The following is a 71,482-nucleotide window of genomic DNA, read 5'->3' as shown; positions in this document are numbered from 1 at the left end:
AATTATTCAATTCTGACCATAATAAATATATTACATAATTTACTAATTCACATCATTTAAATTAACTTTTCATAATTAGAGTTTATATGTTTTACATCTTAAGCACTTTCTAAAAGTGATACACTTATAAAAAATTTTAAATACTGTGAATAATGTGTTTATCAGTACAACAAAACTGCACAATTTAAAACAAAACTATTTACAAGATTTATTTTCACAAAAATGTGCATTATGAAAAAAATTTCAACAACATAACAGGCATTTAGGTGAAAAATCTGTTGTATAACATACTTTAAAGATACAAATAATTTCAGCTATGCTGTTTTTCACATATCAGTACAGAAAGAGTTCTAAACTGATAAATTACCTGGCATGTGAATTTGACTTTTGTTTTTTAGGTGTGCTCCTCTCAGGTATCCATACAGTGATATCTTCCTGTCACATTTGGGATTGATTCGAACATCCTCTGGGTTTGTCAGCTCTTCCATTCTACTCAACATTTAAAATAACAGTTAAAATATCCAGAGTCTCAATGGTAACTTTTGAGAGAAGGTAATTTAAGAGAACATCGCTGCTGCCACTGCATGATCTGCAGCCTCTAATAATCAAAACTGAATTATCATAAGAAAGAAAAAAATCATGGAAAAAATTATCTTCTAAGAACATTTTAGAATTCTTTTCTAAAAGCTGTATAATGACGCTCAACAAATTTCCAGAAGGTTTACTGACACTCACTGAGCAGGTACTGCTTTCTTAGCACATTTTGACTACTCTTTTATCGGCTTTGTACACACAACCCTCCTCTAATCAATTTCACCGTTAGAGGCAAACAGCTGAATGTCACATTCCCTGCAGCCACACAACACCTTCTTTTCCCTAAGAATGCTGGTGAGCAACACAGAAGCTACCACAGAAAAGAGGGGCTGTTTACAGGCAGAGGAGGGGAAACTCCTCTCTATACTGCACAGGGTAGGCAGCACACAGAGCCAAGGAGGAGAATGGGGGCACAACCCGGCATCAGATCAGTTTAAATCTGACCCAACAATCATGAAACTGCAACACTTAGAGCACCCTAAAACCTTGTTACTGAAATACTACAGAATGTGGGGTTTGCATTTTCCCTCTCTTTGCTTGATGTATTCTGCAGGTCTTTGCACAATGCTTATCTACCTCTCTGACAATTTTTCCTGAAGAATTAGAGCTAAAGAAGAGGCTCATTCAAGGCACCTTGGATTATTGTGGGAATTTAGTCATAACTGTAAGCATTCTGGCAATAAAATATGAAAGGTGAGGTAATCAAGATTACTTTCATGTTCCAGCTGCCATCAAGATTACTTTCATGTTCCAAAGAGACTGTGAATGAAATGCTATACAGGGAGACAGAGCAGAAGGGATATTCCAGGGAACTCAGAGGACTAATTCACCAACTGTTCTTTAATCACTAGAATGCTGTTTCTTTTCCACAGAAATTCAGTATACTCATCAACAAGCAGGATTATTTTAATTATCCTGTGTTTCAAATGTATTTACAATATACCAGAGGCATGTACATGACCTGACACAAGTGAAAACTGAACTGCAGAGGCACCTTCCCTTCCCAAAGCCTCTCAGGGAACACCAAACACCCATTCACACACAGAGCTGAGGGCAAGCAGCACAGCTTTTTCAAACAACAAGGTGCTGTCTATGCTGGGAATAAAGAACAGAGAGAAAAACACACACCTGTCTGCAAGAACATATGGGTGAGATGTTTGCCAAGTGAGAGGCCGGAATTTCATAACCGAGATAAAACGCCCCAAGTTGTGAATTTCCTGCTTCTGATATTCTCCATGAACCATGCCAGACAAATAAAACAACTTGGCACCCTAAGCATATTAAAAAGACATAAAAACATAAAAAATTCAATTTAATACCCATAAAGCTAACAAGAAAAATACATATTTAATGCAATTATAATTTATAAGTCTTAATTGAAAATTATATTACAACTGGTTCTGAAAGATCAAACTAACCAGGTTACTTCAACATGAAAATTGTCCCTTAAATCTCATTGGAAAACTATTCACATCCTCAAGACCTCATACAGACCTACAAGCAGATCCTCCTTGCACAGCACCTGCATAACAGACCTAGTAGCAAATTAGGCATCTTATCACACCAGGATTGAGAATAATCACACAACTATTTTAGCAAACAGAAGAAAGATTAAACAATCTGATACAGTATCAACATTGTTCACTTACCTATTTAAAAGATGTAAGAATATAATAAACACTTAAGTATTGACCCACTTTTAATTTAGCTTCCATAAAGCAAAATATATGAAAAAATTAATGTTAAATGTCATACCGGATACACTTCAGTCCAGAATCTGTGCTTTAACTTCTTTTTAGTCTTCTTTAATTGTTTGTTGTTCTTGAATGTGTCCAAGTGGGTTAGAACTCCCATAATTTTGGGAAAGCCATGTACCTGGCAAATGTTCAGGAATTCAAACGTTTCCATCTCAAATCCAAAGCTGGCATCAATGAGCATTAGAACCTGTAAACAAAATATTCACATTTCACTACAGCAATACCACAGTGCCTACATGAGATTATTTCAAATACCACACCTTTAAACTCTTAAGCTTCTCAGGAACCAAAATTCTAAAATGCACTGACACAGCAGCCAACAGTCACATGAAAATGGAAGCAAAGTTGGTTTAGAGTTTTAAGAATAAAGAACTTAAAGCATACAGGAAGTGATGACAGATCTTCAAGCACTGATGTAATCTCAGCCCCCTAACAACAAATCCAAACAGATTCTCAGCACCACCATGTGCACACAGAATCTGAATCATCCACCAGCAAAAGCATTTGTACTGTTTGGTACATGTCCCATACCCAGTAGTAAACATAAAAGTAGAAGAATATCTAGATCAGTGTACACATGTATTTAGATATTTACATAGTTAATACTTAGACAAGGATCCCAATACCTAATCAGCTGTGAATAATATACTCCCAATCCTCATGTAAAGTAAAATTCTAAACAAAGGGATCATCCACTGGATCCCCAGGATCAGTTGGTGTAATCTCTTGATTCAAAAGTTGCAAGTAAATTACAACAGTGACCACACTCCACTGAAATCAGCTGTATTACTACAAAATAGATGGAGACAGATGGAGACCTCAGGGTGCAAAGAAACCCCAACTAGTACACTGATACATACTTCCACTTTGAACATCAGTTGAAAACTTCTTGACTAAACAACTCATTTTCAGATTTTATATGGTTTAACCAAATCCCTTAATGAGAAGTCACTGTGTCACCTTGGCTCGTTATAAGATCTTCCACTAGAAGTTTACCAGTTGCATTAGCAATGAAGCCCAGCAACATTTCCCTTGTTTCACATCCTCCCCACCACCACCACACACACACACACACACTTACTTTCCCCCACCCTCAGGATGAGGAAAGTGCTGGGGTTGTTCCAGAACATAAGGTGTGTCAAAGAGCTCAGGTCTTGTTCTTTCGAAACGAAAGACAGTTTTGCCTTTGATAGCAAAAAATGTGTAGAGAAACCAGACACTGGTGCAGTCCAATCAAAAGTAGTATTTTCAATATAAATTATAGTAGAAATCACATTCCATGGTTAACTTACCAAATCAGCAACTTTAGCCAGGTCAATCATTGTGTTAATGTCACACCCACATTCAATAATGGTCAGCCGGCGTTTTTTACCTGAAAACAGAATTAAGCATCAAAAACTGCAACACAGGGAGCAAACCAATAGTTTTATTTTCAGGTCACATTCCTGGAGTTCCTCCAGGGTAACTGGGACTCAGATTCTGGTCTAGCATGTAAATCAACCAACATGCATCACTAGAGAAGTGTCTGTTTTTACCTGTTTATAACTGTACTATAATATAATTCTTTAACTTAAAATTATCCAATCTTCTTTTACTGTACATATGCCAGATCACACATCCAAATGATATCTTCAAAATGACCAAAAATCACGAGAACATGAGCACATCCCAGCAAGACAAGTAAGGAGCACAAAAGAAGCATTTGCATTTCTATCTTTGTTCTCACCTGAAACAATTGTAACAGGACCCCGGATTTCAACCAGCTTTTGCCTGGTGAAGTTCTTAATGAGACACTTTATCACAGTGCTCTTCCCAACCTTGGGAGGGCCAACCACAACCACCACCACGGGAGGTGGCTCCAAAGGAGTCCGGTCAACCACGGGAATGTGATGCTTTTTAGTCTTCAGATCCTGAGTTCTGAGGAGAAATTTGTAATAAATAAACACAGGAACGCCATGGATAGTGGCATTTACTATTTGAAAGTCTTCAGTATTTGCAAAGGCTTGAGCACAAATGGAGCACAAGCAGAGACACCAGGAACTCCCACTGAGCCTAAGGAGCTATACTGCTTTTCTGTGGATTAACACAGTGTACAGTGCAACAGAGATGCACAAAGCACCCCACTCCTGACAGCACAAACTACAGCGACTGGGTGAATGATGAATGCCAGGCAAAGACACCAGAGAAAACACAGTCTGTGTATGTCTACACAAAGTAACAAAGAAAGCCCAGAAACTCCCACCCTCCAGCCGCCTAGGCAGGCTCTGGAGCAGCTCCCACTCTCACCGATGGAAAGTCCTGGCCATCCGCACAGCGGACTGCACCGTGAAGGCTTTGGGGTTTCTCTTCCGTGCATTCTCCTCATCGCCTATTCCCAGGTCATTGAGATAACGTTTCCTTTTCTTCTCTGCCTTCGGCCCGCTGTGCTTTGCACGATGCTTCTTCTTCTCTTTTTCCTCCATCTTACTGGTTCAACACTTGTTTAGAGCCAGCAGGATCCTGAGTTCCTCCGTGTGACAGCGGGCACAGCTGGCACAGGAGGAGAGCACAGTTAGCACAGGGCACGGGTACACGGCACACCAGCTGGAGAGCACCGAGCAAGCACCACCGCACCCCGCTCACGGGGCCCATTCCCGGTGCACGGCAGCCCCCGCGCCCCGCACTCCCGGCCCGGAGCCCCGGGAGGCCGGCAGCTCCCCGGCGGTACGGCTGAGGGCGGGGAGCTGCCGGGCACACCGCGGGCCCTCAGCTCGCCAAGGGGTCCGGCCGCGGGGCCCCTCCCCACGAGCAGCCACCACTCACCGGGGCCGTGCGGGCCGTGGGCCCGGTCCTGCCCGGTCTGACGCTGTCCCGCCCGGTCCGACGCTCTCCTCCCGGCCCGACGCTGTTCCCCCCGGTCGGGTGCTGTCCCCCCCGGCCCCGCGCTGTCCACTCGGTTCGGGTGCTGTCCCCCGGCCCGTCCCGGCCCCGCCGCCCGGCCCACGTGTGCCCGCACCGACCGCTCCGTTGCAGAGCTGCCCTCCCGGAAACAGCGGCTGCGCGCGGAGTTCCGTGCGCGGCGGCGGAGCGCTATTGCCGGCGCACAGGGTGTCCCACAGCGGGAGAGTGGCAGCGGTGCCGCGCAGCCCGCACCGGGCACCGGGACGGGACCGGGAGTCGGCCCCTGTGCGCGTGTTGAGGAATAAATGACTGCCCTGGAAGCTCTGTGAAAGCCCGCGGTAGCTCCCCGGCGGGGCCGGCCCCACAGCACCCGGAGCGGAGGAGGCGTGGGAACATTCAGGTGCCCGCGGGCTCGGGGCAACCCCCGCACAGACTGGCAGATGCGGCCCCAGCAATTACTGCGAGAAAAATAAAAAATCAATCCTTGCCAAGGACTATGGGAGGACGAACAAGTCAGAGGGTAAAAGCCTATGAAGAGCTTTTCCGTGCAGTGAGGTCTGACGGAATTCATCAAAGAATGACAGGAACAATGGGGATTTCGGCCCTGAGCCCCGGGGTGATGAGGCCATCCCATGACCGAGCCCCGCCGTGCCAGCCCCGCCTGGGCACTGAGGGCCGCGCTCCTGAACCCTCCGGGAACGGGGACTCCGCCACCTCCCCGGGCAGCCCATTCCAATGTCTAATCGCCTTTTCTATGAAGAAATGTTTCCTGATTTCCAACCTAAGTCTCCCCTGCTGCAGCTTAACACTGTGTCCTCTCCTCCCGTCGCTAATACAACTCAGGTGGGGGCGGTTTGCAGGTACCAAGCCCTGCAGCCACAGGGACATGACCAGGCATGCGGAGGGCAGGGTACCCGGGTGAGAAGTGAGCCATTGTTTTATTTCAGCTCTGTGCCCCGCCTGAAGGCCAGTCCCCGTGAGGTGCGCTGTAGGTGCACACCCTGCTCAGCGGAGAGCCCTATTGCCAGGGGTGATGCTCCTTATGGCAGAGCCAGCGAGGGGCAGGACTGCTAACGAGGTGTCGGGCGTGAGCTGCTCCCTCCGTGCTGCTGCCGGCCCCATCCTGCCTCCCAGGCAGATGCCTTCCCGCTGGGCTTACGGGGCCGTGGCTGTCACGCTGTCACACTGGAGGAGGCGGCTGTGAAGAAAGGAATGTGATTGCAGGTTCCCGCATAAGGAGGAGCTCGGGACACCCTGCAGTGAATTAGCCCAACCTGACTGAAAGTGACATTGGTGAATTTGGGTCCTCGCTACCTCTTTGACAAGTTATGTGGAAAATACATTTTTCAATATTTACTATGTAAAATCCTCCCTTCTTTTATAAACAGGAGTATTTTACAGGCAGTAGAAGAGTAGTTCAAGTACTGAACACATTTGGTTCCTGCCCCAGCATCACCTGATCATGACAGCAGAGATGCTGGCAAGTCCAGGGGAGATTACTGTACCATTGCTGTGGAAGTACCTCCTAGGTATAAGCGTTCTCATCAAAAAGGTATTGTGAGGGAGACAGTATATGTAAATAAATAAGTCTTAATGCACTTTTTTCAAAAATTTACTAAAAGAGTCATAGATACAATCATAAATACAATCATCCTTTTGTCCTTCATTCTCAAATACAACTTGTGTTCAAAGTGCCTTGCAGCTATTTTCTGAAGCCATACAGGTGTTCTGTAATACATGAGCTTGTTCCAATCCTCTAGGTCAAGGCAGAAAAGTTATAGCCAGATAAAAATTACTGACAAAAGTGTGGACTAATTTTCTGGACTTCTTGTGTACACACCTCCATAGACAGTTTGTTCAGGGATATCAATTTTATTAAATAAAATAATGGTCTGTGATTAAGTTTTATTGTTTCTCTTGTTCTATAAACAAACTGAGTTAATAACAAATGTATTACAATCTAAGCATACTTTAAAATATTCCAGAGCCACATTTTAAACCCAAAAATAGATCTGCATGTAGAGTTTTTAGCATCCTAGGCCTAATACTGCTTTAACACACATCCATGGCAGTTCTCCAGAGGTACACGTGAAGAACCTTTCCATGATTACTGTGGTCTTCTGGATAACCATGGATGTTGAGAATTCTAAAAATAGGCTCAATGTGCAAATACGAAGATGAAACACATTTTTTTCTCCTCAGTGCAATTCTACAATTTCATGAAGGTAAAAAAACCTTAATTTGGCAACTAGACAATCACAATTAAAAAAAAAAAAAAAAAAAAACAAAAACCAACAATTTGCAAACAAATTACACAAAAGAAAATCACAAAAATATTGCCTTTTAAAAGACTGTGGTCATTTTTAAATGAAATCACTATAAATTAAGTACCCAGGAAAAGACCATGAGTGTTCTTTATGAGAACACACCTAAAATGCAAACACACCCAGTGAGATGTCCCCTGCCACCACCAAGGCTGCTTTTCACATGCTTGTACCCTCTTGTGTTAATGCTTTCTCAACTAAAAACTATAAATAAGTCTGTTATCTAAGATTCCTTAAGTTAAAATAAGTGAATTATGACCAGAATAGAAACAAACTCAGTACAGTAAGGCCACAAAAACACCACCATAGTGCTAAACCTCCTGGCAGAACAAATCCAGCAGAGTCTGAACACAGAGAGCTCTTCAGTGCTGACACACTTGTGAAGATCAGTCTGTGCATGCAGGTTAGTGTCAGGCTGCCCATAACCAAACACGTGCAGGAATACTGCAAGGGTGGTGACAGATGGCCTGGGCTGGGGAGGCAGCTCAGATAGCCCTTGCTAACATGGCTTATCTTTCTTTCCCTTCCATACACGGCACAAAACTCAGAGCAAGCACTCTGCACCTAGGCCTGCAAAACCTCTAGCCACTCCAGACAACGCTGGCAACTGAGAAAAAAAAATCATATTCATTTTCCATCAGGCAAGTGGACCCACTACCAGTTTCATGTCTGACCCAAATGACAGACTGAATTCTGGCCACCAAAAGCAGAAAGGTAACTTTTTGTCTGACCTTGCTCTACATTTTGCTCATTCTCAAGCAGCCAATCCAACCCTATTCCCAAAATTTCATTTCTCATGCCCAGCCAATGAGAGTCATAGTCATTAACTGTCTCCAGCAGCTGCTGCTCATACAATGGGGCTGGAGTGGCAAGTGCCCTTTGATAGCCCCCTTCATGCTTTGGAACTACCAAAGGAGGACTAGCATTGCTAGCTGCAGGCAGAGGTGAACTGTGCCTCATCTGCTCAGGCTCAAGCTTGGGTTCCCCCCCATCAAAACTGCAAGTGGAGACATTCCCAAAGGGAGAAGTGCTTGACTTGGCATACAAACAGTTCTCAACACCCAGGCCCTGGTTAGCACTGAAGTAGTTTAGGGCAGGCTTCCTGTACGTGTTCTCTTTAGGTGCTGGGTACTGGTGATCTGTACAAGGCTGGAAACCATCCGCATCTGAGTAGTAGCCTTCAGGGAAGGATTTCTTCAGGTGCGGGTACTCCTGTGCCTGCTGCACAGGGAGCGAGAACGGGGGGGCGCTCCCCCCGCTTCCCGCACCTAGTGGGACCCCTCTTCCCGAACAGTCCAAGCCGAAGTCAGCCGGGGTCTGACCCAGCGCCCCAAAACTGTTATCCAAGCTCCTGAAATGCATGTCGAGCCTTGAGTACAGCTGCCCCGAGTAGAACGGCGGCTGCCCTCCGAAGCTCTGGCTCCCTCCAGGCAGGCCCGGCTGCGGGCAGAGACGGCTCCGCTCTGTGCCCGGGCCCTGCTGCGCCCGGGGCCGCTCCTGCCCAGCGCACCGGGGCGGCTTCGGCTTGCCCGGCCTGGCGTAGGCGGCGGCCTCGCTCTTCTTGTGGTTTAGCTGCCGGGCTCTCCGGTTCTGGAACCACACCTGCGGGACCGGCAGACAGTGAGCACCCGGGCCGCCGGGGAAGCCGCTCCGCCACCCGCCCGTCCTCCCTGCCCGGAGCGCCCCTCTCACCTGGATCCGGGACTCGGGGATGTCGGTGAGGCTGGAGAGCTGCTCCCGCAGGGCGATGCCGGGGTACGGCTCCTCCTCGAAGGCGCGGACCAGCAGCTCCAGCTGCGCCTTGCTGAAGGTGGTTCGCTTGCGCCGGCCGCCCTCCCGCCCCGAGCTGGGGCCGCCGGGGCGCGCCCGGGGCTCGCCTGCGGGGAGAGAACGGGGAGCGGCGGTCAGCGGGGCCGGCAGCGTCCTCCTGCCCCAACGCCGCCAACACCGCCACCACCAATACAGCCACCACTAACACCAACACCGCCACCACCAACGCAGCCACCACCAACACCAACACCACCAACACCGCCACCACCAATGCAGCCGCCACCACCAACACCGCCACCACCAACATTGCCACCACCAACATTGCCACCACCAACACCGCCCGGCGCGGCTCACCGGCGGCTCCGGGGCTGGGGGCCAGGCTGGCGGAGGGGAGGCTGGCGGGGACCAGGCTGGCCGGGGGCAGACTGGCGAGCTCCATGCGGGCCGAGGTCAGCGGGCGGTGTAACGGCACGGGCAGCTCCGTGCCTTAAGAGCCCTCCACCTTTAGCGACCCCCACCCACCCGGCCCAGCCCCTCTGCGGCTCCGAGGGTGACTCAGAGCCGTCTCCAACACCTCCATTGTCATCCCATCACCAAAATACACATAATGAGGGCTCGCCCCATCCAAGGAGCCAAAGTGTCTCCCAGCGAAGTCCTCGCTGCTGCCACCAACCCAACCACCTTTATTTAATTCAAATGGAGAGCAAATAATTTAATGAAGAAATCTTCCGCCTTTGGTTCAGCCCTCTGAGGGAGCTCCCCTTCTCTCTGCACTGCAGGCCTGGAGCTCTGCTGGAAACCCGGTGCTCCCCCAATGCAAGAAGGCCTCCATACCACCCTTCTCCTAAAGCCAAGCCATCCCAGTGCTCCCTGCACCCAGGTGACAGGTCCTTGTCTTCCCCATTTGGTTACCCTGCTCCTATTCCCATCCCTGGGACATTTCTTATCAGCTTTACTGCAGGAAATAAAATGCTGGTGGCTTTACTAGACATTGCATCAACACCCAACGTTCACAGCAAAGGACAAAGCCTCCCCCAGCACACTCAGGTCACCCGGGTCAGATGGAGCAGTCTCCCTCTGGGGTGCATGCTGAACAGCTCAGCAAAGGTTTTCCCTTCCTGGGGCAGCTTTCCTTGCCTCCAGACAGCTCTGCTCATCCAAGTCAGGTACAGAACAAGCAAGGTCTGTGCTATCAGCCCAAGGTGAAATCATGGACAGCATATTAATTCAGAAGAGTGGCCAGAAATATCATTTAAGAGAGCCAAGAGTGACATAAGGGACTTAGGGGGAGCAACAGTTGCAGCACTGAAAAGGATTAGATGTTAGAAGAGAAGCAAATCAATTAGTCAGTGTAATAATTTGTCAAATGAGGCCACTAATGGCTGTCACTGAAGGTGTTCAAGAACAGCAGCATCATTACATCATTTGTTTTTCATCTCAACTTGTCCCCATTCATTTTTCAAACTTGGGACCTGCTCCAGCTTGCTGTGAATCTGAAGGGCCCAGGGACAAAGTGTGTGTGAGCTGGTACACACTGTTTGCATTCTGTAGGGACCAGTGCACCCATCATCCATGCTGCCACTTCTGGATTGAGCTACGCAAGGGTTTTACCATTACATACACCACCATCACAGTGCTTCACAACAAAAATGAATGTCCTTCCACACAGGGATGGCAGTCAGTCCTGTGAGTCTGGTACTCCAGAGACTGGATTCCTTTAGCAGCTTGGTCCATAAGGCTCAGAAACCACTATGCCTAAATAACATTTTCAAGCAGAAGTGCATGTGTATCTGAGTGCTCAGATACAATAAGCAGACTTATAAATCTTGGGGGTGTAGTTTTATTGACTGTGTTCACTACAGCAAATTCAGCTTCAGCTATTAATTCTTGTTCTAGGCATGCAGGGTTCACCTCTAGCTGCCATGAAGTCCTCACGGGGCTTTGCACCCAGTCATGCACAAACCATCTCCAGTGCACTCTGGGTTAGCAAAGCTCATGGGTTGTTTTTTTTTTGGCCAGTTTTGTTTTTGGTGAACTTAATACAAGCATCAGCATGGGACAGGGATGCACAGGGGCAAAGGGAAAGAGACAATCAGGGAGCCTCAATTTGAACTGGCTCAATAAAGTGTGGAATTGCACCTGACCTTTCCATCTCTGCAATTCCAGTACCACTGTCCATGGGGTACATGCTACACTGGACCAAGGATACCAAGGAAGTTTGCAGAGTACAAAGAGAGATTACTCATTCAGTCTGGACAGAGGGAATGCTGCAACAAATGCTCAAAATTTTCTTTCTGGATTTCCAGTTTTCATGGCAGAAAAGATCATCTCATGGCATGAACTACAACACAAAGCTGCCCCTGTAGGCAGCCTGCAATACTGAGCTCAAAAGAACAGGGAAACCACCTCCTCCAACACCCACATACACACCTTTTAGACAGAGCCAGTGCAGAAGAGATAAGAAGGAGCCAGCAGAGGCTTGCACAGACTTGCAGTGCTTGCTAACAGTGCCTGTCCATCACTACTAGTTCGGCTCAAATAGAACAGCTTTTGTTAACATCCCCTAGCATAGAGAGAGCAGTTCACACTTCCCGGAGTTATTGTTTGAGGAACTCTGTCAGGCAGCCTCTTTACACCCTTCATTTTCAGAGATTTTCTTTGCAATGCTAATCGATAGAGATTGCGAGTTTTGTTTTTAAGTCAGATTCCAGGAAAGAAGATGACAATCGTTGCCTCCCCCTCCTTTTCCTCCTTTTCTGCTGAGGCATATGGACTTGGCCTGACATAAGAGCTAATTTCTGCCACAACTGCAGATGGAAAATAGTATTCTGACCCCTACTTTTGATTCATTTCACAAATAGAGAAATGGGAGAAGTGTGGGAAAAGAAGCAGGAAAACCCAAAGCAGCATGCTTAACAAAACCAGCAACTCTTTGGTTCATAGATTGTCTTCAGACTTCCACAAAAATCCACGGAATTGTGCTTTAGATTTTTTGCTAGTAGAGTCCAAATGTGGAAACCCATTCTGCCGGGGTTCCTTTATGCCCTTTGTGATACAAATGCATCTTGTATCACAAAGGAAACCAAATCACAGGTGGGATATTCTGAGAATAGAACAGAAATGAAGGATATGTAAGTAAAGTATATTTAGGAGCAACAACATCATTATTAGACAAGGACTAGCCTCAGTACTCTTTAAAATGGCTCTCGAAAAAAGGTTTGCACCAATCCTATGCAGGGCACGGGAAGCAGCTCTGTTCTCTCCCTCCAGAGCAGCCCTCATGTCAGGAGCTGCCAGCAGCCCCAAAGCCGTGCTGGCGTGAATGGTATGCTGAATCACCCAGTGCAGCAGGGCCCTGTCACCAGGCGCCTGCCTGGGGAGTCTTAGGACAAACACCCTTCAGAAATCCCTACATCAAACATTTTCCAGGGCAGTACAAAGCTATTGATGTCTGAGCAGAACTTTCAGCCCGGAGGAGTCAAGATCAATTTCACTAGTTGGTCTTCGGACATTAACACCTCATAAAAAGGATGCTCATGCCCTGCTTATCTGGAATGTGTCTTTAATTATCTTTTGGTATACACCTTTTGCAGCCCATTACTTACCAGTCAACACTGCTTTAATTATGGGCTTGGCAGTAACAGGCAGCTCTTACATCGTTGAAATAAAAATGCCAGAAAGGAACCGGGGAGAATTGCAAAGAGATTTCATGTTCAAATGGAAAACGGTGGAATTCAGCAAAGGGACATGGATTCTCATTCACAAGGATTTCATACCATGGGCAGTACTCTCATGGCCAGGGGCACCCAGGAACATGAGCAGACAAGTGATGGTTGTGCTGTCCCCTGTTCCTCAGGGAAAGGAGCACTTCCAGCAGCCCCACTTACTTTGAAAAGTAGTTCAGTGTCCAGACATGTCCAGTTCCATGGGGTGCCAGCAGGATAAGCAGGATGGAGGCACATTTTGCACCTTGAGCAAAAAGAAGGCAAAATTTATGACAATCTTGCTTTTCAAGAGTATTCATTCCCCAGTCCAGAACTGGCTCTTGAGGGAGCTGCCACCAACACTGAGCTTTCCCTAACAGTAAACACCTTAGTTAATCCAAGGCATTGCTCTAGACTTTTCTCCTACCAGAAATAAATGTTGCTTCTAATGACTCAAGGTGGAGGCAAAAAATATTGCTGAAAACACCATGCACTTTTGGGACATACCAGTCTTGCTCTAGTTCACACTAAAATCTATATATTTCAAGGTGAAAAAAGGCATTAGGCCAGTTTCAGATAATTTGAAATAATTTTCCACTTCAGTATTTCTTATATTTGAATAAATATATGAAATAATTTATATAGTTTATGTGACTGATTCTAATGCTCTGAAATCCAGGATAATAATAAAAAAAGACTGAATGTCTGTCTCACCTGATATTTAACTCTTCACCAATGATGAAAACTGGATACCTGCCATGGGAAGGTAAGAATCTATAACCAGCTCAGTAAATTACACACTGGTACTTCTACTTGGAAATTATGATGAAGACCTCGGTCATTTTCAGCTCAGAGTTTCTATTTTGTGAATTTATTCTTTCTCTGAATGTATGTAAAATTTTAGCTTCCAGAGCATCCTCTCACTAGGACATGTCATGTGAAACAACATTTAATTTTCTGTGTTCTGAACATGTAACTTGCTAAAATCACTTGGTGCTTGCTGCTGCCCACCCAAGAATGTGGAGTGACCTTCACTGATTCCAGCAGTTCACACAGACCATTTTTTCATGAAACCCCTTCACTCTCTACCTTCAGCCACCTCATTTCCAGACTGAAGAATCCCATCTTCTTCATGCTAGCTGCTCCATGCCTTCCTCATTCACATTGTCTTTTCCAGAGCTTTTTCTGGTTATACTGTATCCTTCATGACAAAAAAAAAAAGATAGAGTGACTCTCAGAACTTAAGATGTAGAGGAATAATAGGGTTTTAACTATTATAAAGGTAATGTGCAGGGTTTTTCCCAGTGCTTTCCTAACAGCTAACATTTGCTTTGTCTTTTTCACCCTCACTGAGCTTGCATTCTCATGGAATTATCTATCAAACTCCAAAATCTCATTTCTGTGTTGTAATGGTAATCTGCTGTGAAACCTGAAAACAGTTCCTTATGTGTACTGTCACTATGCTGCCTGCTGGTGAGTTTTTGAGTCCTGTGGCAATCTGGAAAGAAATTGTCATCCCTGTCAAGGAGAAGGCAGCCTTAAATTTTAAAGGTAGTAAAACCCTAGATAATACCAAAGCTAAAGTACTTGTAAAAATTGTGCATTTTATGAAATGGTAGCCCAGCAGTACCCAACACTGTTCATTTTTTCTGGGCAATAGGAAAAAAGTCTTAGAAGATGGATGTAGGATAGCTAGGAAAGTGGTGATCAGTGCCCCCAGCCTCATGCAATACAATGTCTCCTGCTCTGGTGGAGGAAAAATCTGTGTTCTGTGGGACAGACCTGCCTCCCACAGCCATACATAACAGTGATCTGCAGTTTGGACAGGCTGAGCCTGAGTCTGTAAAGGGTTAGGATGACCACAGGGAAGGACAAATCAGCAGAGCAGAGTCTGCACCAGTGCAGGAATGGGCTGGAGTAGGATTTCCCTGTTCAATAAGCCTAATGAATAGATTAACAGTATTCTTGACCCCATTGAACACACAGTAGAAAGAAAAGTAGTAGAAAAGCCACACAGCCATGCAGCAGGAAACCTGTGGTCAGTAAAATCCTGCTGCAGGAAACATCAAAAAATCGTGGCTAAAATATCCTCCAGAAATCCAGCCTGGGCCTCCAGAGGTTACTGAGCACAATTCAGTCTGGGAGCCCTCGCTTGCTGCAGCACCACTGAGACAAAGATGATTTCCTTTAAATGTGGTGGTATTTCATGCCCAGTACAGTCAGGCTCACAGGCTACCTTATTTTATGGTAATCCTTTCCCCTGTACTCTGTGCCATGTCCTTCCCTGTCTCCTTTCCTTTGTGACAAAGCGTCTGTCATCGTCCTCACCCATGCTGTTGATGTAACTGCAGACCTATCCTGTGACTGATCAGCTCCAGAAGCACTACTGGACTCTCAGACCTGACAGGATCAGACCTCTGAACTGCAGATGTTTTAGGAAAAGGACTATCTTTTTCTTGTGCTGACAGAATCCAAGCACACCACATGATAGTATAGAAATACAACAGATCTCAACATGGCAGTCTGCTGAACTTGATTATGATAATAGTCACCTAAGGACGAGTGAATTTGGCCTTAAGGCTAGTCTGCTGGGCCTGGAGACAAGTTGTCTGGAGTCTCCTCCTCCCTGTTTAAAGAACTATTGCTCTAACCTCCCTTGTCAATCCTATTCCTCTTCATCTCCCAAATAACATCCCCACCCATGTGGCTGTAATGAAACATGCTTCCCACCTATCTCACCATCTGCTAGTGAGTGACCCCATTTCTTTGCTAGATCTGTGCTGGCTTTTTCCTACTGCATTTAGTTTTTCCATCACAATATTCCTATTTCAGACACATAGGAAAAAATATTCAGGACTATAAAATTGTGTCAATTGATATGACTTATTCATTAAGTGAGAAGCACAAAAAAGATCCATTAGTTGGTCCCAATGGATCCTCAAGAACAGTAAACTAAGTGGAAGCCTTTTATTTTTCTCAACACTGCACCCTGTGTTTACTGCCATACCCCTTGGCAACATAAAGCAGTGTCTTTCCCAGTAGGAAGCACTAATAAAGAGGAGTTCCTTCAGAGAGAAAGAAGAAATAGTGTCAGATTCCAAACACTGTGTATTAAAATACACATGCACTGTCATGAAGTGGTTAAAGGCCAGAACAAGGCATCAAAACAGAGATTTAGTCCTTCATCCAGTTATAACCAGTGTATGTGCTGTAGGAGTGCAGAGTCAGGGCACTGGATCTGTATGAAATGTGTTTTTGAATACTCTAAGCTGCTCAGGGTTTTCCAACATTACCAATATGAATAAGGCTGTCTGTCACAATTTATCCTTGCAAAGTACATTCAGTTTTATTAAATACCCTCCCCAAATGACATAAAATCTTTCTTTGCTCCGATACCTTCAAAAAAATCTTGTAAAATGCTTTTTGTCCATTCATATCCAATTTTTAAAATTCCATCCAATCCATGTAGCATAAATCCAACATTTGTAAACTGAGATTTCAAATGGACTTGTTACTTCTTAATATTTCATTTTAAGCTACCTCACATAATAAAAAAAGACATCAGAGATGTCCACAAAATATTTTCAGTAGGACTCAAGTTACTGACTTCCAGCAGATATGAGTAAAAACAAGTAGAGAACTGTAAACTGCAGAGCTGAGGTCAAAACTGAAGCTCTCTGTGCAACCTGGACTTCAAACTGGTGAGCCTTGGCTGTCTCTTGACAAAGGCTTATTAAGGCAATGTTGGTTGAAGCATATCATGATAGAGATGGCTGTTTCACCTTCCTCTTCCTCTTTAATAAGAGAAAAAAAAAAAAAGACACAGTGATATTGTTAGGATGAGCATATGGAACTCTGACATAAATTCACCTCTAAAATGCACAAACTGAATTTGTAGTAAAATCAATGAGAATTTCGTATATTTATAATCTATAGGTTTTACCTAGTTCTTGATCTTTGCAAAGAATAAAGTATTTAACTGGGACCTTTATAGCTGACAGCCTCCAAGACTTGAATTATGCTCATAATTGTGTTTAAAATATGATAGAAGAGAAGTAGTTTTATCAAACACCCAAGGAATCCAATGACAAAGGAGAAGGATTCAGCAGACTTATGCAAAGGTTAACTCACTCCAACTTGCAAAGGCTATTCACCACAGTATCAAACAGAATTACTATAGCACATTGTTTCCTATTATGCACATCTCATTACACTCAACATTTCCTGTATGGGAATCTGTTGAAAATCTTGTCCATTAACCTAAAAATTTAATGCTTGTCAAATTGCAACACAAAGTATTTTAAGAGAACATAGTTTTCCTTAGCTTCTTTAGTCTTAGAACTAAAAGATTAAGGTGATACAATTCTGAGTCCCTACTAAAAATTAGAAATGACAGGTTAACTAGCTACATTAGGAACCAGACATTGCTTGCAGTGGTTTCATTACAGCACTGTGCCATTTAGCTCTGATTTAATAAAAAAGTCCTGTTGATAATTTTCTTTCCTTAGGTGACTTTCCCTGAATGGATCCCATCTCTTTTATACCAGCTTCAAATCCAGTTTAAAATAGGCTCCAGTTTATTTCCAAGTAACTTCCTAAGAAAAGCCCAATCCCTAAATCCTTATAAAGAAAGTTGCTGTTCAAACAAGTCACCTCACTGACTCTAGCATGATGACTCATGCCATAAAATTTGTTCTGAATTTGAACTAATCCTCCCTCGCCCTCCTCCTTTTTTTTTTTTTTTTAAGGAATTTTAAAAGACGAGGAAGAGCTAATGTGTCTCTATCTATTCTCTGGCATCCACGGAGAACACCAAACAAAAGAGGCCGACTACCTGGCAAATACCCTTTGTACTTCCCGATGGAAGTGAGATAGCCAATATCTCTAAGTTAGAGATAGCAAATGTTTCTAAACTGAATAGGCAACAGTTTCCAAAGTAGAAATCTCAGAAGTTATGGTAGAATAGTTTTGTTTTCTGTAAACTCAGCAAAGGGAATTTGTTCTGCATTTTTTTCAATAATTCACATAACAGTGTTTGGGATTTGTTGTTTCCAGTTTAGATTATACCTGTCAATAAATGCAATTCAGTGACAAATAACATTTCCAATGCTGAAGCCACAAAGATAACTAATCTGTCAAAAAAATGAGGGCAGAATTGCAAACCTTTGCAAAATATGATAGAGCAAGCTTTTCAGCTACTCTGGGAAATTACTCCCTCAAAATTAGTCATCAGGTATATCTAACAGCACCTAAGAAACATGAAAGATTAATCACTGAAAGCTGTGGACTCTCTGTTTTATGACACCTTCAAGGTAAGACAAAATGCCCCTTGAAACGTGTCCTGTAAGTGCAAGTCACTGACCTCTATTCAGAGAAACAGGGTAATATTTAATGGCATGTGCTGGCCAGACTAGATGATGCTACAGGTCTTCTGGCTTTACATTATTACAACTGGATATATATTCAGCTTCTTAAATACTCTAAAGACTCTTCTCTTTGTCAAGAGAAATAGCCTGTTTTAGAGTCAGGTCAAAGACACTGTCCTGTATCAGAAATGGAATGTCTGCATGTCCAGCCCCCAAGAAAGGCCCGAGTAGGGAGCTGTCTTCATGAACTAGTTCACATTCAGGTCCAAGGCTGCTGAGATGCCAGGGCTGGTAGAGCTGCCCATGACAGTCAACAGGGCTGGCAGCGAGTGGGGGCTGCTGCCCCACGTGAAGCTGGAAGAATATCACTTCATAAAAAGATATATCAATTATTTTTGGCAACAGAGAAACAAACATAAGCCCGCTCCCTGTCCTCTGCCCACGGTGCGGGCGGTCTCACTGGAGTGTGGCAGTACGGGTGACAGCACATCGTGTCTGACCCCACCTGGCCCCCCAGGCCAGTCTAACGAGGCATATGCAGCAGCAGCGGCTGGTACTGACAGCCCGTGCCTTTGCTGTGCATCCACCGCCCTCTGCAGCCACCACCATCCCTGCCCTGAGCGCAGCCCTGCAGTGAGCGCAGCCCTGCCCTGAGCGTAGCCCTGCCCTGAGCGCATCCCTGCCGTGAGCGCAGCCCTGCCCTGAGCGCATCCCTGCACTGTGTGAGCGCAGCCCTGCAGTGAGCGCATCCCTGCACTGAGCGCAGCCCTGCCCTGAGCGCATCCCTGCAGTGAGCGCAGCCCTGCCCTGAGCGCAGCCCTGCCCTGAGCGCAGCCCTGCCCTGAGCGCAGCCCTGCACTGTGTGAGCGCATCCCTGCACTGAGCGCATCCCTGCACTGAGCGCATCCCTGCACTGAGCGCAGCACTGCAGTGAGCGCAGCCCTGCCCTGAGCGCAGCCGTGCCCTGAGCGCAGCCCTGCACTGTGTGAGCGCAGCCCTGCAGTGAGCGCAGCCCTGCCCTGAGCGCAGCCCTGCAGTGAGCGCAGCCCTGCCCTGAGCGCAGCCCTGCAGCCCCGGCTGTCTTTCGGCTGCGTGCCCAACCACGGGCCGTGCTGGGACCGCGGGAATGGTCCTGGGCCGGGCACGGTGGGCTCTCCTGGTGCGAGCCATTCTCAGGCTCTCCTGCCACACAGCTCGGCCCGGATCAGGAGCTCAGCTCCACCTTTGGAGAAGCAATTGTGTAAATGTTCTAAAGAGGAAGAAATTAACAAACGGGCTACTGAAAAACAAACCAAAGCAAAGCATACCGAACAAATCCGGGAGAAAAAAAAACACAAAAAACTTTAATTTCAGAAATTTCTCCCAGATACTAAGATGTAAGTGGGGCCACACACTCTTCTCTCCTGCATCAGCAAAGCAACACAGGGAAATTTATGAATCAGGTTTAAGTTCACATAGTCAACCTCACTGGGTTTTGTAGAGGGGATTCCCAGCAACAGTTTTAGCACAGCAGGATTTTTTACCAAACTCTCTTGTAATCTCCAAAGAACATCCCAGAAAAAAGGAGGAAAAAAAAGGGGGGGGGGGGGAAGCACAGGTATGTCATTAACACATAATTAACGGAGCAGTGTGTTTAGCTTTCATGCAAGGAGAAACAAGAGCACAGCCAACATTTTACAGCATCTCTACACTGTCAGTCATGCCAAGCAAACGAGTAGTAAAGCTCAAAGGAAAGCACAAACTCGCCCAACCCAGCCCCCAACGTTTCTACCCCTAAGTGCCTTTCCCAAGGGCACATTCCCAAAAGGGCACAGGTTAGAAAATACTGGACTTAATACGCTTTGAATCGCCAGTTTTCAAAAGGGAAGGCACTCTGTAGTGTTCTAGGTAACGACTGAAGTGCCCAGTGGTGGGAAGGCCAATAGCTGTTTATTTTCGCCCAGGAGCGAGGGCCGGTGCAGTCTGCGCTCCGGGGAGAGCTGCGGCAGGGACAGCGCGGTGTGCGCTCCGGGCCACCGGGGACAGCCGGGAGCCGCCTCCGCCCCGCGGCCACGAGAGGGCGCTCTGGTCCCTGCGGCGCGGGCCGGGCCAGGGCTGCCCGGGAGCCGGGGGCGCATCGCGGGCCGCACCTGCTGCGATTGTCCCGTTTCCTGCATTTCCTCACCCCTGGGCAAACCCTGCAGGAAAGCAGCAACGAGTCAAGCTGAAAAGCTCACTCCAGCTTCTGTGCTGTTCCATGCTGCGTTGGTACAGAATCGCAGAATCGATTAGGTTGGAAAAGACCTCATCTGTGAGCAAACACCACCTCGTCAACTAAAGCATGGCGCTGAGTGCCACATTCAGTCTTTTCTTAAACACCTCCAGGGACGCTGACACCACCACCACCCTGGGCAGCCCGTTTCGGTGTCTAATCACCCCAAACTGCCCTAGTGTGGTTCTAGACTATGTCCTCTTGTCCTGCCACTGGCTGCCTGGGACAAAGGACCAATTCCCACCTGGCACACCCTCCTTTCCGGCAGTTGTACAAAGGCATAAGGTTTCCCCAGGCTAAACAACCCCAGCTCCCTAAGCTGCTCCTTGTAGTGCTTGTGTTCTAGACCCCTCAGCAGCCTTGCTGCCCTTCTCTGGACTCATTCCAGCAGCTCAAAATCCTTCCCAAACTCAGTGGCCCGGAGCTGGACACAGCACTCGAGGTGTGGGCTCACTGGCGCCAAGTACAGGGGGATGATCCCTTGCCTGGTCCTGCTGGCCACACTACTGCTGATCCAGGCCAGGGTGGCATTGGCCTTCCCGGACCAGCGGGCACCCGGCTGGCTCGTGCTCAGCCAGTGCCGAGCAGCACCCCCGCTCCTTCTCCGCTGGGCCACTTCCCAGCCACTCTGCCCCCAGCCTGGGCCTGTAGAGGCCAAGGGCAGGAGGCGACACACAGTCACGGACATCGGTGCCGGGCCGCTCCCCGCCCGGGCCCGAGGGCAGTGCCCGCCCTGCGCTGGGCGAGGCCGCTGCCCCCGCCCGCCGGGCCCGCCCCGGCCCCGCCTCCCTCAGCCCGGCCTTAGCGGCGCCGGCGCGGCCTCCGCTCACAGCGCGGCCCGGCGGCATGGCGGCGGCGGCGGCGGAGCGCGGCCGCGATGGCAGCTGCCACTTCCAGCGCTCCCGGCTCATCTGGATGGTCGCCATCATCTTCGGCATGGTCGTCCTCGGCGTAAGGAGCGGCGCGGGGAGGGAGGGAGATGGGTCAGAAACCGCGGGGTGCGTGGAACAGGTTCCCTGCACCGTCCCCGTGTCCGCGGAAACGCCGCTCCCTAAAATAAACGGGATGAAAAAGGAAACTGGAGGTGCTGCTTGGGCCAGGCGGGAGGAGGCTGGACAGAGCCATGGAGGAAGGCCAGAGGAAGGGAGAAACCATCTGGTCTGCTCAGGGAAGCGAGGCCGTGGCGCTGGGGGCGCGTCCCGGGCCCGGTCAGAGCATCCCGGGCGCGGCAGCAGCGAGGGCTTGAGGGGCAGGTGCCCGGGAAAGGGGCTGCAGCATTGCCAGAACTGGGAGCTGAGGCACCGAGCATCAGCACAGCCCGCTCCGGGACAGCTGGGGGACATGTCAGTCCCTAAGGTGCATTTACAGGGGAGGGCTTTGGGCACAGGCTGTACCAACTGGTGGTGTTGGAAAACACAAGAGTTCAGTCACCACGTTGTGTCAATTTCCAAAAACGGACTTCAGCTAAGTTAGTTTGGATTACTGGAGCAGGGATATTAATGGCTTTTTGATGTATCTGGCAAGTTTATGAAAGTCGTCCCTTGACTTTCACATGTTGCGATTTTCTTTCTGTTTGCACAGATTTTCTAAACTTGGGAACCACCACTGTAAAAATTATAGTCAAGGCACGTCAGGCCACTCACAAAACAATTTTTGGGCTGTTTCAAGAAACAGAATGAGCTTTAAATCTTTGGCATAGCTAAATTTACATATAGTGAGAAACTGCAGTGTTGATATAGCAGGAGCAAGGTAAGGCAGTGTGAACTTTGGCCTGGCACTTACCTTAGGTCCCCAGTGGCCTCTGATGTGCAAAGCTCATCCCTCACTGCCTGCTCCTCTTCCTGGCTTGTGGAAATCAGTGTGCACAGTGCTAAACACTGTGGACAGCTCTGTGACATGAGAGAGAAACCAGGAAGGAAATTCTGCATCTCTGGTCTTGGGATTCCTGCTCAGCTTTCTTCTGTGCCCTGTTAAAAATAAACAAAAATCTGACATTTTCTTTTTTAGGGAATGAAAGAAGAAAGATTGATCCCCTAGTTTTAGATAGTTATTCCTCCTAAACAGTGTATTCATGGCTTGGCCTCCTCAGGTCACTTGCCTCGGATTAACTTCTTCAGGACAAAGACAATGTAGGTTTTGCATCTTCCATGTCTAATAGGTAATGAGCTTACAACTTAAATACCACTTAATGTGCAGATGCACTCTTGGTCCCCAGACAGCAACCTTAAACTTATCCCCTTGGCATCTGGTATGTCAAGGAATAGAAATTTCCTAGTTGGAATCTTTCAAAGGCTACTGGAAGAATATGGTCCTTGGACAAGGTTAATGGAGTGAAAGAACTTAAGTACTATGAATAAATGAGCTCTGAACTCATGGGGCTCAAAAATAAAGCTATTTTGAAGGTTAAATTGATAGTACTTCTACCTTGAAGTAAGATAACTTTATTTTTTTTTCCAGTGGGTAACACTTTGGCCTTCAACTATACCTTATAGTTACTTGGGATTATTTGGTACCTTCCTTAATTATTTAGTGGAACACCACCACAAATGGGTATGCTACGGGTAAGTTATATTTGACTGTGTAATTATTTTGCCTCTCTCTGACTCCTGTACTTAGTCTGTATTAACAAGCTTTCCTGTAACCCAGTTGTTAATTAGATTTAAAGAGCTCTTCTTTCAAGCTCATTACAATTAAGGGTGTGGGGTAATAAGTATGTAGAGGACTAGACAGGCTAAGACCAGTTTGATAGTTTAAAAATTCAACTTCGAATTTGGCATCACTGATGGTTTAACAAGAAAGGGAAAAATCTTAAGATACTACTTTTGATGACAATTATTAGTCCAAAGTTATACTTGTACCATCTACTGCAAGTCTTTTTCTTCTTCAGTTGTTACTCAGCAGTCCAATTCTTTGTTTAGGAATCTTTTTTATACAGCTTCAGTTAAAGAACCTTTTCTACCCTGGTCCTCACGTCTCCTGATCTACATGAGAAATAACCTGCTGAACAAACTGCATAGTGCTGTTTTGCTGGGTTACAAAACTTAGTTTTTGCTACTGTAATTAACAAAAGAGCCAGAAAATATTTGCTTGAGCTCACTGGCTTCCTGTAAAGACACAAGTCAGTAGGGCTTTCTTGTTTATTTTATGTATCATGTAGAACCTTCATCTTTTCTCAGAGCATCTTTTGCTTTAGCAAGGTATTTAATTGATCCTAACTGAATATATTATATATTTTTTTCCTACAAAAGCATCTATATAAAAATTTGTAGGCCAAGTGTGGCTTATCAAGTCACATTATATATCTTCTGAATCTATACACACAGTTGTTTTCATAGAACTAAAGCTGTTAAAACTTAAGTAGTTCCTTAGGACCACTAAAAATACTTATGTAAGTAAAAGGATAGATTTTGCATGCTTAACTAAGATTAACTTGTACTGCTTTCACTAAGTATTTGCTTTTTGGCTTAATCTGATGGCTGAAAATTTCAGAAGCCTAGTGGATGCTTCAAATGGCAGGTCAAGGCTTATTGCACAGAACAGTTGCTCTGATTTTCTCAGTGGGCTTCAGTTCCTTTTAAGTGTACACTTGTGGGGTTTTTTCAAGATGAAAAACACCCCTTCCTTTCTAGGTTAAAATAGGTTGTTGCTTCAGTGCTTCCAGATTTATATTCTCTGCATAATGCATCTTTGATACAACAGTCTTCTCCCTAATTTTCAGCAACATAAACCATGTTTTCTTTCCACCAGGTTCTGGATATCCTGGTTGATTCACATAGTGGAAGCCCTCTACGGTATTAAGTTATGCCAGTAAGTTGTTCCCTCCTCTCACTCCAACACAGGTTCTCTGCAAAGGATTTCTGAATCAAGTAATATAAGCTACAGACTGGTGGTGGTGGCTCTCAGCAGCAGTGAATTCAGAGGATGCTGGTAAAACACTTGCTGCAGTGATAATTTGCTGTCCTCCACAGTTGGTTGCTGCCACTTCTCCCAGTGGTTACTGTTGTGCAGGGCAGCAAAACCAAGGGCTGGCAACTTGCAGAAGTGGCAGCAGCAAGGTTTGCCAGAGCTTGTCTGTCAGCCTCTGAACTCCCTGTTCACTGGGTGACACTGCTGCTCAGGAGGCAGAGGGAACAATAGATAGTGTAGAAATAGTCTGATAACTTCAGGTGTTAGAATTTTATCAGATGTTACCCCATCAGGATTGCAATACTGCTAATTACACACTTGAACAATCACACTTGTATTGTGGGAACACAGCTGGGCACTTTCATTTGGGGACTCTTTCAGATCTACTTGCATCTGCAGGTCCCTGGGATAAAATCCTGGAACTAGTCAGACCATACAAGCAAGGCCATCTGAGTCTTAGGTTAGGATAACCACGTACCTGGAAAGGAGTGCTGTCCAAACACATCCTCCTTCTGTTCACTTGTGGTTGCAGTAGTTCAGAAGAATGTAGATCCTCATTGGGTTCTCATGCTCTGCAGAGTCAGGCCAGTCTGTTTGCCATGATGGGTTCCCACTTCATCTGGGTCATTCACTGCTGTCTGTCCCAGGCTTCTCAGGTGACAACTCTTGGAAGCAACAGGATTTTGTTTCATGGAACGCTGCATAAGTTGTTTGAGTTTTTTTGGTTTTTTGTTTTTTTTTTAAGATAGTAGAATATGGATGAATAATTTCTGCCTTCAGAAGGAGAGTTAATAATAATTAATTGTTTTTCAGACTCTCATTTTAAGTCTGGGTGTGCAAATAAATGTGTATCTGGGCCTAAGGCAATTCTTTTAATTATGAGGAAACTTGATTACCAGTGAACATACGAAATGAGTGTATTGTAATTAATTTTACTAATGAAGTTTCACAGACTAGTGTTAAAACCCACTTAAAAAAAAAGCAGAGATGGGCTGCCCATCATCATCTCATTAGGAGTGCTGCTTTAGATTATCTAACAATTGTACTTCTGTGAGCACCAAACACCATTTATTTTTACTTATGTAGAAGTTATGTCTTCTTGGCAACATCACAAAGGAGGCACAAAGAACACTGTGAGGACTCAGATACAAATTTGTTAATCAGCAGTAGTACTGTCATTGGCTCTTGGCCTGTATTGCTGCACATGGTCTATTCATAAAGCTTCTCTTGTAGCAACAGGTAAATTTCCTAAGCCCTTGTTCTCCAGGTCTTGCACTAATTTGAAAACACTGCAGCTGGGATTATAAACAAAAAACCCACAGCTATGGAATTGTTTACAGGAAATGTGAAACCCCTTGGGTTTGCTGTTGTGTTTATACTTGTTCCTTTCAGTAGGAGTACTTCTTGAGAACAGTGGAGGAGAAAATGACATTTTCTGTAACATACGGAAAAAGTCACGTATGTTATATTGAAACTAACTAACATAGAAAGGTCTCTTCTTCATAAATTAAGTGAAGTGCCTTCAGCCCTATTACCTGTCTTTGTCTAGCCACAAGCTCAGGTACCAGTGTTTCTCCATCCCCCATCACACAGTCATTGTCAGGTCTCTGCCCTGCCAGCATAGTCTCCTTTGACTAACAGTCAGCAAGAAATTATATTCAGACTTGTGTATTAAGATCAGTATTAAGCTACTCCATCTTCTTGCTTCTTTGCACACCAACTTCTGGGATAAGTTATTTCAAATAGGACAGATGGAGATTGCAATTTATATATTGTTGAGGAAATTGTATGCATAGAATGTCTGAAAGAACTTTTGTTCAATAGATAGCTTAAAATCCTATAAAACCACAAGAACTGGTATGTTTAGTTAGCACAAAAAATGTCTCAGTAGATGGAAACTAATGTGCTGAACTGAAATGCTCTAGTCCAGTCTGAATCTCAAGGATGGGTAGAGATAGCTAACCTTGCTTTATAAGTACCAGTACAGCCTGCAGGAGCATAAGTTTTTTGACACATTTTGTGTTTTTGTTACAGAGCTAAAGGAATCACTGACCCAGCTGTTCAGTTTCAGTGGTTTGTTCAGACCCTTTTATTTGGATATGCTTCCTTCGGTCTCCTGGTGTCTTACAAGCCTGCAGACAAGAAGCAGTACTAGAAGACAATGCAAGAGGTCACCTCTCACATACCTAATCTCATTTTTCTGAAAAGACCCCACATACATGTCTAGGTGCTGTAATTAGCTAAATTACATTCCTGCTGCATGATGCAGTGCCCTTCTGCCCAAGCCACTCTCCTCTTACTAAGCAACACAATTAAAATTCACAGGGCCCTGTGGATAGTTCACTAGAAAATCAACTTTTCAGTCTTAGCACTGCTAAATTTTAATCCTATTTGTTATGCAAGAAGCCAAAAGTTGCTCCTCTGCAGATTTTGACATGTGTACTCTGTCACTGACAGCTGGTAGCAGTGGCTGATAAATCACCTTTTCTTGAGGAGAATTGTCCTTCTGCAACAGGGAGGGTTATTGACAGCCACAAGGCAGCTTGCACCTGTTTTGTAATAGGATTTAAATTTACCTATATTTTCTCTATGGGACTGACACTGTTGTTAAAGCCTGCTCTTTGCACTTTGTTTTGTCTGCTAACTTTGTTCCACAGAGGACAGACCACTGTACTGCTGCAGGCACATTGAAAAGACCAGATCTCAGCTCAGGCTGAGGGACAGTGAGCTTGGATACATGAAGCACTTTAACTTGGTTTAATACAAGTGCCTTAAAATTCATGCAGCATGACCTCATCTTTGTAATGAAGATTTTAAGTTATGAGTTATTATCATATAAAGTAGCTTTGAGGGCAGCTTTTTTGAGAAGTGATTTATTACCCAAATTAAAAAAAAAAATCGATCAAAAATCTATCTGAAAAGTTGATATTTGGCAATGAAATTATAGGCAGTGAATAAACATATACCACTGGTTCCCAGATGCTGGTCTTCTAAACCTAAGGTTGAGTGACCATCTAAGCACATCTCAAGAGTATTTCCTGTATGTGTAGTGAGTCTTCCATCAGATTGTCTTTTACTTTTGAATCTTTGAACAAGAATTTAGCCTGTGTAGTTTCAGCACTTTTAAAAGGAATAACTATTTAAAATACTAACTCTGGTGTGGGGAGAAGTTTTACCATGCCATTTGCCATGATACTGTTCTGGAAGAGGGAGTAAAAAAAGGTTGTTCTTTACCCTCCAAGAGCTCCACAAGGTGCTAACAAGTAACTTTGTGCAGTACCTACAGGCTGTAGCACTTCGATGTGGGAAGCCTTATTCAAGCACAGATACATAAAGTTTTTGCTTTCAGTGGGTACTAAAAGCATAGAGAACAGAAGGGTTTGAAATGGTGGTTTGTTTGTCTTTTGGGTGTTGTTGTTGTTGTTGTCTAATGGCAAACTGTTTAACTTAAATATTTTATAGAGAAGTAGAAACTCATTTAGTGACTAGAAATCCAACAGGAATGTCAAGAACCTGAGCTACGTTTTACTGTGTAACCTTTTGTCTTAGTCTGTGACCTTGGAATAAAGATGTTAAAAAAGTGAAGTTGTTTTTAATACATCCTAGAAATAAAATGCCATACAAAATACATAGACACCTTCTTGACACCCATATCAGTGTTTCACACTTAGAACATGCAGGATCAGCTTTCCAGAGTGATTCCCATCACTGATACTACACTGCCTTCCCCTCCCAGGCCAGGCTGCACTCCAGGCACTGCTCAGGCTCAGTCCCAGCCCTTTCCACTGGGCTCTGAGTGGCTACAGGCAAATCACAGCTCTGAGAAGTTAACCACATCCTGTCAGACTCCCTCTAATTAGACAGGCAATGCCAAAGCTTCCTCAGTGCAGCCCAAGGACGCTACAGTAGAAAAAAATATGTACTGCCTTAGATAAAAAATTGGCTAAGTTTTTTTGAAGCCTCTCTGGGATTTTTGTTTAGCATGACAATTTTCAGCAGCTTTCTCCATGGAGGTTGCTGGGCATTGCTTACAAAGGCTTCTAGAAATGCAACTCCCAGGTATTCATCCACCTTCAGACACTTTCTCTCCCCAGCCTTTGCTTCGGAGCAGTTCAGTTTTAACATTTCTTTTAAAAAAACACAAAACACCCCCAAACATAAAAACCCAAACAAGAAACCAACCAGTGTTTGCTGTCAGCCTCTGTCAGAGCTGTAAACAGCACAGATGCTTGTTTGCTGAAGTTTTGGAGGCTTCACAATGCGATCCCAACTGCAAACCTGAGGAGCCTGGGGTAGGTAATGCTGACTGGCCTTAAGGAAAGGAACAAACCCACAGCATGACAAGACTGAAAATAATATTGAGATATCATTTCTGACTAAGTGTTTATAGTGCCCTGAACAGCACAGTGACATAAATATACCCTTAATATGTTACAAAATTATTTTTAAAAGCCAGTAGGAGCATGGATACAGGTCAGCACCTCACTCTGCTCACAAAGACACATTCTTGGCTTTGTCAGGTTCTCTGGAAATGCTGCAGGTTATACCAGGCATAAGCATTTCTCCAGTCTAGTCCTAGTAATAAAGGATTACTCTTAATCACTTAGAGCAACTCTCCACTGCAATCAAAACGTCCTTTCCACAACAGAAGGGCAGAGCAACACAAGTGCAGCCTGTGTTCCCAAGGGCTGGGCTAGGTGTCAAACCACCTCCATCGGCACCCAACCCACCCTGCTTGCAAATTAACTAATTCACTGTAACAAAGTATTTCAAAATATTGCTTCCCATTGAAAGGAAACCCCAATGAAACATACAGAAGAGCTTTTACTTTTGGAAAAGACCACTAAATAAGAAGGTAAATCACCAGGAAAGCTAAGATGACATTAATAAAGGTTTTTCAGGATGGATATTTCTGCCAATTTGGCTGGTCACAACACTGAAAAATAAATACTGTTTAGACATCCATTTCAAATTGGAAAGAAGAAAAAAACCAACCCTTGCTATGAAAGCTAAGTGCAAGACTGTGTATGCGTTATTTTAACAATGTAAAGTAGATGCCAAGAAAATTTAAAAAGCAACCGTGCCTGTTTTTTCTAGACATATTAAAAACCACCCCCATTCATTTATTCAGCCTACAGTGGTGATCAAAAGGAATAATTTCATACAAGTCAGAACCACCTCAGTTAAAACAGCACTTTTATGCTGTGATTGCTTGGTAGCTTCGTTGCAGAAGAAAACAAATAAAGCACCCAGATCCATTTTCACCCTTAAATCATAATATATGGAAATGAGTGTAATATACTCAAAGTCAGGTTATCCAGATCAGCACGTTTGGCAAATCACTGCTCAAATCAAGCTCTGTTGAGGAGATCTGGCTGTGTAGATCAGGACATGCAGCATCAGCTCAGAAACACTGCAGAGCCTGGACAGAAGCAGTGAGAGGTCTCCCACCCATTTTCAAGAACTACTTCTAAAGCTTTCAGGGCTGTAGCTCATTTTTGTGAGGGAATGATGAAAAACTTTTCTCAGAATCTCAATATGTTGTCTTGCTTTGCCTCTTTTTCATGCAGACCTAGATTTTTGTAAACACAACAGGAGCTGACTGAGCCAGACTTTGGAAATACCCAAGTGCTGGTTAATTAGGGACATTTAATTTGTGCTGGGGCTGGGTCCCCTGCAGAGCAGCAGAGCCTGCTGAAGCTGGGGGAATGGCCTCCTTGGTCACTGCCACGGTGAATTGGACCACTATAGGCAAGTCCCACAGTCTGATGTTTGTGGGCATTCTGGTACAGTCTCTTTATGCAAGAGCTACATCAACAGCTCAAGAAATTACCACAGCTTGTTGAAAGCAAAAGAAACAAAATCCCTCAGTACTCCCTTTCCTCCTGCTTTTTAGAAATGCAGTAATAATATGGCACAATCCATGTACTGTGCTAGACCTTACACAGTCCCTGCAACTCCAAACATACCTACAGCACATGCATGAGGGGAAGGAGGAGGGGAGAGGAGGAAAGAGGTGTAAGGAACATTATTTTATCATTTATCAGCATTCTTTGAGACCATTTTCACAAAGGAAAACCACACAGGTGCCCCTTGTGGGAATACACAGGGTGACCAGTTGACTAAGTTTAGCAATTACACAATTTAAAATGTCCTTCTAAAGACACTCTAGGCCTCTTATCAAAAGGAAAACCATGTCCTTCTCCAAAATTTCAAATGTGTGAAGGATAGGGATTTTCACAGTTGCCATCTGCCCTTGCAAACCCCCCTGCCCCCCAGGCAAGTAAACCAGAAGTAGATCAGAGTGCCTGCATTTAGAGGAGCTTTCAGACATCAGCAGCAGAGGACAAGCCCCCTGTATCCTTTGTGTGGGTGCACTCAGATGTGACTCATCTGGCTGTGTCCTTAAGGACTCCTGCTTTCTTTTGACTGACAGGCTGTATGGGCTTAGCTGTATGGGATGTTGATCATTACTGACATACTTCACAACATTCATATTTGATTAGAGTATTTTCCAAATACTGCCACCAGTTTTTGCTGCAGCTTTAAAAAAATAAATAAGTGCTTTTGAACAATGGGAAATTCATCAGCTCAGGAGCACACAATGTACTGAAGGATTCCTCCTCCTCTGAGATGCAGCAAAAGTTTGGAAGCACATGAATGCAAAGATTTGTAACAGAAAAAACTCTAAAAACTTCAACACTCTATACATGGCAGAATGCTTGCAGTTAAACAAACTGCAGAGAAAGTGACAGGAGAACAAAATCCATCCAATAGATGACTGTCAGGAATTACAGCCCAGAGTGTTGCAGTTTACTTTTCCATTCAACAAACCACGTGCCTATGTTTGGGTCTAGCAAAAGTTAAACAATAACATGTCAAATTCACTTACTGTGTTGTAGGATGGGGAGTTTGTCAATCTCCCAAAAGCTGCAGGCCAGAAGGCAAGGTGCTGCCTATGAGGACATGCCACCTGCATGGGAAGATAAACTGCTCCTGATGCAAAAACATGTACTGGCAGGGATTTAGATGTTAATCCCCAGCTAACAGGACCTGGTTGAAAAAATTAGGGAATTAGTGTGGGAAGAGATTTTGTTTCAATTTAAGATGTACCTTGTTTGCAATAGTCCTGGGAAGAAGTTGTGCTGTGCCCCTGACAAGCAGTGTGTGCCTAGGACAGCTCCCAAAGTGGCTCAGCTCCAGTGGACCTACCTGGGTCAAGGCATCTTGTGCCTCTGGAGACAGGACTGTGCATTTTAGCCAGTGGCCCCCTGGAAGGACAGAAGGACAGGTTCCCCAAAGCTGGTGATGACTGCAGTGAGAATCCCAGAGAGCTGATTCAGCTGGTCCCATGGACCCACCTGAGCAGAGCCCAGGACACTCTGCACCCACACCCTGCCCATTGCCCAGGAGCACAGCCAGGCCCAGGAACTGCACCTCCATCTGTGCCACTGAGCAGGACTGAGCAGGGCCCATGCTGGACTGAGGAGGGTCCATGCTGGAGTGAGCAGGGCCCATGCTGGAGTGAGCAGGGCCTGTGCTGGACTGAGGAGGGTCCATGCTGGAGTGAGCAGGGCCCATGCTGGAGTGAGCAGGGCCCATGCTGGACTGAGGACAGCCCATGCTGACTCCCACCAGGCTAGGGAGCAGCCAGGAGCCTTCCCTGCCACCACACAGGGCCAGAGCAGCCATCCTGCCCAGCTGCTCTCTCCTCCCTGCCAGCTCAGAGGTCCCCCCTCACATGGATGATGTGGGTTTTGAGCCAATGTCTATGACAGATAAAAGAAAAATATTAACTCTGATTTTATAAAGTGAGGCTATCACACGAGAAAATGACAAATCTTTCATTGCTGAGGTGGCGTAGCAGAATTTTAATTGTTTTTCAAATAAATACAATTCTTAGATTTATATTTTGCTCATTTAAGCATTAGTGAAATTTTAAATAATCATTAAAGTTATTTTTCAAGGTACATAAGAACACTCTATATAAAAATACTTCTTTAAATAAAACATTCAAAACCACATTATTAAATCTTTGAAATGCCATAGATCTTATTATATTTCATAATTCAAAAAGGAAAAGGTTAGCAGCACAGGTATTTAATTATTCTTTCCAAGCATACATTCATTTCAATGTCTCATTTTGAGGTTTTTTTCCCCCCCTTGGAAGATCTTAATTTTGTCTTTTAAGCCAATGAGACTTCAATGAAGGCAATATAGAATGTAAATCACCTCTGATATTATTATATTCACATATGAAGTGTTTATTACTGAAGAGTGATTTACACTTGAAACTATGTTTATACTTAAAACAGTAAAAAGAAAACCAAACAGCAAATATCATGTTTGACATTTTAAGCACCTTCTGGACATCACCTTCCTTCCCCCCACCCCAAACCTATTTCCAAAATCATGTAGTGATTTCAAGTGCATTGATTTTTGGTTGTGCTATCTGCTACATCTTCTTGCCCCAGGTTTGTGAAGACTTGCTAACTGCAGTTCCCACTGGTTAGGAAAGAAGTTGTTAATGCTCTGAGCTTCTAAAACAACAAAGTCCAGGATAATCCAAAATTTTAAACCAAATACCCAGACAGCAGAACCTGTTGGCCACTACTGAGAACTTGGGTTATAAAGCTCAATTTTCTTCTCATGAGACATCCCTGAGACATCCTCAACATTTCCTGAGATTTTTGCCAAAACACATGAGAGGGTAGTTAGACCCTTACCAATAGTGGGTTTTCATCCCTAAATCTGCTCTTTGATGATGTGGTTCATTTCTCATTCCAATGGAAGCAGCAAGTATGTAATATAGACTCTGTAATCTACTTCCAGACAGAATTTTAAACTCTCTTGACAGTGGAGAAAGAAGCTGTGTCTGAAAAGACACAGCTGTGATTTACAGGACCAAGGCCTATACCCATCATTCTGGATGGCAAGAAGGGAACAAAACTAACCACTGGGTCATCAATAATTTTTAGTTCCATGTGCAAACCAATATGGTCCTTCCAAAACCAGACCAAACCTGTAAACTTCATTTTTTTGTCCACCATTTGTCAGACTCTGTGGTCCTGCTCCTTTGTGAACTACAACAAGAAGGAGAAAAGAGATTATTTCTCAGAAATCTCTACTGCAGAGAGAGTCACAATGCTGCCCTTCTCATCCCTTCTTGCCTGTATAAGCTACAGGGAGAGATGGATCATGGAACCACAGAATGGTTTGGGTTGGAAGGGACCTCAAAGACCATTTAGTTCCAACCTCCCTGTCATGGAGTTCTGTTCACCAGACTGCTCAAAGCCCCAGCCAACATGGCCTTGAATCATTCCAGGGATGGGGCATCCATAACTTTTCTGGGCAACCTATGCCAGAGCCTCACCACCCTCACAGTAAAGCATTTCTTCTTAATTCCTAATATAAATCTGGCCTCTTTAAAGCCTTTGCCCCTTGTCCCATGCAGCTTTCCTGGGGGCCCTCTTCAGATACTGAAGGACCTGTAAGGTCTTCCAGAGCTGAAGTTAAATTCTGCCCAAATGAAAAGGCACAACTGTGTTGTGTGCACATTCAGAAGAGGGCCTGAACTCCTCTTACATTTCTTGCCATCCCACTCTGTTATATTATTAGTTGGTCTCTGCCTGTAGTGATAAAAATGGTATTTAGGTCAATGTGTTCTTTGTTAATTGCATTAGCCATGTGCCTAAGACTTAGGCTTCCTCTTCTCCCAGCACTGCCTTTGGCTATTAACATGTGGTCTTTAAATATATGTCACTACTGACAGTGTACTCAATCTGTTGGGTGAGATGGATAGAGCCTGTTTTAGACAGACTAAGATAATCAGTGGAATGCTATTTACAAAATTCACATTGGTAGCGAGACCCCTTTTTATACTGATTCTCCAAAAGCAGAGGGAAGAAATATATTTGTGTTCTGTTTATGAACTCTAATCATACTCTATACTTTTTGCAATTTCTGCAAAATATTTTGGAATTTTATTTTGCAAACAGGATCATTTTCCCTTGGGAAAAAAATTAATATTATATTGGCTTTTATCTTCCAAGGGTTTTTCTGTCTGTGTTTAAATTACCTTCTATTAGCAGAATCTTTCCTCACGTGGTAGCAAAGATCAGAACATATTCATGTTCAATCCCACCCACCTCCTGAAGCAGATTTAGCAAACAGAAAACTGCTTCTGGCTTGGAAACAGAAAATTTCTGTACTTGTAACATGGCTAAGTCCAGCAGAAGGAGCTGCATTACTTCAACAATGGGCATCAAAATCAGAAGACCTTTGAGAAGTCTATATTCAGATGTAAAGAGAAATGCCTTGTCCCTGTGTATGGAATATTATTGGGTTCTACAAACTAGCTAAAATCCAGGCAGCCAGCTGATAATGAATTGAGGAATTCCAACACCAGCAGAGACTAAGAGCTTCCCTTAGCTAAACTAAAGATCCAAGTTGAACCTTTTTTTCCCCAAGACATTTACTACATTTTGAGCAGGAAATAAATATCCTGATGCTATTTGCTAACTGTTCAGCTTTGAAAGATAATATTTGTTGTGAAAGCCTCAAGGCAGGGGCTCTGCAGAGTCCTTGGCAGAGGCCCTGGTGCCCCCACCCCGCGCTGCGCCCGTCACCGCTCAGTCCAGGCAGCTGTGGGGTAGCGTTCCAGGAGTGCATTCCTCAGCTGGGCTGTGTGCATCTTGTCTCTGGTCTCCACAGTGCAGATCACCTGGAAAAAGAATTAGGACCATTCCTGATGGCATGGCAGCAATCTCAGACAAAGCCGTTTCCAACTTAAACCTAAAGTACACTCAAAAAACCAATCAGTTCAAAATAAAAACTCTGGCCCTCACATCCGCTCTCTATGCAGGTAAGAGAACTGACATTGCAGACAGCTGGGGCTCTTCCAGCCCATCTGCATGACCATAAAACCTTCCAAAACCCTACTTTATTGCCTTCAAATTTTAAAGAAGACAGGCTGATCCTCTACTGGCTCTTGGGCAAGGTACCTCTCTGCTCTTGGCCTCCCTGAAGACATCTGTTAGCAGCTTCTCTTGTCCTTTCCCTGTGCGTGGCATTGCTGCCACCTCACCCACCTCTGACTCTTACCTCATCACATTTCTGTATTTCTGGCAAGTGTTTGTTCCATCCTTCAAGCTTTTTGTATTCTCCTTCTCTTGTCTGTCATGGAGTTATCCCCCAGTTCTTTATCATCCCTGCAGTATTTTGGCTGGTTTCACTTCTCACACACCTTCTTGCTTCATGCTGTTTTTTGTTTGCTTATTGCATCACTTCTAGTTTTATTTTATGGTTGTTCTTCTGCTAAATAAAACAACTTGGGCAAAATCAATCTTGAGAGGTTTTTTAATTCTTCACTTGCCTCCAAAGGTACTAGTGAAATCCTGTCATGTAGACATTAGAGATAATAACTTGAATGGCATTTTTTCATCTCTCTTTTTTGCCTACTCACATCTCTGGCCCATCTCTTGGAAGCCTGGGCACTAGCAAAGATGAGGCACCAAAGTAAAGGCACAGAAGGAAAATTATATTTCACAATTTGAGACTCCTAACTTCCATTACTGATAGTGCTGCTGGAATAATCACTGGTGTTGAAAGTGCTACATGGGGAAAAGACCTCACAGAAACGTGGAAATCTAGCAAGGAAAGGACCCAAGATGAGTCACGGTGCAGCTGCAGAGAGTTCATTGCAGCAGCAAATCTACAGAGAGCAGAGAAACAAGGAGCCATGATAACCTGGTGGTGGGCTGCTCCAGACATCCCCTATCAAAATGCTTCTATCAGAGCTGCATCTCTTTTAGAAAACAACAAGTCAAAAATACTCTAATTTGCTTACAAGGACATTTCTAAACAAGAACTTAAAATTCATGTTTTCTGGAACTGTCTTAAAATAACAATAAGCCTTTAGTAAAACTGTTGAATGAAAATATAAAACACTAACACTCCAAGTTAACCTAAATAGCCATAGGTCACTTAATTAGAAAACTGGCTACAGCTTCTCAAATATCCATCCTGAAATAAGCCACAATTCTGATCTGGTCTTGTAATTCTTCACCTCTTGTACTACACATAGTTCTATTTGTTTGGTTCTTTGGAATGCAAATTACATGCTAATTTATTTTTTCTTCAAAAAAGCGGGATTTAATCTCAAGAGAAGGACAGTCATAGAGGACAAGAAATAATGAGGAAAGGGAAGAGAACACAATGATTGGGAAAAGTATCTGAGAGTGCCAATGTACCCAACACCCATTATCCATTCCCTGGTTCATGTAAAATCCCCAAAGCTTTGCAATCATATCTTCAATGGGACACACACATCTCACATGGAGTCTGTAATTAAAAAAGCAAGATTCTTCCTCTCCCAGAGTAATCATGCCTGTTTTGTCCTGAGCAAACCAATTGCTGCTCCTGGAACCAGTCTGCATGTGAGAGATTCGCCTTGAATGCTTGGTAGCAAGCTGTGGCTCTGCCCTGGGAGCAAGCATGGGGAAGCATTTTGATTTATGGCTAATTATCCTCTCTGCCCTTTCCTTTCTGCTCATGATGGAAACCAGGCAGACCTCAGTAGACTGGAGCCAGAGAGCTTGTGAGCAGGTTGGATAAACACTGTCATTTTGTTCTAAGCATGCACCACAAGCAGCAGCTGATAAGGGAGATACTGTGCTGCAGGGTATCACAAAAGAACTAATAGCAACAGCAGTGATAAAAAACAACCCCAGAAATTCACCTGATTTTTCACAGTTGTCAAAGAAAGGAATAGAGAACATTTGGTCCCAGCAGGAGTGAAGAGAGAATCACACAACACCTTGGGGCAGCTCCAGATCTCAGCAGCAAGGAAGGCAGGAATTTACTTTCTTTCTTAGATTAACCCAATTTACACTGCAGTTATACTTTCACAAACTTTCTCTCTTGCTTGCTTTGCCTGGGACACATAATTTACACAAGTGTCCAACAGAGCAACCCTCACATTCACAGGGAGTCGATGAGGTTATATTTTATATGAGATGCAGAAGCACCCCAATACCTATAGGAGGTTGCATATCTATCAATGACCTAAGAGTAAGTGCCCCAAAATGGTCTTATTTAACAAAAATGACAAAACCTATTGCCTGATCTTTCTTGTACACCAGATAAGGTAACTTTTGACAACTAGAAGAAAATTTACCTTAAACTTATTTCATACTGATAAGCCCTCAGAACTATACATGGGATTTTTGAACCTGCAGAGCTCTTGTTGGCAGCAGGGCCAGCTGTGCACAGCACACCTTTCTTTTCTGTGTATCAAAAGCCCCACAAAACCATCAATAACAGAGTGCATTTTATGAATGTCTCTCCTACATATAATATCTTTGCTGGATTAATTAATTAATTAAATAATTGTCTGGTCCAGTAAGACAATCAAAAAAACCAGACAGATAGACCTTTTACTGCATTTAAGTTCCATTCCCTGTGACAGGTAATGTAAAGATAAATTTCAGCCAAAGGGTTTATTCAGCCTGTAAGTTTTTTTTCACAGCAGGCCTACAAGTTAAAATTAGAGACAGAAGAGATTTCACTGAATATTGATGGCTTGTGGGGTTTATTTAAAGACTGGAAATTATTGAGGAAGCAGGACAAAAGCTAAAAAAAATTAAAGGAAAAAAATATGACAAGTTATTGCTGTAGAGCACCAAAATCCAGATGCATAAATCCAAATACTCTTTGGAATTACACTGACTTCAAAGAGAGAAAATTTAGTAACTTCGCAAAAGGAAGAAATTTGCAAAGTTCTGTGCTGAATAGGGTGGACACCTCTACTCCCTTTTAACTGCAAGATCTCATAGTGGAGGCATTTAACCTTTTAGGTCATATTTTCCTAGATTTTAAAAATAAATTTTTTGAATGAAATGAAACTGCCTCTCAGCTCCCTGATGCCTCCCTGATCTGTAGGCTGTGTGTGCAAATAAAAACAGTGGGTGGACATGCTGAGCCAATGTTAGAGAACAGAGGAAATGTGAGTAGTACTGCTGAATCAAGATATTTCAGTCTTTTGTGCTTTTGCAGGCTCCATGTAAAGCTAATCCTAAATAACCAATGCAGTTCTTTATGTCTGTGAATCATCCATTGAACCTTTCTATTCTGCTTCTTTAATTCTAGAAATCATATTCTTCATCTTAAGCTGTCTTTTTGCATAACTTAGTATTCATGATCTAAGTTCTTAGTATTCATGCATCTAAATCTTTTTGCATAACTCATAATTGATGATACATTACATTTAGCAACATTATAGGTTTGTTTGCATGAAAGTCACCAGAGCTAAGAGTGAAAACTTGATTTATATACACTGGTTTCTGTTCTATATTTAGAAAAAGGGATTTCTTTAAAAAAAAAACAACAACTGGGCAATTTTCTGAATTATTTGGTAAACATCCAGTGTAGATTACTTCACATTACAGATTATTTGGTAACAGCAGCTCAGCTGATGGTTTGGGGATCAGCTGCCAGATTGTCCCCGTGGTCAGAGCAATGGAATGCTTGAGAAAGAGTGCAGCAGCTGTCAGCTGGTTGTGCAAGCTGAGCCCTTATCTTTTGGCACTTGGGGCACTCAGGTGGGTGAGCACGAGCAGGAACAAGCTGCAGCCATTTCGTAAGGCAGGTAATAACCCACAGGAACACTCAGACCCTCCCAGAGCCAGCCTCTCCTTCTCCAGCTGGGCCAGGCTGCCCCGTGCCACAGTCTGCTGGGGAATGCCTTAAAGAACATCACCAAATTCTTCTGGAGAGCCTCAGAAGAAATGAAGTGTTCAACTTCCCACTCCCAGTGTCTCCACTCTGCAGTTGGGGAATGGAACATGGAAACAGAGCCTTGCCCAGGGTCATGCAGGAAATGCTTTGGGAGTGATAGCATCCTCCTGCACATCTGAGCTGTACAGCTGCCTGCTCCTGAGTATCTGCTTCACAGGGCAATGACAGGAATATGTTGGCAACTGGGGACTCTAATCCAAAATATTCCCTTCCATCCTTTACAGAATGCAAGCTGGCCCAAATGAATTTATTCTGCCCAAATTGACCAGAGCAGACTAAAATAATTCATTGAGTTCTGGCCTGAGGTGAATGAACTGTATGAGAAAAACAGGCACTATGCCACACAAAGCCAGGAATTTCAGCACCACTGGGAGAATGTGTAATGCAACTGAAAAGAAAAGGAAATATTTGATTTATGATTTAGCATTTTCATGCACAGACAAGAGGGAGAAGTAATGTGGTGGATGTTCTTTTTACAGCAGTCTCTTCCAAGTTCTTCAAAACCACAGCACGGTGAAGCTCCCAAGAGGTCTGAAGTGAACAGACCAGACAGCCCATAACGCCAGAGAGGAGTGAGCTCAGAGGGAGCACTGCCACCCACTGAAAAGCTGCTGGGACAATTAAAAACCTTACAGAACCCTCCTGGACCTGCCAGTTTGATTATGCTGGAGTTTCAGTGGTGAGAAGACTTTTCAAGAAAATTGATGAGGTCAAGGAAATTTTTTTTCAACTAGGTTGCCCCAGTCCAAAAATTATACACTTTTTAAGCAGGCAAGATGCTGAACTACTTCATAAGAAAGAATGTCCTTACCTTATTAAGTTGCTTATTGATTTTGTTCATTGACTTCTCTCTGAGCCAATAGTATAATGAAATTAAAGGGACTTAAATGGTTTTAAAGAGGTTTACATATGGAAGCAATTTAAATGATAAATTGTCCATGTAACTGAATCTGAGGAATATTACTGATGGAGAACAGAGAAAGTTCACAGAAGCAAGTTGTAGCTTCCTCCCATGAATTGGGTAGTCCTTTAGATAGCTGTATCCACTTAGCTGGTGATATCAGATGATTATTTCATTAGCTCAGATCTTTTTTCTGTCTAGATATTCCCAGTCATCTAACCTCCTTCAACAGGTGTAAAATGTGAAGCTTACCAGACTGATTATTTGTCTGATTTGCTAAGAGTTATCTATTTCAATACAGGGGCTTTGGAAGTAGTTTCCTAACCAGTCAGGTAAGACTGAATTAGGGTGTACTCCTCTGCAGGAAAGAAATCCAGAATGAGTCACAAAGGAAGAGAATCTAAACTGGAGGTATGAACAGGCAGAATCCTAAAGAAACTCTCATAAACACAAGCAGCTGATTCCTCTGCACAAGGCACTTCTTCTCAATACAATTTAACTCTAATATAGAGGTATTCCTTCCTTATTTTTAGTAAAGAAAAAAACCTCTTATTTTTGCCAGTAAATGTTCCAAAAGTTTTTTTTCCAGAAGTGTAGTTTGAACATAAAATTTCATTTTAGAAAGTCCTTACTTTTCCATGAAATCAGACTATCAGCAAGGATCTTCCCACAGAGTGTTCCAAGTGTGCACTAGATGAACAAACACTACCCCAGAAAGGCGTTTCACTAGAATGAGAAAACCCCGACCAAAGCTGCTCTATCATCCTGATAAGTGACTAGAAGCCAAGTTTCTCTCTGTTAGAAATAAAAGTGTACATCTAAAAGGATGATTAAATGCTGTGGCAATGATCTTGACAGGACAGATTTAGTGTTTCAAATCAGCATCTATGCTCTCTGCTCTGTTCTGTCAAACACCTAATCTACATCCACAGTCAAAAGTCCACATTAAAGTCAGAATGAAATGGGTACAGCTGCAAAGCCTTTCTTGTTATTACTGCCAGTGTAGCACAAGGTTGTAATTTTGGTTCATGATCCAGATTTAAATTCATACCTTATTTTATGTGCTGTAATTTATATAACAAATGCTTAAAATGTTTTGATGACACAGGTCTTTGGCTCTTAGAAACAACAAAGAAAAAACCAAAACATCCCTCACAGGTATTAGCTTTACTCTGAAAATAGATATTTTTTTCTTGTACCTGGATAGAGCAAATTCATTTTGATGCTTACATATAAACTCTATATTTTACCCTTTTTGATTGCACATGTTTTAATTTTCAAAGAAAGCTTCACAGTTCTCTAGATATACCCAGACAGAGCTGCCTGCAGAGGTCTGTATGTCTGGGTCACTACTTTGTACTTCACATCTAATTATCCAATAGCCTCTCCCAGACTGATTGAAAGCCATCAGGCAAATCCAATTTCCAATTAAATTATTCAGGGATGCAAATTCCTCCCTTCTACCCAATACTGTCAGATTCTTGAAGTGAAATTACACTGTGTTTAAAGTGCAGAGAATAGTATATGGCACTGTTTTCATTCAGGGCCTGTATTTACTAAAAACTAAAAAAAAAAAAACCAAACAAAAACAAACCAACCAAAAAAAAACACCTAAGACAGTAGATTTCATTTGATTTGCTTAATAGCATTAGTAAAAACTACAAGCCTCACTTGATAAAAATGGCATTGAAAACTTTGTAAGAGTTACAGGTTGTATTGAATCTAACGTTCAGTGAAAAGCATTTCCAGAGCTAAGTTGGTCACTCAGAGGGATTTATCCACCTCTTGCACCCTGTGCAGTGAGTGTCACACTATCTCCAAATCAGCCAAAGCTGGCCTATTATTATGGCACACTGCAGAACAATGTGGGTTAAGTCCTAGATGCTTGAGAGTATTGATGATATCATGTACCATAGTGATCTTTAATCTGCCTCTTCTTTATATCTGTGAGTGAAAATATTGGGCAGACTTTTGCATCCAGGCAGGAAATAAAATTTAAAGGCCAAAATCAAAGAGATTGCTTACCCAGTAACATTTCTGCACCCCGTTTATGAACCTGTTTAGCAAAGATCTCTAATTTGACTTCCACCTGGAGTTTCACAAACTAAATCAGGTTGGACCTGGACAGCAATAGCATGAAATCAGTAGGACCACACCTTTGCCAAACCAGTTGAAATAAGAGATGCATCATGAGAAAAATGGTCCTTTTAAGAGACATCATTAGCTGGTAACACCTCTTCACTCTTTCTGCATCCAATACTCAACAAAGGAATAATGGCTTTCCTCTGTGCTCTGGGTGGCTAAGAAACAAAACTGAGTCCCTAGTTTCAAACAAGGATTCCTTAAGAGTAAGGGTGTTCTCTACATTGCTTTAAGGCAAACATGTCAGACAATTACAGCCAGCCTACACAGCTGGCTCTTCAAGTTCTGGATGGATGCTGCAGCTTGCTCACGTCCTCCAGCACCTGCCACACATGTCAGCAGGGTTCATACCAGCAACAGTGCAATGCAACACCTGGAGTACTTGACCAGGATGTTGCAACAGCAAGTAAAACTGGTCCTGTGTTATTTATATGCCTGCTAAGTGTTTGGCAAGAAGCTGTACAACACAGAGGAAATACTCTCTGACAGTCTGCACACTCTGTTGGATTTCTTCAACACAGGCATAAAGAGAGAGGGAAACAGAATAAACCAGGGGAGGCCAGTACTATGAGAGAGGCTGAAATTGCATTTCCTCTTACCTCAACAGTGAAGAGCTCAGATGTCACAAATGTGCGTTCTTGTTTGATATCCAAAACTCTAGATCAAATAAGGGACAAATTAGAGATCACAACAATCCCCTGTCATTGCCAAACAGTTCCTTAAAGTGTCTGGAGAGTATCTTTCCTTCTTTCTGAATTAGACACAATTCTATGCAGCAAAGGTGTTTTCAGACTGGAACAAAAATCAAGGAAATAAAAACTTTTCTGCAATATAACAAGGAAAAAGCCTTTGATTAATTAATTACTTACAGACTTGGCTTCAGAGATGTTTGGAAACATTTCCCAATCTTTAATAATCTTTGTGCTAATCTGTGATTATATTTCCCAACTATTAGTCTGATTTACCTTGCTTCCTCCCGAGCCAAAAGCTCCAGTAGCTTTGACATATCTCCTGGGCAGTCAGAAATCACAAGGGAAAATCTGCACACTCTGTTATCCAGGGTCAGGGCACGAGCTATGCACTGTTGCAGCAAATGTAATTCTAGGTTTCCACTGCATATAACAACTGCCACTCTGAAAACAGACAGAAAAACAAGAGTTTTGATTAGCACTTACCTGTGTAAAGGAACTATAGATCATAAAGACTGTGCCAATATCAGCCTAAGGTCTGCTAGAACCTCCCCTCAATAAATATTACAGATTAGAGGGATCCTGCCTCAGTATCCATTGTGAATAGGTAGGGAAGGCCTATAATTTGGCTGCATTAGTCGGTCTGAAATGTTGTTTTCATTTCGCATTTCCTGGAGATTTGAGTTTTGTTAGAGATAATCAGCTGGGGAACTGTAGGTCTAAGTTGCAAGTTTTAAGAATTTGACGTAATTCTCACCTGGAAGTTCTAAGTTTCAGCCTCTTACTGATCTGATACTGAAATGTATGTTCAAGTTTTCTGTAACCATTGATTAAATTCATCACAACCCTGAAAAATGAGTGCAGAAATGTTTGAAGTGCAAGTGAAGAGCCACATGATTAGTCTATGAAAATCTCTCTGCAGAGTCAAACCTACCCTCTTTGCATTTTCCCTTTTATTTTAGCTGTACTGGAATGTGTTGCTGCTCTGCGTGCACTGCCAGCCTCTTCTGAAGAATTGTCTCAGCAGTATTTTAGTGTACAATCCTCTGCACTAGAAATCTTATTTTGTCTTGAGGGCATGTATGTTCAAATACATTCTGGACTATGACCTGAGCCAAGGCTCAATCCACTTAAGTGCTGAGTCCCCAGGCTGAGAGGCAAGGCAGCACTCGGCCACACGCTGAACACCAAGCACAAGGATAATCCCTCTGACTGTGTGGACAGTTCTCAGGACTGGGAGGCAGGTGCCACTGGGTCACTGCAGCAGGCAGCCTAGCTCTGTCCCACCACAGACAGGGCTGGATTCCACCATGGAACAAGAGGACACAACAGGCTAACAAGGGCAGGACACTGTCCTGGCAGGTGCAATGATGCCTCGTGGAGCTGCAGCTGCCTTTCCCCAGATGTCTGAGAATCAAGCAATCAAGGAAAGGGACAAGATGTGTCAGGTCCCCAGGCTGGCATCTGTCTGGTTCTGCACAATCTTACCACCTGTGACCGGTCCAGTCAGTCTCAAGTTTCCACCACTGAAAAGCCCCTTGCCAGTTCAGGGGCAGGAACTGCCTGGTCACCCACAGAACAAGTAGATTTTCACTGTTTCCTAGGACCAGGGTCCTCAGTCCCATGTTTCTGCCACAGTTCCCTGTTTGCAGTAGCTGCTGTACCTTTTACCCTTCAACTCAGGCAGCTTCCCTGCCACCAGTGCTGCAAGCCCAATGGCCCCCTCTGCATCAACCGTGGCTCGCTCGTACTCCAGCAGCCTCAGCATTGAAATGAGGATGTCCTCCTCCCTGAAAGCAAGAGACCTGGGTCAAAACAAATCAAATCAAGAGCTCCCAGAAGCAGAAGATAACACATTTATGGGTAACTGGGTTCTTCTATCTGGGTCACCCAGATACATGTGATCCCAAGGTGGTGTTACAGAATGCTGTGCTGCTGGGGGTGAATGTACATCTCAGACTCATTATTAACTGAAAGACAGGATGGCTTGTTTACCAGAAATATTACCTAAGTCCTAGTAGTAAGTATATTCCACAAATGTGGCCTTTTTGTGAAGATTTAGAAGAGGTTTGTCAAGGGCTGCCTTCAAGTGTTGTAGAACACAAGGACAAGTTTTACACCAGGACCGTGACCAGGTAGTGGTGTCAGGTGAAATTTTGGCTAAAGGGTGAGTTTGGACAACACTTTTAGTCATATCACTTAGTTTTAGGTAGTCCTGTGAGGAGCTGGGAGTTGGACTTGATAATCCTTCATGGATCTCTTCCAATTTGAGATGCTCCATGATTTCTATGGTTTATGAGTCTGGGTTCAAAGTCTTCAGTGCCCCTCTTGGAAGGAAAGGTACCCCATATCCCCACACTCCCCAAGTCTGCATTTTTCATACACAACAACGTGCATCCAGTATTATTCATTTCACTGCTTTTCTTCACCTACCTCACAGCAACAACTTTATCCACAAGCTTCCCAGTCAGCTGCAAAGAATTGCTGCCAAAGCAAACTCCACTCACATCTGCAGATTTCAAAAGACAAAAATATGAAGTTGGCTGCTTTAGACATAGTCATTTTTAGAGTCCTGGCTGGTTTGTGCCCTTAATGAGTGCAGCACACTGCTGTTACATGACCTTAAGTTGCTTGATTTTTTTCATGTGACAGAAATGTGTTTGGTAATGAAAGAAAAACTCTCACAAGAAGATTTTGCCATTTTGGACCCCTTCAAGAAACTTCTGATACTTCACTGGCATTGCTGCAGTGTGAGAGTGACCCTGCAACCCAGTGCTTTTCACTGTTCAAGGAGCATTGAAGGAGAGAAGACCCAAGCATGGTACTGGGCTTGTTAGCTCCAGCAGGACAGCTGTCTACGAGTGCAGACACAGGCAGAACTAACAAAGAGAAATTAGAAGTTTCTTACAAAAGTCCCATTTAATCCAAAACTTCCAGAGATTTGAACATCAGGCAAACAGAATGTTCTTAAATTGCTTAACAGATGAGGTTTTTTGAACAAGTGATAAGGAAACAACTCTACTCTATTTATAAACACTTTTGTTCTGAGAAGAGTTTTGTGTCTAAGTATTTAAGCACTGCATCATTTTCCTGCCTTTTCCACAAGAGCTTTCCCATTGACTTCACTGGTTTAGATGCTGTGTGTGAGCATAATGTTCAGATAAATACTCTCATATTTCTAAGTATTCATGTGCACTGGAAATTATATTTTACCCCATCAGGCTGTGGGGGAAAATGTGGCAGAAGTTGCTCTTACAGCTTGAACTAAATTCTGACTCTTCACACAACTCCCTTAAAATATGTTTGAACTGAAATAATAAGAAAATTATATAGTTGGAGAAATCTGTTAAAACCTTTATTTTACCTCCAAAAGAATACTGCATTTTCTCACCTCCATAGAAGTGATGATTGTTGCAGGCCTGGTCATCATTTGGGTGGCCAGCTTTTAAGGACTGTTGCAACACTGGGAAACTTTCAGATTCAACTCCCTGAGGAAGAGAGAGGTTGTGACTTTTCTATTGAACCAGTTATAACAGAAGTTGCCACAAAAGTAGACAGCCAAACCTACCGAAATTTCCTCTTCAAATTAACAATCAATCAATTTCAAGTGTCAAAACAACCGTGCTACCACTAAACTTATTCTGTGGCTTACTTAGGACCAAATTTTTCCAGTAAAAACTTATTTCAAAACACAGAACTGGATTTTATTTGCTTTAGGAAAAGTCTTCTCACACTTTTCTCTTAAACCCAGCCAAACAGCCAAGGGACAGGAACTTCCCTGGCTCTTACAGGGTCTTCTCTGAGGCAAAGCCCACGGGATCAGAGAGTTCCTGTCCCCAGCACAGGCAGTCTCTGCAAGTGTCACTAGATACCAGTGTCTTTTGTAAACAGCTGTGGTGAAAGCCACCCAAACACAATGCTTAATAGGTGAAAGGCAACTTACAATTACAGAAATATGTGGGTTGAGGTGTTTGAGTGCAGCAGCTGACCCTGCCAGCAAGCCACAGTGGCCTCCTGCAGGGAAAATCACCGCGTCCAGCTTTGGCACCTGCTCGTACATCTCCAGCCCCACGGTCCCCAGGCCTGACAGGTACACAGCACTGTCCTCCCTGGGGGAAGGAAGGGCACACATCAGCAGGGGTCAGTGCAGGAATAATAATTCCATCTACTACTTTCACGACATTGTTCAGCAGAAAAAGATAAATGTGAGATAAATCAGCAGCACACGAGGGGAGGAGGTGATGCAGCAGGACGGTGCCATCAGGTGGACCACAGCCTGCTGCTGCCTACTGGGAGAAAAATTGTGCCCTACTGGGAGAAAATCTGTGCTGTAAAAAAGTCCCTCAAAGAGTCTTCAGATTGAAGAGGACTTAACTCCCATTGCTATCAGGGATTTACAGAACTGGCAGGGAGAATCATATTTCCATTGCCATCACTTCCTTCAGCTTCATAAATTTTAGATGCTGCAGTCTAAAGCAAAGCCTCAAAAAGAAATCCCCTCTTTACTTATCAGTGGATTTAGTGCTTGTGATGAATGGAAATTTTCATGAGATTTAAGCAGTGTGTTCAGCCTCACAAATATCAAAGAGATTGCTAGAGTTGTCTTTCCACAGTCCATGGCCAATATCTGATACCTTTCCATTAAGCAAAGCATTTAGTTATGCCAAAATATTTACTGGTAAAATACTTTCAGGCAAATGTAGTATAAATAATAGGGACAAGCAGCATCAAAAAATTTGAAGAAAACTGCACTATACAGTCATGACTGACTTGGATCTACTTCTAAAAGCTAGTTTGCATTTTATTTACAAGTTAGCAATGATGTAAATGTAGACCTACATGTATGAAAATATATGTGAGCTCTCTCTTGGTACATTCTGCTTTTTCTGGCAAACAGAATTGCAGATCCAATGGCTGTACTTGATTTACTTGATCCAAGGATGTTTGGGTACTGGGAAATTGTTTTTATTACTGTACCTGTTAGACAGGCACAGAGAGGCTCAGTGTAGGAGCACAGAATTCCTGCAAGGAGGAGACCAAGGCCCTTGAGAAGTTACCTCACAGAAAATTCTTCAGGGCAAGGGTCTGTATAACTACATAAGAAAGGATAGGATTAATGAACATCCACTCCTGTAGCACAGCCAAAGACAAAGGCAAGAAATCAGAGTGGAATGAGTAACTGAATCCATCCTTGTGTTTACTGTCCTTATCAAGATACTGAAGGAGCTCTCTCCTCCTCCTTATATGTGACAAAATATATCACTGGCCTCCTGAACAGTTCTGGAGACTTATTCCCAAATAAGATTCAGATCCAAGTTTGTGGAGCTGCCCCTGCCATAGTTACATGGGGTACAAGGGGACATGCAAAAACAAATGAAGGCCTGGAATATTCACTGAAGGAATAAAGCCTCTCTAACAACTGAAAACTGTCCAAATGAGACTGCTCTGAGCATGGAGAGCTGTTATCAATTTGAATCAGTATTTCAGATCATCATGTTTTCCTTGCTAACATCCATTGAAATATCAGTTCACTGATCAGCCATCAGCTTTTATAATAAAATGGGTGAATTTCTTTGCATTGTGACTGGTTACTTTTGCTTTTTGAAAGTAAAAAATATATCATATGCCATTGAGGCAAAATGAAGGAAGAGGGCAGATATATCTAGACTGTAGACTGACACAAGCATTTTTGAGCCAGAGCCAGAAACTTGGATATTTGCCTTCTGAAATGTGTGATACATCAGCAATCAAAGATAGGCTGTCAGGCTTTAGTTTTCCAATGAAGTTTTGGTGTGGCAGCTGGAAGGCTCTGTTCCTATCTGTTCCAAGGAAAGAACTCAGTCTGTTGGATAGAGTAACAGACTAACCAGATCAGAAATAATCAGGTTTGATCAGCATTTAGGTATGGAGTTACACAAGAAAAAAAATGGGCTCTCAAGGATGGAAGGTGTGTAATTCAATCTGCAGCACCCTTTCCTCCCTGATTGACAAAGGAATGTTTCTCACACCCTCACAGAGGTACTGAGTTAGTTATTGGCAATAGTCACATTGCATTTATAATGATGTCCTGAGCCCGTGTAGTTAGTAAAAATTTCATGGCACCTAGGCAGCAATTAGGCAGACTAAATGATTGAATTCCAATTTGAAAAATCACATTTCCTTCCTGGGATTCCCCAGGAAGTTGCAACTGAGTAAAAAGTGTCCTCCATCTACTTGAGTTCTTGCATGGTCATTTTCATGACACAGAATTTTAATTGCACCCAGCAATGGGAAGAGCTGACAGTGACACAGCCAGCTGCAGGCACAGCCCAGCCCAGTCACGTACCCAACCCTTGTGCCTCAGGAAGGGCAAAAGGAATTCCTGGGTGAGGAGACCCAGAGATCAAATTGCTTGGGATTGTATCCAAGCTAGAATTAAACTAAAATACAATGACATTGTGGAAGTTCCATTCCAACACTTGGGATCTCAGCTAGTACTTCACACACAGCTTTGGCAAGTGACAAGAATGTGTGTCAGACCCACACTGGAGAGACTGGCTATCCATAAAGGCACACATTACACTGGGAAACCTCTCCAGGTCTACACCTAACAAAATATTTTTCGGCTATCCCATTATGAAAAGCCTCACAATTGAAGTGGGGGGTTTCTTCCTTTTTTTTTTTTTAGTGAAAAATTTCATCTGTGAGGTTTTAATTAAACACAGTCACAGATTGAAAAACTTGCTTATTGTAACCTGAAACCTGAAATAAATCAGAGTGCATTAGTCTTATGAATGGTAGTGGGTATATTTAGAATTCCTCAGTGTTGGTTGCTGAAGTATTACACATGCATTGTCCCTGGAGAATATCTACCTTATGTAACTGAAATCATTTTTTAAGGGGAAGATTAAAATCAAATTACAATGAAATAATTTAGTTCTTTTGTGTGAACGTGATAGTTGATGCAAGCCAGCTAGAGGTTAACACATCAATTGAAAAATGGCTGACAGAAATTTGGAAATCACCAAGTTATGGAAAACTGTGGTTTTCAAAGGAGCTTAAAAGTGTTTAAAATTCATTGGGATTCAGGGCACCTCATTCCCCACTGAAAATCCCAGTCTGGGACAAGACTGTGGCCATGGTGGCAGACCAGGCCCACGAACCAGCCCCATGTGTCACTGGCTGCTGGCAGAGCTACCAGAGGAATTGAACAGTACAGTCTGTAGTACTGCCTTCCCAATACACCAGGTGGGAAAGCACTGAGGACTTGCTCTGTTCTGCTCATTCTGGGATCTTCTTCCCAGGCAGCACCCCTCACCATTACTGTGGTTGAGGCAGCAGTGCCTGGGAGCTGGAGGGGAACAGGCACTCCCTGCAGGAGATGCCATACAAACACCAGGAGTGGGATGAAGCCTGCACAGAAGCAGCAGTGGCAGGGGGACAATAACATTCCAGCTCAGGGTTCAGAGGGACCACTGTTAATGATTCGCCCCTCTGTGCTTTTGGAAATCTTTCTTGAAGAAAGGTAAAAAAAGAAAAGGGGCAGGGGCAGAGGGGGAATGCATAAGAGGCTACAGATTAAAGAGAAAAGGGAAAAGGTAGGAGTTCTAAGACTTTTTGCCCGTCTTATTTATGTTTTTGTTAAATCTGCTTTGACCAGTGACCTCAAATAGTTCAAATTTAGATTTCTGCTCATCCTTAGCTACTTTAAACATATGTGTGAAATAGACTCTTAATCACTGTTTTTCAAGACAGTATCAGTGTTGTTCCTCACACCAGATATGTGAAAATCTTAGAGCATTAACCTCTTCTTGCTCCACATTTTCCCACTGAACAATTTGCATTAAAGATTAGCTTTTACCCACCTAACTTCAGAGAGACCAGAAATGAACACCAGCCTAAATTCTTTCTGATAGAGTTACTAAAGAATTAAACTACAGTCTCTATCATATTAGCTCACAGAAATCAGAGCTTGCCTAATTGAGGGGCAGAGAAGTGTGGTCAAATGTTACAGAAAGACGTGATTTGTGCCTGGGAACACGTAACAGTCCATGTTCCAGGTAAGAGGAGCGTTTGCATGAGCTGTGATTTTAATGAAACTGTTTTTTGCAGAGCTGAGCAGGCATCTCATGAGCTCTCTCTCATGCACCTGGCTGTCACTCACTCTTCCAGGTAGAGGTAGCCGTTCTCCTGTGCCAGCCTCCGCGCGTGCAGCTGGGAGTCCTTGGCCGTGGCGCCGTAGGAGATGACCATGGCGCCGTACTCGCGGCACATCCTCACCCGGGCTGGGGCCGTGCTGGTGCACAGGATCACAAACACGGGCACACGGAGCTCGGAGGCGTGGTGAGCGACAGCCATGGAGAAGTTACTGTCCGAGGCCACGATCACCCCTTTTCTTTGCTGCTCCTGAAAACAGGGTTGTTATTGCTCATTGGACAGGGTCACATAGCTGTCCCATATGATCCTGGATCATTCTAATGGTCTGGCTTCCTTTTTTCCCTTTACTAGCTGATTGAATTGTATGCATGGCATGGCTGGTGTGATCTCAGGATTTACACGCAAATCTAAAACAGTACAAGATCAATCCCTGTGCCTGTACTCCTCTAGGTTCAATTCTTGTTCCATGGAAAAGAGCTGAAAAACTCCAAATGATCACAGAAGAGCTGATAGGTCCCTCAGAGCTTATATCTCTGCTCTGCCTGTATGAAATTATTTAATTTCTCCTTCCTTTTAATAGAAGATTTCATTTATATTATTACGAAAGGCAGGAATAACCACTTCTCTGGGCTGCTGTCTCATGCCTATTTTAACAATTACTGCAGAGACTCCTATGACAATGGCAATAATCTCCTATGACAAATGATAAACAAGCTATTCATGTAAGAAAACTGAAATTCATTACAAAATCAATTGGTGATCTAGATCTTTGTCATCACTCATTGTAATTCAATTTCATCATTGCTCATCAGTTTGGCGGTTTCAACACATCAGAACTACAGTACACATAAAAACACTTGCATCTTAATGCCACAAGAAAATGCTGATGTTTCCATTTTGCAAGCTTTTGTTTCAAACATTAAGAATTTCATCAGCAGATCAGCCAATTGTAAATAAAGTATTATTTTACATTCAGACCTATCTCTGTTCACATGCTGTGTTCAGTACAATGATTCTAAAGACAAGGAACACTGTGATTCCATGGAGATTAGAGGTAACTTTATCTTCAAGTCTGCTCCATTTTCATGAAGCAGAGCTACTCTACTTCTTTTTGAATGCTGACATTTTGCTATACCTGAGGCAATGACATCAGAAGGTAAAGTACACCTCGTTCCTTCACAGACCCTGTGTACTGGAGGAACTCCTTCTTCAGGTAGATGTCCATTCCATACTGCTTGGATAGCCTAGAATACTGGAGCAGATCAATAATATTATGTCAATATATCTACTGCTAAGAAAAAACTTCCACACCTCATCAGCAGCCTGTTGAGGCATGAATTCTACACCTATATATGAGCTCTAAAAAGCAAAATTCATCTTCTGGTTCTTCATTCACAACAGAGTATTGTTACCTACCAGGTCCTTCTGCTTTATGGAAGTGATTTTCAAACTCACAGCAGTGAACTATGTACCACATACCATTAAGAACTCTGAAAATAGCACTTGCTTTGGATCTTACTGTTCAAACACAGGCATTAAAATAAATATTTTCAATTATCTCAAAACCCACACATGCAGCACTTGCCAGAACTGGATATTGACTACCCAAAAAGTAAGTTCATCATCTCATAGATACAAAGGCCATCAGAAAATACCTCCTTGAGCCCCGCTATGGCTCTGCTATGGTTTCTGCCACTAATTTCCTACTGAGTGTTGTCTATTTTGCATCCTAAGGCCAGTAGAATATTAGCAAAGACATTTCTTACTCAAAGAAAAATGGAAACAATAAAAAACAATTTCCCAGGACTGCAAGTGTAAGCAGCAGCTGTTTGGAAAAGCTTAGTGTTTGGAACAGAAATGATGCCTGAGCTGAGGGGAATTAGCAAGCACATTACATGTGATGCACTGCCCAAGTGCATGATTTTTAAAAAATTTTAATGGCAAATATTTGTTAAGCTTTATAATAAGACACTCCCATCAACATCTATAAACATATTAATTTCCTATTACCATATTCATTAAATTCAGAGTTTTACACAAGCTAACTTGTGAAATAAAGCAGCAGTAAGCCTGTGGGTGCCAGCTCCCCAGGCTTACTGCAGCTCTATTTCAGAATTGGCTCCATCTCCTCTATTGGCTGCCAAAGCAAATGAGGCCCTGGTGATTTAGGGGATCAAGTCCTCATTTAAGATAAGTCATGAAGCGAGACAGATCCAAAACCAGCATGACAAAATATTTCTCTCAAGCAATATCTGGCAGTTTCATACATACAATGTATAGTGTACACACTAATAGGCACTGACACGGCTTTCAGACTGCAGGACTTTCCAGGTAACTTTATATAAACTATATATGTCTGAAGCAGACACTTGCTTTAAAGTATGCAGTTAAACTACATGTTTCAGGTGAACACTTCAAGGCTTTCTAGTGGATTTCCAAGCATATGTTTAAGTTCCTCACCCATAGGTGGGGCCAGATTCTCTGTTTTGCTTCTGAAAATCCTGACATAGGAGCTACCACTTGCTGCTCCTTTGCAAATCTGGCTGCAGAAACTGAAACAATGGAAAGTGCTTAGCACACTAATAGGATAATAGTTGTGTTATATCCTAAACATCCTCATCTATGGAGAATGCCTATGCAAAATAGAACAACACCATAAAATAAATGCTGCTAGTGCTTCACATACCATGCTTGTTTTTGTAGAGAGTCTTGGATTCTAGAGCAAACAATCAGAAAAAGGATTTAAGGAAATTAATCCTGTGCATAATAAAGTTGCTAAGCTTCCTACATTTAAAACTATGTCATTAAGACACTCTTTCCACAGGGGTGGTGTACTTTAGATTGATATTTATCTTTAATTTTGATAGTCAGGATTTTAATTCTTTAGGTTTTCCTTTTTATCTTCCTTTAACAGAGGATTTTTTCATGTAGCCTAAATATAGCAACTACTTCTAACAAAGCAGGCATCAGTGCTATTTGCAGTTGAACTGACCTCATGTGTAACCTCCTAAGACTCATTGAACCAGCCTGTAAGATTTCCTTTGAGTCACTGTGATCTTATCTAAGGACTACAGATACCATGTCTAAGGTACAGGACACAGCAGAGCTTCCCTCTGGCATCCACAAAGCTGACACAACACAACCCTCACAGCTCCTTCACCAGTAGCCAAACCAGGTGTCCAGCTTGATGGCAGTTCCTAGTTTGCTTATGCTTACTACCTCTTGGACATGTTACAATTCCCTCATGATGCCATATCTCAGCTCCAAGGCCAACTCCTGCCTAAGGAACCATGCTCCTCCATGCTCCATCCATGGTTTTGCCGGCAGATCAGGAATCGCCCTCTGCAAAGTGCTTCTCCCTTCAATTAACCAAATGGATTATAGTCACACTCACTTTTTAATCTAAACAAATATCTCTGAAAGGGACTCTTACCTCTACACAATGAGTTAAAATAAAGGTTTTCTGTGTTTTTCTTGACACCACTCTGTGCTTTTGAAACAGTGCATGAAATGCATTAATAACTTCTGCAGGAACATGACTTTGAATAACAACAGTCATGGGCTATTTTCACAGTAAAATATACAGGTTTTGACATGGGTATAGGTTTTCCAGTATTCTGATAACTTTAAAAGCATAGTTCATAAAAAAAGACTAAAGTGAGACTGTTTAGCTTGAAACAGTAAATGCAGAAAGGGGATACAACTGGGTTGCATAAACCTGCCAGGGACAACCAGGAGAAAGTTGAGGGGTGTCATGGTTTAACCTCAGCTGGCAACTAAATATCATCCTACCACTTGCTCATTTCCCTGCCCCTGTGCTCTGGGCGAGATGAGAATTGGAAGGGTAAAAGTGAGAAATCTCATGGGTCGGGATAAGAACACTTACTAAGAATAAATAAATAAATAAATAACAACAATGTAATTAAAAGGATAACAACAAAGATAAATAAGACCCAAGAAAGACAGCTTATGCAATTGAAAACAATTGCTCACCAACAACCAGGCCCAGAGCCACAGGCCCCCAGCCAACTTTCTCCCTAATTTTATTGCTGAGCAAGGTGTCATATGGTATAGGATGTCCCTTTGGTCAGCTGGGGTCAGCAGCTCCAGCTGTCTCCCCTCCCAACTCCTTGTACATCCCCAGTCTTCTCACTGGTGGGATGGAGTGAGGAAGAGAAAACATCTTGACTCTGTGTAGGAGCTGCTCAGCAGTAACAAAAACATCTCTGTCTTATCAACAATATTTTCATCACAAATCCAGAACACAGCCCCATACCAGCTACTGTGAAGAAAATTGACTCTACCCTAGCCAAAACTTCCCTGCATTCCAGCTAAATCTTTTGTGCCACCTTACAGCCCCAAACTGTCTTGTGCCATGTCCTTTGACACAAGAGATACTTCAGTAATGTGCTACAAAAAGCACAGCTGTCCTCATTTTGGGAATGCTAGGCTAAAAAACCCACACTGGAAGTAGTTATGATGTCTCTGCATCAGCAGGTGGCATATGGGAACAAGGAGAACTTTGAGGACCCATCCACTTCACTCCAGGGACTGCTAACCCCAAGCAGATTGCAAGGTTCTTACCCTGTGCATGCCAGAAAAACAATCCACAAGGATTCATTGAGACTGTGATTCGGCACTGCTGCTAGGAATTGCCATTTGGCAAAGACCCTCTTTTCACCCACCAAAAGGAAAAGAGATTACCCAGAGAACCCAGAGTAGCCTGCTTGAAGAGCTCCCAATGGTAGAAAAACACCATGAAAAAGTACAGAAATACAGCACAGCTTGCCATTGTACTTCTCTTGTGCTTTAGCAGATATTGCACATTGATGGGGTATCTCAGTCATTTCTACACCAATGACAGGTGCACGTGTTTGTGTGCATCCTTATTTTGCTGAAGACACCTGTGGCAGAAATACCTGGCTACAGAACATAGCCAGCCCTTCCTGGCTGGCCTGACAGAAGGCAAATCTGTGCCTTCAAACCCTCCAAATATGAGGGCTGGGTCCAAACCAGACCCTTCCACAAGAGTGCTTACCCAATCACTGTAGTCTGCCACCTCCAACTCAGGTTCCTTATAGCAGGAGTTTTTCACTGGGAGCATAATACCAGAGTGCATTAAGTCTATGCCTAATGTGGTTTATCCTTTGTTTACAGGTCACTGCCATCTTTGAGGATTTAGGTTAGTATAAACAGATAAGAAGAAAATTATTATTGACAGTTAAATACAATTAATATGAACATGAGTCTTCTCACACAGATCTATCTGCTGCAATTCACACATACCCTTTCTTCATTTCTGATCGACTTTCATAAGGAAAATAAAAAGAAACAGAGAAAATACAAACCCATAAAGATTCCCTACCATGCAGGGGGTTTTCTGAACACCACACTGGATTTTGAAGGCTGCTGCACTAATGTCTTCAAACCGAATCAGCCTGCTACAGCTTGCCAGGCTGGTCCTACTGCTTGGCTGAGGGATGCAGGAAAGGGCATCCCTGAGTAACTCCTCATTCCGGCTCACTATCTTCATTTCCCACGTCTTCACATCCCCGTTCAGGTAATCCTCCTCACCGAAATCCTTCAGTCTCTCGGGGTTGATAGAGGGTGGCTTCTGCCCAATAAGGCCATTTCTTACAGGGACATCCTTACAGCAGTGAAGATCACAAACTGCTGGGATATCTTGTTTCTTTATTTTATTGTCATCCCTGAAAACAAATAAAAGAAACTTGTTAGGAAGGCTTGGATGATTGAAGGCTTGATATTTAGCATTTTAGAAGGATGCACATCTTGGTTGCTCTTTGCAAGCCTCAAACAGGCAGAGTGAGTTGCTACTGACATTATACCTACCTGCAGGTGCACTGAAAGATACTGTCACCTTCCAGCTATTAGAAAAGCCACAAATAACTCAACATGTGGGCAAACTGTGAAACTGTCCTAGCCAAGAAAAGAAGAAATCTATAATTTGTGCTGTCTGGACAGCAAGACCTTCCTTAGTACTCAGTATTCAACCAGCAATGATTCTAGTTCAGTGCTTCCAAAAATTTTGAAATAACTGGAGTTGTACACAATTATATCTTTTTCAAAAAAGGCAAGGAGCTGCTGCAGACCATTCCCATAAACTATTAATAGCAGTAACAAATGCCACTATGTTGTACATGTGCTCTCTGCCCTTGCATACTTGCATACTCTTGACAGCCATCAACTGCCTCGTGATGGGAAGGAAATTACTTTGATAAGGTATAATAATTACATCCTCCTACAGAGCTAAAGAAGGTCAGATCAGAAGCTAAAGATCTTCTGATCTGTGGGTTAACATTTAATGGGCAAATATCTGTGCAGATATGGCAGAAATGATGGCACAAAAATCTCCTTCCCCAAGAAACATACAAGTGACACACTGCTAGAAAAAATTGCAGGATTTGCTACCTTCGACTGCCTGACTCTATGTTCCACAGCGTTCAGTCCACAAGGAACGATGTACTGTAGTGCAGGATTCTGCAGTCCTACTAACAGATACATGCAAAACTTCTAGGAATTCTAGGAATTGGGAGATTATTGTGGGGAAAGGGAGCATTAAGCAGAAGAGCAGTGATTTGGAGAAGAGCTGACCCCTGGTTTGTGACTGTGATTAGACAGATGGTACAAGCTCCTCTGCATGACTCATTATTAATCTATTTGGCTGAAATGGTTTTCTAAAACCAAATGTGTTAAATCATGTCAGACATTCCAGCATTATCCCCAACAAAAATATTTACCTTTTTTCTAAAATAATTTGGGTCTAAGTTTTGCAGCTATCCATCAACAGGACTGGCTAAAGTACATTTTACAGCAGTGATCAACTTAATCTGCTTTGCAGCAACTACCAAAAGAATTTTTAAATATTTAGAAACATCTGTTTTTTGAGCAATTGCCCACTTTGGGCATCATCCATTTCCTTAATGGTATCAATAATCTGTGCCAGTAGCTCTGGCTCCTATTACACTTCCAATTTTTCCACTGAGGAATTCACATAACAGTATGGGCAACGTAAAATGTTGTATTATTAGAATCAAGTAATATACCACAGCATCAATCATTCTGTATATCTTCACAGGAGAAAATTTTTGTAGCAAGATCCTCTCTCTAATGAGAACACTGATTTTCTAAGATAAATAAAGTATATACACATTTGTAACTTCTTTATGTCGAAACTTGTGATCTAAAGTATTTTCCCAATACTGTATCTTACAGCTGATACAGCCTAACACCAGACATTCTGCTTCAAACCAAGTAACTTATCAAGGAGCTCTGTTCCATACTTTTCTGCATCTCTGCCCCATTGGGGTTAGACAGCTGGAACACTTCATAAAGATGTTAAGCTTCCAGTGTTAGCTCGGGTGCATATTAGTCTGCTTAATGCAAAGCTGAGAACCAGATCAGACTGCCTCCCTGTGAACTTGTTAGAGCACAGCCCCCAGAAAACAACAGCAGCAGCAGCACCCAGGAGGCCACAGTAAAGTTCAATCCATGCCTCTCCCTTCTGAAAAAATGTTTTCCATATCACAGACTCCCATAACCACTCCAAAAGGAAGAACAGATATGTCTTATTTCTGAGCGTACTGTCTAAAATGTCTGGCAAGCATTAGCTGTGAATTATGTTCTTACACTGGAAATGGTTTAAAAGAGTCTATGTAGGGTAAAAAAAAAAAGGCAGATAACAAATTTGTGAGTTTATGGGTCAAATTTTTTATCCAACTGGCATTTCAAATGGAAGAACAATTCTCATTTTTCATTGCATCTGTTGCAATCAAAAAGTCTATAAAAACATCCAGCCAAAGATGACCACAAGTAGTTTATCAACGAAGCAGAATTCTATGAGAAAGTAGAAATGCATGGTAATGCCTCATCACACTAGGGCCATCAAATATTTGTATCTGCAAATAGACTGAACTGGTACATTGCTTTTTTGGCTAGTCTTAGGTTTCCCTTTCTTTGGCAGGAAAAAAGGAAGGAAGTAAATCAGATTCTCAGTCCTTGATGTGCAGTACCACTCCCATGACCAGTGAGTATCAGCTCAGGACTCCATTGTGCCCATTGGAAAGGAGGAACAGAAATCAAACAGCTGTAAAATATGTATAGGCTTTTCAGGCTTGAGTTAGGTTTAGAGCGCATCTGAATTATTACTATCCCAATACTTAATACAAAAACTCTCATACATTTGCGTCTGAAAAGTCAGCAGCCTCTTCATCAAGGGGACACCATTCTATCGTGTATATATATATGTATTGTGTGTATTTATTTCAGAATAACTTTGATTCTTCTTCTACACCCACATTTCTCATTTACATTAGAAAATTACATTTCCCATACTGAGCCCACCTGGATGTGCCACAGACCCTCCTAGAGCTCTCAAACTCTCAAGGTAAACAGCGGGCTGAGGTTTGATCACATAGCACAAATGGACAACTAATGGCCCTGTTGGGTCAAAAGTATTTCTTGCCTCCAAAGCATTCCACATGCTTGGCAAAGATCTAGATGGATTTCTTTTACAGGCAGCAAAGCATGCAAGTGCTCACACAAACACAGCTCGTGACTTCTCTAGCACAGTCACAGAATCCAGCCCCTACTCCAGCAGCCATGTCCACCAGCTGAAGATCTGAGCCAATATAAATCCAAACCTCAGCATATAAAGCACTGCTCCTTTCAAATGGAGCTTTTCCTTTTTTGGAGCTTGTCACAAGTTTTCATTAAAAGGTCTGTTTATTTCCAGACATAAAACAAACACCCAGCTGGCAAGCTTTGTTATGTGGTTATAAATTCCAACATTTTACCTTTAAAGTGATTAGTAAAAGCAAACATGAAAATACAGTTTATAAACCTACTTTTTCAAGAACAGCTGCTCAGCATAACTGGAAAAAAAAGAGAAGATCCATGTGCAGACTTTCCATAAACAATTAAGGCACAGGAAAAAATATCATTTGTTTAAGGAGATAGCTTTACATATTTTCAAATCTCAAAGTCAATGCAAAAACAGTGTGTACCAAAATGTACTCCTACAATAATAAAAAGCAACAACTTGGAATGAATCATTTTTCTATTTCCAGTTAGTTTTCTTGAACATACTGATAATAGTCATCAAGTTAAACAGCACTAGGGAAAAAAATTCAAAAATAGCAATATTAACAAACTACGAAAATAATAAAACCAGAAAAAAAAATAATTTTGGGAACATGAAAGGCAATAATGCATGCTATACCTAAAGACCACAACTGTTGCCTTTTTTAGACAGAAAAGTGTCCAAGTGTGCAATGATGGACAGTTCCATGTCCCCATGGTGAAGCACTTCAGATTGCCTCCCTCAGGACCCACAAAGCAGACTAAACAGATTAAAGTGATGCACTGGATATCCTCAGCTTCTAAAACTGAAGGAACAAAATCTACAAAATCATGCATGTCCAGGGAATAGCAAAGTGTGAAAGACTATTCACCATTCTGCCCAGTATAAATGTTAGGGGGAGATGGTATTAAAGTATGAGGTAGAAAATTTAAAATTTCCCTTCTTAGAGAAAATAATTAGCTCACAGAACTCATTGCAGGAGGACTCTACAAAGAACAACGATGTAAACAGGCTCCTAAAAGGATGCACAACTAAATGGAAGTAGGACCAACACGCACATTGTTCAAGAATTAATCTGTGATTCAGGAAGCCCTGAGCAAGCTCCATGAAAGCATGTGAGAGAAAGTGTCTTGGGTGGCTTTCATTTTTCTCCCAGTTCTGTTACTGGCCAGCCCTAGAGAGAGGACACAGAGGAGGACTGCCCTTTGGCCTGACCCAGTGCTGACTGCAGATGTACCCAATGCCAGCAGGTTGGCCCATTTGGCAGCTTTTAACACTTGCAAAATGAGTCACAACAGCACATTTTGAGGCAGACACGAAGTTGAAATTATGGACATACATTCCCATGTACCAGTTAACAGATGGAAATTCAACTGCCACAAAAGAAAACTAATTTTAATATGAGACTGAAAACTCAGCCTTTCTTTGTCATTTCTACAGCAGTTTTTGTCATCTGCATTCACAGCGATACACATTCACTATAAAGAGGGACTGACAGTGTTGCAAAATGTGCAGTTGAGCAGTCACAAAATGTTAACCTTGAATACCACTTCAAACTCATATGCACATCTTCTTCCATACATGTGGATTTTAATTTTGTCCTTTTTTAATGTTTTGGGGTTTGGGGTTTCTTAAGGTCATAGCTACATGCTGCCATCACCTTCAAGCTCCCTGAAGACTTTCCTGGAGCACACTAACCAAGGGACATTGGTAAACAACAGCTTTAGACAGATTTGTCATCTGCTTTCAGGTAACTGGGCTCAGATCTTACACCTGCAAGTTCGGAATAGTTATAAAGGGAAAAGGTGACCCCATTTGAAGGCACTTCTGCCTCTTTCCTCAGTGTTGAGCAGAGATGGGCCAGGTACAGGGGGCAAGGCAGGGTGAGCAGCTTGCTGCAGGTGCAATGTGCCTGGCTTACGACTGCAAGTGGCTGGGGCTGGGATTTCCTCTTACAGGAGTGAGAAAGAGGCAATCCTGGGTTATGACAGAGAAGGCCCTTTACCTCATCCAAATCCCTTTTACCCAGAACCTCTCCAGCTCCATTAATCCTTCTAATTCCATGTCCCAGTGCTGTCTCCTCTGACCCTTCTCTCCACCTGAGCCTCCCAGACCCCTCTGATACTTTCCTTGTTTGTTGCAATCCCCTTTTCCAGTAGCTCATAAACATTCCTGTTCCATCTCAACTCCTCTTCTACCTTTTTACCCATTCCCAAATACATCCAAATACTGCAATAGCAGCAATTCTTTAAAGCATCTCAGCAACTTGTGCAAGTGTGACTTTATGAAAGAAAAATGTTAGAAAAATAGAGGCTTGCTGAGATAAAAGTATCAAGAAGGATCATAACAAATGTCATCTTCACTACCAGAAATTCCAGGTTATGCACTCAATAGTGTCTGAGTGCCCTGCACACCACTACAGGGTGAAAAACTCCTGCAGGCACAGGGAAAGAGCACAATAAACTTGAAAATTCTCTCTTTGACAATAAATTCAAAACAGATCAAAGACAATACTGTACTCTAAATATGACTGTCTTGAATTATCATTATTTTGATATTGACTTGAATTATCAGTATTTTGTGTAATGCTAGTATTTAGAAACACCCATTTGAGACTGTATCACTCCAACTAGTGGCACATACAGGATGGAAATATAAAATGCATATCTGACCTTTATATATCTAAAGCCTATGCAAAGTGATTGCTCCTAAATCATATAGCGATCACCACCACCTTCCCCTAAACAGAAGGACAAGTTCAGCAAATATTAGCTCAACTTTATTGATGGAAACTGGGACACGCAGTTCCAGGGGCTTGCCTAAGACTTCCGCAGGGCTATTTATCAGAGTGTCTTAAAGACAAGGAGGTAGGGGCATAGTAACCATGCTGGGGACAAAAGTGTAAGCACTGTGCCCATCCAGCAGAGATAGCTACATAATAACCAAGCCTTGAGACTGAGCAGGCCTTTAAAGCCTCACTCATCATATACAGGCCTGACAAACTGTGTGATGCTGCACCAGCAACACACACAAAGAAAGCTCAAGCCCATGCAGCAAACAACCAAGCTGTATTATCACCTCTGATAAAATCTCTCCTTACTTCTGGCAAGTCAGATTTACCAGAGCCTGAGCCCAGCACTATATATGCCTTCATCTGTGGTCATAATCTATTGCCATTCTTCTGTACACACTCTGCACATGTCATTGCTTACTGCTGGCAATGGCAACTGGGTGTCAGCTGCTAAATAGAAAACACTAGGAAAAGCAATCTGAAAGCAAGAGGAATTTACAAGGCCACCCATGATGGAAGTGTTGAAGCAGAGGTAACCAACTGTCCCTCCAACAGACCCATCCCTCTCAGAAGTTCTTATAAGACATTCTCAGCTGTGAAAGTCAAATTATAGCTATCCAACACTGCACAGAGTTTGGCAGCTAAAACTCATTAAGCAATTAAACTTTTCCTAAGTTGAATGTATTTTGAGTCTTGAGGCGACTAACACATCTCCATAATTCACTTCCAATTAGGAACTAATAACATAACTCAAAAGAGAGCAAAGAGTGGTCCTGTGCTGAAAGGAGATCCACAGTGCACTGCAGAACAGGTCGTATCATGGGTGACTTTGGGCAAGCCCTTTTTACAGTGCAGAAGACCTTGTCTTCCCTTTTATGAACAGCATCAGGCCCACTGAAACAATTTATATCTTAAACATTAACAACATCTGTGACAAGGAGATGCAGGAAATGAGAACTGTTCCTTGTTTGTAGCACATCTGGCAAAACCAGAGCATGATCTCAATAGTGGTGTCCAGATAGTAAAATGGAGAGAAAAACAAACTATGGAAAAGGTTAAGAATGAGGTTGCACAACACCACCATGCCATGTGTGTGCACAGCTTCAGCTCTCGCTACACAAGGACACTAGATGACTCTTAAATTCCATCTGCACCATCCAAGTCTGAAAACAGGAATTCAAGATCACCATAAGCACCATAACAAAGACAACCACACAATTGTAATAACAGGATCTGACATGGTCTATCCCAAGATAAATTTTCAGCAGTCCACTGGCCTGTCTAGGGTTATTTTTGATACCATGCTCTTGAAGAAATAAAAAAGCTGGACTCTGTGGGCTAAAAATATTAAAATCTCCACCACTTCCAGTGGATAACTCCAAGAGCAACCCATATCCACAGAACCCTGGGAGATTATGGAAAATTACAATTTTCCAGATTTTTTATTTGGTTTGATTTTTTTAAAGAATTACGGAAAGGAAAAAGAAAGCATTACCTATACAGCACAGCGACTAAATAAACAACGAGGCGAAGCAAAACTCCAACTACGACAGCATAAGGAGGCAGGAGGGGTCCAGGGGTTGTCATGTCCGTGGGCCAGGCCCTGGAGGGACCCCGAGGGCTGACCATGAGCCCTGAGGGGGATAAAGGAGCACTCTAGCTCTAAGTCAGACAGCAATATTCTCCAACCTTTGCCAGAAAGGATCGTAGTCTTCGTCTTCCCTGTAGCGCTCCCTGGGACTTCTGTTTTTTAAGACCCTGAAGTAGATAAACTGTGCTGCAAAATTCATGGTAACTCCTGGTGCAAAGCAAAGCTGGGACACTGCTGGCAGGGGACACACTTGCCTGGGAGAAGTGTCAGCCCTGCACTGCCAGGGTGGGAAATAGCCGGCAATGTGCTGTAAGCAGCTCTCAGGGCAGGCTGGGGGGGAAGTGCCTTGGAAAGAGATGGCTGCTGCTATTTAAAGAGATTATTTCAGAGCCCAACCTGTCCTTGTCAATTTGAGTCAGGGCCTGGATTATGCTTGGGTGACGCTCTGTTAGCAGGACTCCTGAAGCTTTAGTTACTTATTGCTTAGCTGTGGAGCATGATCCCCACCAGCTGCAGGGCCCATGGCTGAGCAGCAGGAAAGGGGTGCCAGGTTTGGGGTCTCTGCAGGGATCCTTTCAGGCAGCACCAAGGAGTCTGAGGCACAGAGGAGACAGCTCAGCTTGTGTGGGTCTTCTCTTGGCACAAGTCCCTGCAGCAGAAAAATGCAGGTATCTAGATCATAAAGAACAGAAAACACCATCTAGGGGAAGGACTGTAGCAACACTTAGCTATATCTATATAGATATCTGTTATATCTATTTTTATATATATGGGGTTTATATATCTACATAGAAATATATATCTATGTGTGTATATAAACTCCATCTGAATCTTTCTTTGCCCTGAGAGAGCACTAACAAAGGCAGAGACACAGTTTCAGATGCAGCAGGGATGGGGCAGAGGTCCTTTTGTGGTTCCTCTCATCTCAAATATATTCCTGATGGAGTGCAGTCTCCAGACTGCCTGGAGATGAGCCAGGTATCTATTTCCAGGTATGAGTGGGCCCTCAGTACCCTCTTCTTTCTACTGAGAGCACACAAAATCTTAATCTCCAAGACAGAGAACAGTCATGTCAGGAAATCTAACCCAAGCTGTGACCTAACTCTTCCCACAGGATATCATGAGAAATACTACAATCAGATTTATGTGGGAGAGTTAAAATAAATGCTCAAATAGTCTTCTGGGATCCCGGAAAGTCTAAGCTGTGCTGGTGGAGCCTTCCCGACGCTGGCATGGCAGGCAGGCCCATGTTCTCTTGAGTTCACCAGTACTGATGAAGCTCCAGATTCACCATTTTTTCCAGTTTCTCACACACAGACCCCTTTTATTCTTTCTTTTCCAGGTGTGGATATGCAGGCTGTGGTGGTGCCATGTGCTACAAGTGGCCACAGCCCAGCAGCACGCTGCTGCCAGGGGAGATGAGGAAGGAATGCACTCAGCTGCTGCCAGCACTTGCAGCCCTGCAGCCAAGTTACCTTCAGGCCAAGTTCACTGGTGCCTTGATGGGCAGGGGGAAGGCAGGGGGAGTTACCACTCTGTTCACAACACAGCTGAGCTGCAATGGTGGGCAGGAAATGGAACTTTATAGCAGTGAAAATGCCAATTCCTTTGGCTCTTGGGTATCTGGGGGTCCAGACTGATGAGTTCAAGTCTTGACATGAATTCAGTTCCTCACAAACAAGGCTTGATCTGTGACTGACACTTAGACCACGCTGCACGGGTGAAAGGACTGCTGGGACCATTTGGTCAAGAAGTTGGAAAAAAATTCACCAAGCTGTTGCATGACAGAAGTACATGAAGCACTGAATTGCTATCCCTGTAAAACACTCCCAAACAAGCAGCCAGCTATAGAAAAAGGATCTTTGGGGACTTATGCTGCAGATTTCAGCCCATGTCAAACATTCTTTCAAAGCCCTTGCCACTACCAAACCTGTTCACAGTGCTTTAAAACACACCACAATTACCACAGGAAGGAAAAACTAGCTTTCAGCTTTGATTTTTTTCTTTTATATGGGTGGAAGGAAGGGATAGGTAAGATACAATTGCAGTGCTAGTACAGTTAAGAGATATCTAACACAATTGCCATGAAACTGTCAAGGACACTAAGTTACAGGTCACCCAGGTGACATTTCTTTTCAAATCTAGAGTTTCTTACTTCCCTCCAAGCTGCTCTTTGGTGGGTCCTAAGGGAGGGAAGCCAATGCCTCAGTGCTGTATAGCTTTCCAAAGGTTTCATTTACAACTTCCATGCTGCCACCACTCACACTTTGTGTGTTTGTGCAAGGAAATCATTGTTCATATCTGCCCAGCTTTAGGCTGAGACCTCAGTAAAACCAGACTTGGTCAGAGGCACTGTGTACATCAGAAATGGCAGTTATTAGGAAGTGGTTTTATCCACATCATAATAAAATATTATCTTGTACTTAGACAATTTTGAGTCCAAAGAAAAAAATAAACCACATAGTTAAATCAAGAGAGAGAACTGAAATACATGCTCGTGTGCTGGTGTGTAAGCAAAAGCAATGTTTGGCACTGGAAAGAATTGGAAAATCCAAATCTCAGAATAACAGTTTTACACTCACCAGGTCATATATAACTGCCAGCCTTCCTCCCTCAGTCCCTGGCACAGGCCCCATTAAGAACAGCATAATGTGGAGAGTAACAGCTGCTTCTTTTTCTAGAAAACATTTTAAACAAGGGTATGCTGCACTTTTCCTGAACTAAGAAATAAAATAGAACCATTTTGCTGTCAGAATGGAAAACAATGCTTCATTCTCTTGTAACCAGAGAGAACTCACTTTGGACAACACTGAGAAAAATAACTATGGCCATTGTAAATAAGGACTTCATTGAATTACAGGACTTGAAAGATTGTTTTGAAGGGATAGCCAAGCTTTTCCCTACACTAAATAAAATTAATAACATTTCAAACCTCAGTGAGAACAGCATGGGTGGGAAGTGATAGTCTATCCAAAGCAGAGAATTCTTTACAGAATTTGATCACTTGCAGAAGGAAAGAGGGTGGAGACAGTCTGCAGTTAAGCCAAGAAAAACAATAAAACTTTCTCAGAGAATAGCAACTCAGAAAACCAAAATGATAATTGAGGATTATGCAACATATTGATGCAAATGTGGTGGTAAACCACTGTGATAATCAGTATGGATAAAAAAATACAGGCAACTCATAAAGAATTGCCAACTAAAAAAAATAAACCAGAAAGAAGAAGAAAAAAAAGAATAGGCACCAAAAAGATACCCATTTCCTTCTAATTAAAGATACTAATTTAACTCCCATCTCAGTTTCTTCATAAATCAATATTCATAGAGCAGACTGAAGCTTCAGCCTCAAGTGTTTATATTTTTATTTATTTATATTTGTCAGCAGTTGACCCACAACAGTAAAATATCACATTCCCATTTATTATCTTTAGGGATCTCAGAAAAGGCTGACAAGGTAGATTGAAATGAGTGCAAACAGAAGTAGCTTCCTCAAGCTGGATTTCACAGAGCCAGAAAGAAAGAGCAGGCATCAATTCAAAGAACATATTTTCTAGAGCAAGAGGCAACAGGGAAGGCTGGACGTGTTTATCTAAAGTTATGGGACAGACTGTATCTGTTTTATGTAAACATTTTGCAGAAAGGATGAGATATTTCTCAAGGCAAAGAGCAAAAGCTTACATTAGAGTCCAAAAATTATCTCCTCAAAATAGTACCTATATCCAGAAGAGGTCAAATACTAAGATGCTGAACCAATAGCATTCGATGAGGAAAAACTGGCGACACAAAGCTTGTGCCTTGTTGTAACAAAAAAAATGTACATTCTCTTCTACTGAGACTAAATAATTGGTAAGAACCAGCAAAATATTTTGTGCTGCTATTTGAGATATTTAACATCTTGCTTATCTCAGTTTCAAGTGGTAGGATAACATTTATAATACACGCAGAGGCAGCAGATTAGCATTGCAGATGCATAAAAGTACCCAGGAGTCTATTCTAAGCCACTTCACAAAATTGAATTAATGAACAAAGACTGTATCCAGTTATCTTTGATTAACATGAGATCCCTTGTGCTGTCACTGGCCCATGTGGGTCTAAAGCAATGGTCATGCAGTTGTGTTCACACAAAGTGGAAGTGCCCTGGCTGAAGCCCACCCAGGGAATCACTGAAAATCCACATTTGATTCTCTGTGCAGAGAACAGCAACTGTGATCAGCTGTTTCACTTCTGCTTTTCCAGACATATTAGACCATCAGAGTGGCACCATATAATTTCAAAGCACTACTGCAATAATTATTTCTCACTAACAGAGATCATCAGGCATTCAAATGGCAAGTGAACGTGAGCTGAAACACACTGGGGGTTTTTAACAAACTTAACTCCCACAGGGATTCTGATTTGCCACAGCCTTTACACACCCACTACACGATGTTTCCTTTCGGAGGCTCGCGATGCCTCGGAGGATGCTGGACCCAGCAGCAGCGCAGCACAGAGGGCGTTTGTGCTGGGCCGGTGGGTGCCGCTCCCCAGCCCCCGGCACGGGCACGGACCCAGCTCTGCTCCGCACCGGCCCCAGCGCGATCAAGGTCAAGTACGAACAGCCGGGGCTGTGACCCTGTCCGAGACACTCAGGGATCCAAATCCTCTTCTCTGCCCTGCCGCTGTGCTAATTAAAACGCTGAACTCTCGGCTGCAGTTCACGCAGTGCCGGAGATAGCTCACCTGGGCTCTGCCCAGCGCTGCTGTGGGAGGAGGAGAGAGAAGCAGCCGCCGGAGCCAAAGATGGGGCAGGAGAGGAAGCGGCCCCCGGGTAACCTGGTGACCAGAAATGGGTCACCTCAGTGCCCCCTGAGGGGCAGCTCCCCAGCTGCCAGGCACACGTGTGTGCCAGCCCGCTCCCCACCGCCCTTGCCCTGCCTTTCTGCCGGGCTGCTGCCCCCACCTCGCCTCGCCTCCGCCCGCTCCCACGCTCTCCTTCCAACAATCCCATCAAAGCTGTGCAATCAAGTCCCTCCCAGTGGCCCCAGCAGAACACTCTGTGCACCCTGGACTGATATAATTTCTTCTAAATTCAAGGCATAGGCTTTTACCCCATCAGCTTCTCCTAATTCACCTTTTTAATGATGAAGAGATTACTTCAGAATTATTTATAGTATCCTGATGATTCAATTGACTCCTGTCCTCACCTTTGATGCTTCTTATTCCTCGAACACATGCAATGAGCCCTCCATTTCCCTTTGACTTTTTTATCCTCTAATCTTGTATTTCCTCTTTTCTCAGGGTTAATGAGAAGAGACGTTAGAGAGTCACCACTGTGAAAGTCATACCTTCATTATTCTGTAGATAGCAAAAGTAGTGTTCAAAAAGATAAAAACAGATAGCACTTACAGAAATAAAAATGACAGAATGACATAGATTAATATCTGCATTAAGACATAATATTTCTGTTATTCTTACTAAGAGTTCCAGTGGTGAGTATGGATTAAAGAACACTTGGGATAGATAATCTAAAGCATTCTACTGCATCTGCACAGAATACTGGAACAGATCTTTTAACTTTCAACTAACTGGTCTCTTAAGGCAAGGAAGGCTGTCCTAAAATCTGACACTGGAAACAGCATCCATGCTATCCCAATTTCCTACATGGATGCTGCTTCAGGTGATAATTCTTCCTCCTACTTCTTTCATCCTTAACACTAAACCATTCATGCAGACACAGCAAACTAACAGCAAGTGTAGCAACCATCAGGCTCCCTCCTAAATACATGTGGAACCGATTGCACTTGAACGAACTCATTAGAAAAAAATTTAGAAAAGGGGTGGAGGACAATAGTTGAGTTCACATGTGTTTTCCAACAATTGGAGTCAATGTTCTGCCTTTGGAGTGTGCTAATCTATTCATTTGTTCATCTGCTCACAAGGTTTTTCATGCCTTGAACCAACTTTTAATAGAAATCTTTTCATGGGCCCTTCTCTTCCTTCTTATGGTTATACGATTTCCCTATGGCAACTACCACACATTCTCCTGTTAAGTAGTGGCATTATGAAAGTATTTAAGTTGTCATTTACTGCAGTTTTTCAGCTGGAATTAAAGAGGTGAGAAGCCATCAGTACCATACAGTAATAACTAGCTGTACTGTTGGGGAATCTTGTTGGACAGGATCCACCATGTGATTAACTACACAGGCAGCAGGATGAAAAAAAATTCATACACATTCTTGTTCACTTTCTGCCTGGAAACATGTATTGGAAGCATGTTTGAAGAAAAATTGCAGCTAAAGGCATAAGGGATCTATAATAACAAAGGAACTACTCTCATCCTGCTACAGCATTGTATATTCACTCACACACGTATTCTAAAAGGAATTTTAACCAGGGATTTTTACTGCATTGGCTTTAAAATTATACACATACTGTAAATTTTCAGAGAATTGGCAGTAGAATGATCAACTTGGCTTCTCCCTCTGGCACGTCATTCTTCCCCTTGCAAGTCTCCATGACCTTGTGGTAATTAAGAGGAGAGGAGGCCATGCTGAGTGGCAAACAAAAATAGGATTTATTTCCAGCTGTTTCTCTGTTTTGTTAGGTATCTCCACTCACATGGCAAACATTACCTATATTCAAAGGCTTCACATACACAGCTGATGCCTCCCCTACTGGAGAAAGGTACACAGGCGTTAAGTAACAGACCTTTGCTATTGTCATGGCTTGTGTTCAGCAAGGTGCTACTCAACACGTGAATAGCTTCTCAGGTATTAGCAGGTCCTTCATGGAAGAAATTGTGGCTTCAGTTTCAAGTAATTATCTCATTTAATTGGTGTGGTTTGCAATACCGATCTGCTAAAGACACTAGCTGAGTAATTCTAATTGGGGAATAATCAAGGACTTCCCCTGTATTATTTTCCCCGAGTATTATCCACCACACAGTCACAGATCTATTTCCCATGTTTAGGTGACGCAAATGGTGCACGTAAAGTTACAACAGCAAAGGGCCACAACCTTCTGCAATAGAAAACAGAGCAAATATTAGGCCACCATGTGTGCAATAGAAGACTGGGAGTAAAGAGTCTATTCATGAATCACTAATTTTGCTGGGAATATAGTTAATCCAACTTTCTAAGGTTTCTTTTACAGAAAAGAAAGGTTTCTTTTCATTAAAATGGGTGGGCACACTGCATATCATATTCATAGGGTTCTGAGGCATGGCCAGCCTTCATAAAATGCCTGAAAACTGTGAAATGAAAGGACATAACTTGTTAAAATACAAAACAAACAACATAATTCACTA

The 71,482-nt window shown here is 43.1% G+C and overlaps 3 protein-coding genes across 5 annotated transcripts in view; 1 reads left to right on the top strand and 2 right to left on the bottom strand.

Moving 5' to 3' along the window:
* Positions 1 to 5,254, bottom strand: part of BMS1 (BMS1 ribosome biogenesis factor) — a 21,988-nt gene extending 16,734 nt beyond the window's left edge. Inside the window, exons 1-7 of the mRNA XM_036385893.1 lie at positions 5,154 to 5,254; positions 4,638 to 4,880; positions 4,078 to 4,268; positions 3,644 to 3,723; positions 2,350 to 2,538; positions 1,723 to 1,865; positions 368 to 489 (exon numbers count right to left, since the gene is read on the bottom strand). Coding sequence (XP_036241786.1) covers positions 368 to 489; positions 1,723 to 1,865; positions 2,350 to 2,538; positions 3,644 to 3,723; positions 4,078 to 4,268; positions 4,638 to 4,813 — 901 coding nt within the window. The 5' untranslated portion in view covers positions 4,814 to 4,880; positions 5,154 to 5,254. The remainder of the gene's footprint in view (positions 1 to 367; positions 490 to 1,722; positions 1,866 to 2,349; positions 2,539 to 3,643; positions 3,724 to 4,077; positions 4,269 to 4,637; positions 4,881 to 5,153) is intronic.
* A 16,196-nt stretch (positions 5,255 to 21,450) lies between these two features.
* Positions 21,451 to 28,137, top strand: TMEM254 (transmembrane protein 254). The gene is made up of 4 exons (XM_036386149.2): positions 21,451 to 21,597; positions 23,104 to 23,207; positions 24,394 to 24,453; positions 26,587 to 28,137. The coding sequence occupies exons 1-4, from the start codon at positions 21,493 to 21,495 to the stop codon at positions 26,705 to 26,707; spliced, it is 390 nt and encodes a 129-aa protein (XP_036242042.1). The 5' UTR covers positions 21,451 to 21,492; the 3' UTR covers positions 26,708 to 28,137.
* A 4,266-nt stretch (positions 28,138 to 32,403) lies between these two features.
* On the bottom strand, positions 32,404 to 66,895 carry LOC118688404 (L-threonine dehydratase catabolic TdcB-like). 3 transcript variants are annotated; one of them, XM_036385931.1, is made up of 12 exons: positions 64,296 to 64,595; positions 60,081 to 60,107; positions 56,582 to 56,924; positions 52,352 to 52,468; positions 51,224 to 51,465; positions 47,024 to 47,189; positions 46,472 to 46,568; positions 45,514 to 45,589; positions 44,745 to 44,870; positions 43,357 to 43,524; positions 42,991 to 43,048; positions 32,404 to 35,275 (listed from the first exon to the last, which is right to left on the bottom strand). In XM_036385931.1, the coding sequence occupies exons 1-12, from the start codon at positions 64,394 to 64,396 to the stop codon at positions 35,177 to 35,179; spliced, it is 1,620 nt and encodes a 539-aa protein (XP_036241824.1). In that variant the 5' UTR covers positions 64,397 to 64,595; the 3' UTR covers positions 32,404 to 35,176. The 3 variants fall into 3 exon arrangements, with proteins under 3 accessions (XP_036241824.1, XP_036241822.1, XP_036241825.1); XM_036385929.1 differs by having other exon boundaries at positions 64,102 to 64,338; XM_036385932.2 differs by lacking the exons at positions 60,081 to 60,107; positions 64,296 to 64,595 and adding an exon at positions 66,780 to 66,895.
* Positions 66,896 to 71,482: the final 4,587 nt, after the last annotated feature.

Source organism: Molothrus ater, chromosome 8 (assembly GCF_012460135.2).
Source record: "Molothrus ater isolate BHLD 08-10-18 breed brown headed cowbird chromosome 8, BPBGC_Mater_1.1, whole genome shotgun sequence".
Lineage (NCBI taxonomy): Eukaryota > Metazoa > Chordata > Aves > Passeriformes > Icteridae > Molothrus > Molothrus ater.
This window is presented reverse-complemented; position numbering and strand designations above follow the sequence as displayed.

Excerpts from the sequence above, each read along its gene's own strand:
- TMEM254 (XM_036386149.2), top strand. The coding sequence starts at position 21,493 with ATGGCGGCGGCGGCGGCGGAGCGCGGCCGCGATGGCAGCTGCCACTTC. Across the intron at positions 21,598-23,103 it reads TCGGCATGGTCGTCCTCGGC|TGGGTAACACTTTGGCCTTC; the intron begins GTAAGGAGCGGC and ends TTTTTTTTCCAG. Across the intron at positions 23,208-24,393 it reads CACAAATGGGTATGCTACGG|GTTCTGGATATCCTGGTTGA; the intron begins GTAAGTTATATT and ends TCTTTCCACCAG.
- LOC118688404 (XM_036385929.1), bottom strand. The coding sequence starts at position 64,235 with ATGGTCAGCCCTCGGGGTCCCTCCAGGGCCTGGCCCACGGACATGACA. Across the intron at positions 52,469-56,581 it reads TTCAGAAAACCCCCTGCATG|TATTCTAGGCTATCCAAGCA; the intron begins GTAGGGAATCTT and ends GATCTGCTCCAG. Across the intron at positions 47,190-51,223 it reads GGCTACCTCTACCTGGAAGA|GGAGGACAGTGCTGTGTACC; the intron begins GTGAGTGACAGC and ends TCCTTCCCCCAG.